This window comes from Cibotium barometz, chromosome 53 (assembly GCF_041138505.1).
Source record: "Cibotium barometz isolate CiBa-2024 chromosome 53, ASM4113850v1, whole genome shotgun sequence".
Classification (NCBI taxonomy): domain Eukaryota; kingdom Viridiplantae; phylum Streptophyta; class Polypodiopsida; order Cyatheales; family Cibotiaceae; genus Cibotium; species Cibotium barometz.
The window spans coordinates 13,253,370-13,325,458 of NC_141098.1; the positions used below are offsets into that span (position 1 = coordinate 13,253,370).

At 40.5% G+C, this 72,089-nt stretch overlaps 2 protein-coding genes across 2 annotated transcripts in view; one reads left to right on the forward strand and one right to left on the reverse strand.

Annotated features, from left to right (window-relative positions):
- Positions 1 to 36,000: 36,000 nt before the first annotated feature.
- Positions 36,001 to 37,226, forward strand: LOC147608312 (uncharacterized). The gene has a single exon (XM_086789360.1). It carries the CDS (start codon positions 36,146 to 36,148, stop codon positions 37,034 to 37,036), a length of 891 nt encoding a protein of 296 aa, XP_086645486.1. The 5' UTR covers positions 36,001 to 36,145; the 3' UTR covers positions 37,037 to 37,226.
- A 30,143-nt stretch (positions 37,227 to 67,369) lies between these two features.
- LOC147608313 (F-actin-capping protein subunit alpha-like) overlaps positions 67,370 to 72,089 on the reverse strand; it is a 15,555-nt gene continuing 10,835 nt past the window's right edge. Inside the window, exons 7-10 of the mRNA XM_086788892.1 lie at positions 68,818 to 68,895; positions 67,936 to 68,010; positions 67,796 to 67,831; positions 67,370 to 67,707 (exon numbers count right to left, since the gene is read on the reverse strand). Of these exons, the coding sequence (XP_086645018.1) occupies positions 67,603 to 67,707; positions 67,796 to 67,831; positions 67,936 to 68,010; positions 68,818 to 68,895 (294 nt within the window). The 3' untranslated portion in view covers positions 67,370 to 67,602. The remainder of the gene's footprint in view (positions 67,708 to 67,795; positions 67,832 to 67,935; positions 68,011 to 68,817; positions 68,896 to 72,089) is intronic.

The following is a 72,089-nucleotide window of genomic DNA, read 5'->3' on the forward strand; positions in this document are numbered from 1 at the left end:
GGTGATAACCCACTAAAATAGCCAAACTAGTGAAGTTAGTAAAAAGTGGATATGACACCCAATGTCATATTTAAGGTTGAATGTCGCATTTATATTGGTCCAAAGCTTGATACAAATCCAATACAAGTGATTAAAATGTGGCCCTTTTTAACCTTTTGGCCCTAATTCATATACATATATAGGACTAAAATGTGTCCATCATGATTCTCTATAATTATGTACTCATTTGTGGCCATGTACAACTTTGGACACATTCTTACATGTTCTACGTGTCTTGTTTGCTTGCATTAGAGAATGGCCCGATGGCACTTGGACAGACCTTGTGCTTCACTAGAACACAGTTGCTCATGGTAGAATGGCCCTATGGCCATTCTCAAAGCCCTTGCACTTTACAAGAAAAATAATGTGCATGGTAGAGTGGCCCTAAGGCCACCATTCCATATCGTTTATGCTACATTCAAGAAAGAGTGTACATGATGGTAGAATGGACCTAAGGTCATTCAATAATCTGGCATGCATGGTAGATGTAGAGTGGCCCTAATTGGGACATTCTTAACATACTTATCTCACCTTGAAACATTATCTGGCTGATCATTTGTCCTGAAGAACTAACCGAGTGCCATCACTCGGCATTAGGGATGACTTCCCAGACACCCCACTATTCAACCTAGACTTTGCTACTCGTGTTACTGAACTAGATTCTAGGCTACCTTAACTCCGAAAAGGGGTGGACATTTTGGAGTTCCTTACCAAAGGGTGGCAAGATTTACTACTTGACAAAGCCAAGACTAAAAGACTCATCATAAAAATCAAACCCTATCAATTCATAACAAGCCAGCTATATAAATACAAGAAAGATAGCCTATTATGGCGATGTTTTTTCGAACATGAGTATGAAGCCGTCCTAAGGGGTTGCCACTCATGCATTGCAAAGGGCATTTCAATGGCTACTCTATCACCAAAAGTATTAAATTATTCATTATGGTGGCCCACATTGTTCAAAGATGCTCACAAATTTATCAAAAACTACGATGAATGTCAACACTTTTAAATTTCAATAACCAAGTACTACGTGACCCTAATCATAGCTAGGTAGGCTTTTGAGAAGTGGAAAATTTATTTTCCAAGACCAATGTCACTTGCAGCATGATATAATCAAGCATGATACATTAGTGTCACAATAGATACTTGACAAAGTGGATAGAAACAAAATCTACATGCCTAGGAGACACCAAAACAACAACCAAACTCCCTTAGGAAAATATTATGTCACATTTTGGTCATCAATTAGAACTAGTCTATAACTACAAATCACAATTTTGGAACAAAGTGATACCTCATTTATTGGATAGCATGGTCGTTTATTGCAAATCCACACCTTATTACCTCAAGTGAATGGGCAATCTGATTCCACCAATAAGACTTTGTGTATGGTCTTGACAAAAATTACCAAATCCTCTCATATAATCTCATAGAAAACAGCCATGGCTTGAGAACCTTTCTCTATGATATATGGCATTGAAATAGTAATGCTAATGGAGTCTATTGTCCCTAACTTACAACTCATACTGCAAGAATGGTGCAATGAAAATGTATGGTTTTGGCCTTAGAATCCCTTGAGAAACTCATGAAACATGCCTTTTAACCATGCATGCTATGATAACCAAGAAGTTGCAACAAAAGGAATGGTTTGACAACCATGTGTAGAAAAAGGATTTCTATTATGGCAATCTTGTCTTGCTGTATTATATCAAATGCCATCACCAAAAGTTCAAATCTTCTCTTAATGGGCCCCTATATAGTTTCCTTGATATCATGATTTGGCATGGTTGAATTAGAAACAATAGAGGGAATGCCTATTGATTCCTGAAATGATAGCTGCATTAGGACATATAATGTAACTAATTAGCCTTGCCATGTTCATAAATGATACTACACCTAAAATTGAACTACATGGAGTTCACATTCAAGGTAATCTAGCTTAGCCCTAGGGCCAAGCTACCATGAGAAAATCTACATCATCTTTACTGGCAACTTGGCCCTAGGGCCAATCTATTAGCAAAGATATTTTTGCTTTGTTGATGGTAGCTCTACCAAAAAAGAGGATGTCTATTTGTTAATAGAAGCTTGGCCATTGGTAGCGTGGCCTCAGGGTCAAGCTAGAATCTCCTGAAAGGATAACTCTTGCTATACACATGCATAGATGGGCCCATGGGCTATTATACCATGCAATCTTGAGAGAATAACTCTAGGGAACACAATAGAATCTAGCTTGGCCCTAGGGCCAAGCTACCATGAACAAATCTACCAATAAAGATATAGCTTGGCCCTAGGGCCAATCTAATGGCAAAAATGATGTAGATTTGTTCATAGTAGCTTGGCCCTAGGGCTCGCTGCCTAGGGCAAGGCTTCCATGAACAGATCTAAATCATCTTTGATGGCAACTTGTTCTTAGGGCCGTTCTAGCACCAAAAAAGATGGTGTTGCTCTGGTGATGGTAGCTTGACCCTAGGGCCAAGCTACTAGCAAAGAGGATGTTGATTTTCTCTTGGAATCTTGGCCCTACCGCCAAGCTAGATTTATGGTAGGATGGCCCTATGGCCATTCTTGGGAGGAGAAATTTAAATTTTGTGGGAAACTCAATTTTAAAATTTGGCGAGAAATTCAAAATCTCAAATCTTGGTGGGAAATTCAAAATTCAAATTGTGCATGGTAGCTTGGCCCCTAGGACCAATCTAAAAACAAAGATAGTGTTTCTCTGTTGATGGTAGCTTGGCCTTAGGACCAATCTACCAGCAAAGATAATGTAGATTTGTTCTTATTAGCTTGGCCCTAGGGCCGAGCTAGATTTTCTTGCAAGGGTCACTCTTGCCATGTGCATGCATAGATGGGCCCAATGGCTATCCTACCATGAAATCTTGAGAGAATGGATCTAGGGAACACATGAGAATATAGCTACTACACACAAGAGAATCTAACTTGGCCCTAGGGCCAAGCTACCATTAATAAATCTACATCATCTTTGTTTGTCAACTTGGCCCTAAAGCTAATCTACTAGCAAAGATGGGGTTGCTTTGTTGATGGTAGATTGGTCCTAGGGCCAAGATACCATGTAATATTAAGATAATATATCTTGGCCCAAGGGCTAATCTACCAACAAAGATGGTGTAACAGCCTTGGTGATGGAAGCTTGTCCCTAGGGGCCAAGCTACCAACAAAGAGGATGTTGATTTGTTCTTGGTATCTTGGCCCTAGGGCCAAGTTAGATTCATTGTAGAATTGCGCTTTAGCCATTCTTGATGAGAAATTTGAGTGAGAAATTTAAATTTTGTGAAAAACTCAAATTTTAAAATTTGGCAGGAAATTCAAAATCTCAAATCTTGGTGGGAAATTCAAAATTGAAATCGTGCATGCTAGCTTGGCCCTAGGACCCTAGGACCAATCTACCAACAAAGATGATGTAAATTTGTCTTGGTAGCTTGACCCTAGGGCCAAGCTAGATTCTCTTGCAAGGGTCCCTCTTGCCATGCACATGCATAGATGAGACCAAGGGCCATTCTACCAGGTAATCTTAAGAGAATGGCTCTAGGGAACATAAGAGAATTCTTGAGTGTAAGATTCCTCCCTATAGCTTTTGAGGTGTAAAGGTGTAAGAAACTCCCCTTCTGCTCTTGTAATTATTCCCCTCTCTGAAATAGAAGAAAGATATTGTTTTACCTTGTTTTGGTCTAGAGAGAGATAATCCAAAATTGAGATATCTTTGGATATAAAAATCCTCCTAGTGTCTAAAATGGATTCCCCTGAAACAGAAGTTCAAAATGAACTTTCCAATGTGCATTAGGAATTAATTGAAAATAGTAAGGGACCTTAGCCTAAGGGTCTACATTTTCAGGAATTTTTGGATTATGGTTTGATTAAGGTTCCAATGGACCAATTGGATTAATCTAAGTGTTGGATGAGATAAATCCAAAAGAATAAAAGAAAATATCTAAAAATGAGTAAATGCTCACATAAGATGAAGAGTTGACTGAGTACAAGGTTTATTAGTTAAAAATTATGAGATATTACTAAAAAAAAATGAGATATTTTAGAATAGTGATGCATTTTTGACACCTTGGTATGGAAATGGGGACTCTTGAGGTAGGCACCTCTTTCACATGTGTGGAAGGGTTTTTAACTCAAAACAATTGTGATATTTTTATCTCTCCTCAAACCAAATAAAAAAGGGAGCCAAACTGGTCCAAATCTTGTCCAAATTGAGTCAAATTGAACCTAGAAAATTCTAGAACCTAGTTGACTTGGTTAGTGGCCTCTCTCACCCATAAATAGACCCTCAGTCATTTATAATTGAATACTGGAGCTATACTATGCCCAGTATTATATTAAAATAATCATATTTTCTATTATCCCTTAAAGTTTCCTCTCTCTTGGGAGCCTGGAGCTCTCTCTCTCTCTACAACAACTCTTGGAGTTGCTCTTCTCCTCTTGTTGGACCAATTGATTGGTCGGGGGGATTCACTGCAATTAGAGAATCAAGCTAAACTTGGTAAAATCAAACTTTATGGTTTTTTTCAATTTTCTCAATAACTTTCTTCTTCTCAACCCCTCTCAAGCTTGAGAAGCTTTCTAAATGATTGTTTTAATTCAAATCAAGCTTTCCCTTAAAGTCTTAATGCCTAATTAAGAGAAAGTTAATCTTTATGCTTATTTGTAATGCTTTCTTTAAGTAAATCTCTCTCTCTAAAAGAATAGCCATTTTTATGGCTAAATCCCTTGGAAAAGGATGCTTCTCAATGATAGTCTCTTAATTCAAAGCTAAACTCTAGTATTGATGAGATAAAGAGTAAGAAAATTATATTTTCATGATTTTGTGCTATTAAAATAATGGTAAATTCTTTTAGATTGCTTATGAGTAGTTAAAAACTACTCTGAATCATTCTAAATGAGAAATAGATTATGCTAACAATTGGGAAAAAGAGGAATGTTGAAATTAGCTTAATCTAGTGGGATAATCATAGTTATGTTTAATCTTATGGTTAAAATTATGATTTAAATTCATAGTTTGATTTTAAGCATAAAAGAAGAACTACTAGAGGAATGTTGAAATTAGCTTAATCTAGTGGAATAATCATAGTTATGTTTAATCTTATGGTTAAAATTATGATTTAAATTCATAGTTTGATTTTAAGCATAAAAGAGGAACTACTATCATATTTTCATTACAAGTTTTTATTCTTTAGATTTTTTGAGAATTATCAGTAATAGCGGCGAAGCTATGGCAACATTTTTAGAAAATAATACATATTTTATTTTTATGCATAATGCTAAATGAGGACTTCCTACCATATTCTAGGATTGGACATCCTATGCAAAAATATATATATTTTCATCATATTCATGAGAAATAATTTTTTTGTGACTATGCATAATTAATTGATTATGAAAAAAGAGTAAATTTTGGTAAATTTATTTTTATACAAAAGAGGAATTCCCATGATATTTGAGATCCAAGTAATTAAATGGTAAAAGAGTAATTTTTGGCATAATTTAAATTATGAGTATTTATCAAAAAAAGAATTTTGATCATTATTAATTTTATTGAGAAATATGGATAGAATTGATTTTTGTAAATCCCATGAATCTTTTACTCAAAAAGAAGAATATTGAATATATTTCACGTGAGAAATTTGAGAAATAATATGAAAATATCCATCGAGAAAAAGTACCTTTAACTAGGCCAAGCAATTGGTAGAAACTTAGAAAAGTCCCATCGGTATCGAAAGTACAAAACGGTACTATATGTGAATGTGATGTGATAAGATATAAATGCAATGTGATAAGAAGTGAATGCGATGATGTGAATGTGGTGTGATAAGATGTGAGTGGATGTGCTGAGATGTGGATGAGATGTGATATGATGTAAATGGATGTGGATGTGATGAGATGTGTATGAGATGTGATGTGATGTAAATGGATATGGATGTGAATGTGGATGAGATGTGATGCGATGTAAATGGATGTAGATGTGAATGTGATGAGATGTGATGATATGTGAATGGGTGTGATGTGATATAAATGGATGAGAATGAGATGTGAATGTGATGAGATGTGAATGTGATGAGATGTGAAATACATACATTTTATACATTTATGGTTAATTTGAATGTGTTAATAGGAGTAAAACATACCTTCAATAAAAAACACTAAAATATAGATGTTTTGCACATTTATATTTAGCGTCAGTGTGTCAATGGCAGTAAATACATATGTTTTGTATGGTTATATTCAGTGTCAATGGCAGTAAATACATATGTTTTGTATGGTTATATTCAGTGTCAATGGCAGTAAATACATATGTTTTGTATGGTTATATTCAGTGTCAATGTGAGTAATAGTACCTAACTTAGAGACTAAACACTAAAAAGAGAAAAATAAACCTAGCATTATGATACTGCCTTTAATTTTTCATATCAAACCCAAGATTTATAAAATTTAAATAACTATATTGGTTAAATTATTATGCTTTTGTGAAAAGCATTACAATATGGATTTTCTAGTAGCAATTTTCACTTAAATCACTTGAAAATTAGTATTTATGTGAACATGAAGAAAATTGATTTCAAGGTTCAATTTAAAACTCCAGCCCCTCAGACTAACATGGTCAGCCCTAGAGGCTAAAATAGGACACCAAATAGGAAGCCAGCACAAGTAGGGGATGATATCTAACACCACTCTCAGCACTGGATGCTGAGCAAACTCCAAGAAGCTAGAGACGCCATCCTCGATCAAAGATGAAAGACTACAGAAATAGGTACCAAGAAAGCTCCACAAGCAATCTCCTCAGCAACTCAGCTACAAAAGCAACAGAACAAGCTACCAAGTACACCCCTCCTCTGGAAGAAAACAACCATATAGGGTGTGACGTGCTGCTCCAAATAATGGTTCCAAACCCAAGTGTAAGAACAGTCCCCAAAGTCGAATGTCATGTATCCATCCTAGAGAAGGTATGAAAAACCTCATAAACAACCAAGATCAGATCCTGTATATAATCAATCCTGGGAGAAGCAAATTGCTCCTCACTGGAACCCTTAAAAGAAATAGAGTCAATCTGCTCCAACTTTGTACCAAGAGTAGCCAAATGCTATATAAAAGTATCCTCTGAAAAGGTTGGCATCACAAGATGTAAAGACTCTGTAGAAAAGATGGGGTCCATCTGCTCAAACTCCATAACATGTGTTGCCCAATGCTGTACATAAGTACACGCCACTGAGGTGGGCCTCGCAAGATGAAAGGACTCCACATCCCCCTCTGAAAAAAAATATTGTCAGAACTGATATAAGTCCAACCTGATTCTAATCCAAATCCAAAAAACTTTGGAAGTACCACTATACTCGAGGCACGGTTAGCAACCACAGATCCAAAGCATCCCACCGGGTCCAAAAAACCATCCTCCAAAATAATAAGCTTGCAGAACTGGCAGGGGGAGGGGCATCAGAAGCATCATAAAGAGATGCAAAGATAGACTCCTCACACAATGAGGAAGGGAAGCAGGAATATAAATTGTAGTGGTAACAAAGTCCTCAAAAGCATCACAAATAGTAGAAGACTATTCCAGAAGTAGAACCAGATCCCAAGAATCAGTAACAACCATGTGAAAGGATCACACCACAAAGGGAAAAACACCCTCCTTGTTCTACAAATACTGCAAAGAACACAAGCTCGGACAAAATAAACTCTGCTCAGGATCTCTAAAAAGATCACTACTCTCCTCCAAATAACTGTAAACTCATGTTGGTATCACAGCTAGGGGTGCTTGGACTTGAAGAATAGGGGGGAAACTCACAAAAATCCAAAGGGTAAAGTAGACATGACTCAAGAACTCATGGACAAAATTTTGAAGGATTATGGGAGTTTTTTGAGCCATTGGATGAAAATCTAGATGAAGGGTATGGATTAATGTCAACTTTTGATCAAAAAACACTTTTGTCAAACCAAAAACTATCCTTGCTCCTCAAAACCACTTTTCATCACAATAGTCAACCCCTTCAAGATCCATTTGTATGGATGAAATCAACAAGAGATGGAGATTTTTCCTCTACTCTCAGTTTACAGGAGTTTCATCGGCGGCAAATTCTTTTTTTTTTCTTGCTTCATACAATGCCACAGCAAGTGTTGGATGGTCTCAATAGAGCATGAACACCTTGGGCATTGAGAAGTAGTTATCGTTCTTTTTGCCAAAGTTTTACCAACAGGGAGTACTCTTGTAGAAGACAACAATTGAGGCTAGCGCAATTTGGAGAAGAGGGAAATTAAAAAATAATAAATAAATATAATATATCTCCCGAAACTAATCCTCAAGTGAAGTAGCTGGAGAAAGGCCCCCTTTTGAGTGTAGAAAACTCTTATGGGAAGCAAAACACAGCCAAAACACCCGAAACTAATCCTCAAGTGAAGTAGCTGGAGAAAGGCCCCCTTTTGAGTGTAGAAAACTCTTATGGGAAGCAAAACACAGCCAAAACACTGCTATCCAGTAAAAAATAGCACTCCACCGCCAACAAAAGGCAAGGAACATGTAGAAATCGGGAAACGGTGTAGACCAAGAACAAAACACAGGTATAGATGCTCCAAAATCAGCAAAACGCTGACTAATTCAGAATCCTCCTCAAGTACCAAACTGTCTCCAAAGCCATAATCCAATCAAGAAACCCCCTCTGCAAGTGATCTATGTCCACCACTAGAGAAGAAAATGCAGCCAAACAAGGGCTACAAACCTAAAAATTCAGGCCAACCAGTGTCCACACCTCTCTTATGAGGAAAAATGCTGAAGAGAAGGTACCTTCGGGTCCAATAGATGAAACCCAAGTGAAGGTAAAGCTACCAACAAAATCGGTTCAAAAAAACGTAGCAACCATGGCTGCAAATCTGAAAAGGCAGAGATATAAGGGGCTACATATGGAAACGCTAAAGCCTTAGATCAAGAACTGCTGCGCAGAGAGAACAATCAGGGGGTGGGATGGATGGCACAAGATAACCAGAAAGGATAGGCAAAAGGGAGCCCAGAGAGCTCCAAGATCAGGGCTGAGAAAGCAAGCCCAAACAGGCCAAAACACGCACCCTGTTTGGGACAGCTATGTTGCTATCCAGTCCTGAAAAAAATGCTTGAGAACCCCTGGAAGGTGCCACCAAGAAGGACAGGTATGCTATCCAAAAAAAACATCCTTGTCACACTACCAAGAAGCTGCAAATTGATGCCCTGAAGAGAGAAAACTGCAGCCCACTAAATGGGTATCAATCAGCCCTTGAAGAAACGCAAGCTTCAACGCATGAACACAAAAACGCAGATCTATCCATGAGCAGAAAAATGCAGATATGAAGAGGTAGAGGAGGGAGCATCCAACACTGAAAATCACTGGCGCTCTGATACCATGATAGAATGTGCAGTGGAAGAAGGGAAAGTGGAAACACAGGAGAGAGAGAGAGAGAGAGAGAGAGAGAGAGAGATGGAGAGGAAACACAGGTGATAACTTGCTCTCAATATCATCACCAAAAGGAATACATGTCCCTAGCAAGAGGGGAGAACCTTGTAAGTGAGGGACTGCAGCTAGACAAGCTCGGCAAGCAATGAAATATGAGGGAGGTATGCCGGCTATATATACCTCTACATGAAGGCAGCTGACTGGTGATAAATATCTCCACGATTGGGAAAAATACCCAGGACCATAAATGGGGAATAAATATGGGTAAAATACATGTGAGGGGTGACCAGCCCCTCAGACTAATAACATGGTCAGTCCTAGAGGCTAAAATAGGACACGCCAACAAGTAGGGGATGATATCTAGCAAAAGTTGACAAAACCATACTGTAAGGAAGAGGATCAACCCTAATGGATTTCTATGATGCTGAACGCAAAAAGTTACAAGCCTCTTCCACCACAGAAGCCCCTCTACACAATGACCTACCATCTGCATCAATGACCGACTCTAAGAAAGCATATACTTCTTCAACTTCATCCTCACCAACGAGGTTCGATGCTAATACCTCGCAATCAATAGCTATTCCTAAAGAAGTTCTCGCAGCACAACCATCTATCTCTAATAAGGAACTAAAAGGAAAAGCCTCGGAGCCTATGCCTCTTTATCGATAAACCTCAACAAAGGAGACAACCGCATGCTCGAAAGCCTCATCATCGAATGCCACTCTATAAGAGACTCGAACCTCATCGTCAACAATGCCCATGAGTCTCAAACCTACAGCCTCACCGCCAACCAATGTGAAGGAGGGCCCCAAACCTTCCGCCACCATCAACCAAAAAGAAAACTCCACCAAGACAACCAAAATCAAGGTATCTTAATGGTATCAAGATGTGGCTAGAGAAGTAGCTACTTGTAGCTCAAGGCTACTATGAAGGTGCCAATCAAATTTGGGTGCCATGACAGTCAAATCCTCTTCCTCAATGCAACAATCAGAGGCCAAGGAAAAATAGAATTACTCCACAAACTCCTCCGCAAAAGCCTATGCGAGTTCCTTAAAGAACTCCACCAAGTCAACAAGTGTGGGTACCCAAAAGATTATTGCAAGCACAAGGATACTACCAAGGAAATTCCAACGCTTGGATTTCCAAGCACATCAAAAAGTCCCCTAAGTCTGCACAAAAAAAAAAAAAGAAACCTCAGCACCATAAGCATCAGCCACACCACATTATAATGTTCATCAAAGATGGGTGCATGTGCATGTGCATGTGCTTCAACAACAAGGATACTATGATGGTAATCCCATCATATGGTTGCTAAAATTAAACAACAGGAAGAAAGCCTCACCACCAACTTCAAATCCAACAGCTTCACCTACAACAATGGAGACCCAAGAAACAGCAAGCAAGTCACTCAACCACTCTCGTGCATTCAGCACCTACACTTAAGAAACCCCAATGGTAACCAACTAGCAATCTTACTTGCCGCCTCTATAACATTTGAGCCAAAAATTCAAGAATCGATTCCCACGTCTGCAACGGAGACTTATGAGCACATCAAAGACACACTCACAATGCTCTTTTCACCCCTCTAGATGTGAAGCGCAAGTACAGAAGCTACACATTAGACATAAGAACCTATTCTCTCAAAAAGAAGACTAGCCATAAGAACCTGTTGCTCGCAAGGTGGTAAGTTTTAAAAAAAACACACAAACACAAGGGAGTCACACATCTGGCCTATCAAACAACTCCCAAGGATCTTAAATAGCCATTCCATTTTTTGTTAAGCTTATAGCTTACTATTCTTTTGGCTATGATAATGTAGTAGGTTCTCCATGAGTACATGTCCATACTTATGCACTGGAGAACATTTGCAACCAAAGCCTCACCACATCGACAACTTCCAGATACATCTCTGTGGATGGGGGGGTCATGGTGGGTGAAAGCCTAATCAATGGTACAACCCATCGCCTGGAATTTTCCTTCAAATTACAAACCTCTCCAAACGACGCTACCATCTTTACAAATCAATGATCTCCAATCCTTAGTGAAGATATCTATTAGACTCGCAAGTAAACGTAATTCTTTCAATCCTTGCCAATGGTGACTTCAACACAGAGTAGTTCAATAAGAGTCTGTATGACTCGATTCTTGTACTTCATGTATATCTGCTTCATAAGAGCACTTAAATATACATAAAAACATAAAAAGCACATGGAAAGAAGCATGCAGGAAAAGATCCTACTCAACAACATTTGACAAGAATACTGCCACACAAAGGGACTTCATCAAAGGCCAGTTTTTCCAAATGATGAATGTTGCTTCAATGAATCAAATGAGAAACTGAGAATCACCATCTTGTTCTGATGATTATGTCTACGTTCCTTTGGATCATTCCCTCTCTTCTCTCCTATTATTAACATCTCTTACTTTCCCCACTAACACAAATCACATGTAACCTTGCTTCTGATTACCAATAACAAAGTGAGCAAAAAATCCAACAAAAAAAAACATGCTCACACAAATATAAAAATGCAATTACTCACAAAAAACCCATGCCCCCAACCCATTAGGAATTCCCAATAAACCACTAACCTTGTTATTCACCAACTAGCTTTTCTTATTCCTTCCAGAGGAACAAAGACCATTGAACATCACTCCACATCAAAGCTATCGATAAAGCTTGTTCATTCTCCCCACATAAAGGACGCGATCGCCATGAGGAAGGGGGAGATGTTAACCCATTCCTAGGGTTAACAATGTCTACCACCATTATCTTACATCAATGAGTCAAGGTAGATACACCAAAGGGTCATACATTCAAGATATGAAGTAATGGTGTTCAAAGCTACAACTTGGACAAGCACCCGTAATGGTGTGACGCAGTATCTATGGCAATTCCCACTACAAGAGCATGTGGTAGCATGTAGGATGAAGTCCCAAGTGATGTACTTCATGGATATATTATGAGAGTAGTCATTGGAATAGCATTAGGCCTCTTATGAGCCTAAAGTGCCCGGTCGGCCACAGTTTAAGTGAGTGTAAACACTTATGGCTATGTATATAAGTGAATTTCTCTCATAATACAAGAGACTCTCCCATTGTGCAATTGATTCTTGCTCTTGCTAATCTCTCTCCCTAATGCATGCTAGTGAGTGTGTGTGAGTAAAGTGAGGTGAGAGGAGGGACGATTATCTATAGTGCAACATGGCGGTGTGACAACGCTCATGGGAGGCATGGTGGAATTGCTTCTCGAGGAGTTGTAGTGCTTGGAGACCTCAAGGGTTACAAGCTCGGCCATTAGAAATATCCTCACAATAGTTGCGGCTCACCACCAACCCCACCCCGTTATGAATTCTCAATAAACCACTAGCTTTTTCATTCACTAACGAGATTTTCTTATTCCTTCCAGAGGAACTAAGACCATTGAAGGTCACTCAATATCAAATCCATCGACAAAGCTTGTCCATTCTCCCCACACAAAGGTCTTCAACTCGATCATGAGGACGTGATTGCCATCAGGAAGGGGGGAATGTTAACCCATTCCTAAGGGTCAACAAGAGCTACTGCCATTATCTTACATCAAGGAGTCACATAAATACACCAAAGGGTCATACATTCAAGATATGAAGCAATGGTGTCCAAAGCTACAACTTGGATGGGTGCCCGTATAATGGTGTGACAGAGTATTTATGGCAATTCCCACTTCAAGAGTGTGTGGGAGCAAGTTAGGCTGAAGTCCTAAGTGATGTACTTCATGGATATATTATGAGAGTAGTCATTGTAATAGCATTAGGTCTCTTATGAGCCTAAAGTGCCCGGCCGTCCATAGTTTAAGTGAGTGCGAACACTTATGGCCATGTATATAATTGAATATATCTCTCATAATATAACATACTCTCCCATTGTGTGATTGAGTCTTGCTCTTGCTAATCTCTCTCCCTAATTCATGCTAGTGAGTGTGTGTGAGTGAAGTTAGGTGAGTTTGCCTGACATATCCTGGCAATTGAAATGCCACACAAACACATCAGATACTTTTTCTATCGGGGCTTAGGGTGAGCCATAACAAAAGCCATCGAAGCCGACAAGATGATAGGTCTAGAAACCACCTCGCCCGACGCATCTCATTCATGAGGAGGAAAGAAAAAGGATAGCTCGTAAGTAAAAGAGAGAGTGGAGATCACACCAACAAGCAACAATAACTATCATAAGTGAGCCAAATCCTCCTCCCTATCTTCCCTTCCCTCCGAATATTCAGGATACTCTACCCCTTCTCCTCCCCTATCCCCTCCTCCTCCACAAGAACCAACCCATCCCCCACCTCCTTCTCTACCCCCTCCTCCATAAGAACCCACCTCCTTCTCTGCCCCCTCCTGTTCCACAAGAACCCACCCATCCTCCACCTCCTTCTCTGCCCCCTCCTCCTCCACAAGAACCCACCTATCCTCCACCTCCTTCTCTACCCCCTCCTCCTCCACAAGAACCCACCCATCCTCCACCTCCTTCTCTGCCCATTCCTCCTCCACAAGAACCCACCCATCCTCCACCTCCTTCTCTGCCCATTCCTCCTCACAAGAACCCATCCATCCTCCACCTCCTCCTCCACAAAAACCCATCCCTCCTCCTCTAGATGCCCATAGAGAACTATCCAAGGGTGGGGTACATTTTGAAATCTTCAAGTCCTGTTTCAAGGATCACACACCCTCATCACAGGTGGCCATGCTCACTTCACTGATCGAGCATCTCGGCATGGTGGAGTGGTGTAGGGTGCATTCCCACGAAGAGAGAGGAGAGCTAGCATGCCTATCTTCAGCAATGTGCATAGTTTCTATGCTCAAGATAGCCAACATGAATATCTTGAGCAATGTGCATAGTTCCTATGCGTCGAGAGGAGGAATGTTATGAATGCATTAGTAGTAGCTCTACGGGCCACTTTAGCATCCATAACTACCTTGCAAATCAGGGGTAAGGTGACTGCCACATCTTGCATTCTTTCCGTGGCACCATGCACACTTAGAGTTGGGTTTAGTATAGAAGGAAAAGTTTGCTAATAATCCGGGGCCACTATGGGCAAGTAATGCTCAAGCACGTAGATGTGATCGTAGGTTAGACCAATCCCTTAGAGACTTGATAAAAAACTTTTGGAAGGAAAATTCTCTTGCCTCATCAGTTTTCAAGAAAAGCTTATTGCAAGAGAGTAGCCAAAAGGCAATACATTGCTTGCATGGCACTTGCTTTCTAGAGATAACACAAATGGAGTTGTATGCTCTTTTTTGTAGCTACATTCCCCCACATTAGGATTGGGAAACGATCACTTGAGGCATGTAAGCTATGGTTTGTGATATACTCACCTCAACATGACACATGTTGTTGTCACTACCACATGGAGTTTCAGCTCTTTTATGATGTTTTCCATTCTCTTGTGGGCATATCCAACTTCTTAGTAGCTCTCAAGATTTTATCCACTCCTCCTTTGTGCCCGAGACATGAATGTCCTTTATCATTAGCTCAATTATGGGGGGAGTACTTGCACCATAATAAATTAGTAAACAATTATTCCATAGGCATACAAACCATCACCACACACATGTCATCATGTGAAAGCATATCTGTCAGTCACATCCATATCCTCGAGGCATAAAGTACAGCAATCTTATGGAGAAACAGTGATGCATCTCAAGAGATATTTCATTGAAAAAACTCCTTAGGCCATGGATATAAAGGTAGGTAAGGCACTATCACATGGATATAAAGGTAGCTAAGGCACTATCACGTTGAAGGAACTCTTGAACATGCAAGATCAACTACTTCACCTTCTGCTACTAGGGGAAATCCTCTCCATAATCCTATGTTACTCTGCCTCAACTCTAGCATTCTTCGCCTCTAGCTTGACCTATAATGAGGCTATGTCTCCATCTTATGAACTACTTGGTCAAAAAGTAAAACACATAAAAATTTGATTATTCTCTCTAATTAGGTGCAACTTAAGAAATTTATAGGTTTAGAACTTAATTATAAATATTCTCTCTAATTGATTATCCTCTCTAATTAGGTACAACTTAAGAAATTTATAGGTTTAGAACTTAATTATAAATATTTTAATTATAAAGAGAGAGACCTACCAAGTGGACATCAATATCTCTCACACCGATGCACCTCTCCAATGTGCCTCTATAGTAGTGGCTGCCTTTGGTGTCTGCAATGCTGCTCTGAGATGGCCATTCTCTGCTCTCACCTCATGTAGCTCTTGTGTGAGTCTCTTGCCCGTGGATGTGGGACCCTACGCGACACAATCAACCACCATTAATTTAAAAAACATAGAAAAGTAGCTATAAAGATGCAAAACAGAAAAATAGACAAATATGAAAAACCTATTTAAAAAACATAGAAAAGTAGCTCTTGTGTGAGTCTCTTGCCCGTGGATGTGGGACCCTACGCGACACAATCAACCACCATTAATTTAAAAAACATAGAAAAGTAGCTATAAAGATGCAAAACAGAAAAATAGACAAATATGAAAAACCTATAGAAGTAGTGAGTATGTATGAATACTTCAACATTATTTGGCATCGATGATGAAAAAAGATACACCACGTGTTAGTGGTGGATGCTCCTTAGTAATACTATTCACATCGATCCCCACCTGAGGACCTAGTGCCTGGATAATAGATAAAGGTACAAATGGGGGGTCTACATCAACAACTACACGTAGGGTTGGTGGAGGTCACCTAGCTTCCTAGAGATGACCTTAACCAGCACCATTGTCGAGCCGATGGCTAGTGCAATTAACCTCCTCTCCCAAGAGAAACTCTGTGTATAATTTCTTCACAAATTAGATGAGTATCTAGTGGTTGTTCGGCATCCTCTAATACGTGGCAATAAATCAACTATAGATATGTACCACCATACAAGGATGTGAACACCACAAAATAGTAAGGGGATTCCTTGGCCCCCAGGTCACATCCCACAGCAAGAACAAGGTCCAAGTATGCTCCATCTCTAATAGGGCTAATATTACACACCTGATGATATGTCAAGCCATTTAATATTGGAGCAATATGATGATGTGCTATTCACTCATCTATATAACAACATCCTGAAGGCTACAAAAGGATGAGAGCATCAACTCTAGGTCCGACACAATATGTAAAGTAGATGGTATGTCTCTAGCACTCCTAAGGGATAGCTGATAACTCACGGTCTATCTCCACGATGACGTCCACAATAGAATCATAGCCCTCCTCATGTGACTCCACGCTAGCCTCTAAGCCTAGTATAAATGGGTGGGCCAATCTAAAATGCCAATGTGAAAGGTCCAATGACTAGTGCTAAGAAAACACCAATCTAAAGTTCAAGTTCCAATGTGAAAGGTCCTATGACTAGTGCTAAGAAAACACTAATCTAACACTAATAAAGCTCTAAAACATCACTAATGTTGGATTCAACAATCACCACTAATCACTGCAATCCAAGAGATAACAATCACGACTAATCACTTCAACAATCACCACTAATCACTTCAATCCAAGAGATAACAATCACCACTAATCACTTCAATCCAAGAGATAACACGACGGAAGAGAGAAAAAGGGAAAACAATGTAAGAGAATGAGGGGGAAAAACTTAGCCTTTTATAATCTCGATCAAGGTTGCATGGCACAACTTTTAGGGTTGGAAAAATAAATGGCCCAAATTTACATGTGGTTTTAGGGTTCGCAAAATGAACGTCTTTGATTTGTTGAAAATATCTCGATTTAGATACATGAATAGCTTTGATTACATCCATGTATCTCGATCAAGATACATGAACAAATGAGATCCCTTTCACGTATCTCGATCGAGATACGTGGATGTAATCAAAGCTATTCATGGATCTCGATCGAGATACATAAATAGCTAACTTAAAGGTCGCTAAGCTATATCTCCATTGAGATATCTTAAACAATCAAGATCACATTATCTCCATTGAGATATCTTAAACAATCAAGATCACATTTTCATATCCTAGATATATGTGGACGATCGAGATCGAAATGGTTTATCTCGATTGTAATTGTGTATGTGGATGATTGAGATCGTAATTTAATATCTCGATCAAGATATTTTAAAACGGCTAGTATCACATGCTGATATCTCAATCGAGATACATGGTCAATGGCATGAGGGACATGGTTGCATTGTATGTCATTGCAATACATGGTCAATCTACATTCGAGTGGGTAGTTCGACCAAGATCCCTTGCGGCATTGAAGTGGATCCTAGTCAACTAGGTATCTCAATCGAGATATCCAAGTCGCAATAATGTGTTTTAGAGCGACATGGATCTTGATTGAGATATGTGAGCCCTCCCGAGGCTGCTAGCATGGCAATGCTTAGGATCTCGATTGAAACATTGGCTATGAGCGTTGTTCATATCTTGATGGAGATATCCCGCGCGTGACTTTGTCTACTTGTGTCAATGTCCTATTTCCCTTGAGAGTGAACAAAAATGATCACCCTACCATGCATCCACCCCAAAATGGAGAGCAAAATATGCCACGAGACACCTTAATGAGTCTTCGTATACCACTTCACTAGTCCTCAACCAATCAATAACCTCACACTATTCCATCATCCCATATATTCATCAAGACACTCCAATGTATTAATTATCACAGATAATAAATGAGGATATCCATTGGTACGAGTCTCACGAGTGTACAACAATCATAAACAACTCATTGCATCCCCCTTGCTTAGGTTGCTGTGTGCTTTTTTTATATGAATTGGTGAGGTTGGGAAAAGCATGAGAGAATTACTAAGGCATCCCCACCAAGCATATTCTCTTAGATGGTATTTAAAAGTAAGCATGAGAGAATTACTAAGGCATCCCCACCAAGTATATTCTCTTAGATGGTATTTAAAAGTAAGCAAATACTTAGTATACACATTGCCGTGTTGTGTCAAATGGTGGCCAATAATAGCATTCCTACAACAAGAGGAGTTTCCTCATACTCCATAGTTGGTTAATTTATTTGGCAAGCATTTGGCGATGTTTTAAGGACATATTATCTTATAATCCAAATCTATGACACATGAGATACCGCAGTACAAGGAAATCTGTACTACTAGATATCCAATTCTTGATTAGATTACATCATTCGGTGCCCGACTTCATGTGTCACATTTCATTAGAAGATCTTGTAATGAAATTAGTTTTGTAGCTGAGGGTGATTAGACATTAAAGGTGTAGAAAGGCTTATTTTCAACTTATTTCGAGGGCACCCAAGTGAACAAAGGTGAGCACCCTCACCATGCATCGACCCTTTGGCTTGTGGTGTGGTCAGGCATTGTTGCAAGTAATTTGCACATGTGCATTGACACTTATTTTTATTTTATGTGAAGAAGCAATGTATTTGCTAAGACTATGGTCAAAAATATTGTAGTAAGACCTAATTTTGGAGGAGAAGCTGAATATGGCTCCAAGGGTCTATTTTTTTCCCTAATCAATTTAAATACCCACATGAGGGAGTTGGATCAAGTCATGTTTGGGTGGGAAGAAGAGGGGGGGATTGTACCCGATGCTTTGCCTTGTGATATTCTTGCCTTGTGATGTTCTTGCCTTGTGTTGCTCTTGCCTTTTGTTGTTCTTGCCTTGTGATATTTTTGCCTTGTCACTGTTCTTGCCTTGTGATGTTCTTATCTTGTGTTGATTTAAACGTTGATTGAACTATGGCTATGTCTATCCAGGCTCAATTAGTCTTCACAAGTTTCATTGTAGACATTTTGATTTTGATTTTTCTTTATTCTTCGACAAGCTCTTCATTGAATAGGTAAAGCTTATCTTAAAGAAGTCCATGTGGCATTCTTGTCTTCATTACTATGAAGTGAAAATAGCAACTTAAAGATTTACCTTCCATGTGGTATTCTTACCTTTCATTATGTGAAAACACTAACTTGAAGATTTATCTTCCATTTATTTACCTTGGGTATCTCATGAGAGGGGCTTCACCCTTAGTTAATGCCCTCTTATGTCATATTCCCAATGGGAGTAGGAATCGACCCCTTAAAATTTATGCTTTCTTGCTCATAATCCGGCCTCAAGCAACCATGGCTTCTATAGATAGGATCATTTATCTTCCATTTATTTAACCTCGGTATCTCTTGAAACCATGAGAGGAGCTTCACCCTTAGTGAATGACCTCCTATGTCATATCTCCAATTGGAGTAGTAGACCCATTAAAATTTATGGTTTCTTACTCATAATCTCTCCTCAAGAACCATGCCTTCTATAGATAGGATCATATTGTCACCTATATTTGTACTTGGAAGGCATAGATGGAAGATTCCAATACCTTGGTTAGTATGACCACACCACATGTGGAGAGTTATATTTTGTGTTACATGTGCTTGGTAGGCTACAACCTCCATCTTCTCTTCTTTTCAAACTTGAAGTTCGTGTAGCTAATAACTAACAGGCTCTCTTAGACCATCTCCTTGGTAACCTAGGATGCTACATTAATGGCATTACATGCCCATTCTAATATGCAAGCTGTACTACTTCTAAAAGGCAAGTCATAGAGTGGTGTCCATTGTCCATTGTCCATTGGTAACATTTCTTCTTGAGTGTCCTCTAAAAGGGCTGAGTTACATGCTCATGGTGCTCTAGATACTCCAATCATTCTTGTAGATACTAGACAAAACTTTGTAACTCTACCCTATTTCAAGACAACTGAGTTCATATGAAGACAATGGAGGAATAGCTCTTATCAAGTTTAGTTCTTTGCTCATCTCAAGGTAGTTGTGGATGGCCAATGTAGCTTCACCATCATCGCCATAATACCTCCTTAACATTTTTTCTTCTCTTTGGCATCAATTCCCCGCTTTGATGCAAGAGATATGTCTATACTCTTTTGATATCAAAATCTATTTACATGCATAACAAGTTTTATTTTTTGCATAATTGGCATGCGTGTCCCAATGTCTTGCATTAAATCAGTCATCATGTTTAGGGATAAGTTATCTATGATTGTGGTTAAAAGATGCATTCATTTGAACATATCTTCATCTTGTGGAAGGCAACTTAGTGTTACTCTTCATTAGGTTTTGAATATCTTCAAGTTGTTCATTAATTTATTGAGGAACACAGGTTGACTTTCAATATATCAAGTTGGAGGTTATCTATATTCCCAAAGATCAACTTGATTTTTCCTAAAACATGGATAAAACATATTGTGAATACACATGGTCGTCCAAGAATGGCTTCATATTCCCCTAGCACGCTGAGAACCTCAAGCACATGAATTTGAAGCCTCCCACTCTTACATGTGGTTTAGGTAGTAGTCCCATTGATCATCTATTTTGACCACTAGTGTTTGTTGCAAAGAAGGGTTCAGCCCGACTTTTGTACCTTGTCTCGATTTTCTTCAATAATAAAAATGCCATTACTGAAAAAAAAAACATGAGTGACACACCCTTCTTTACACGCACCCCTTTGGTGGCGTGGGTCCTGAATACTTGACGTCGGAACTTTTTGAAGTAGAAGTTGAATTTCGTAAAAAAGTGGTCGAATACGTGTCGGTCCAGCTCGGATAGACGGCGGCCGGCCAACAAGACGGCCGAGGTGACGAGGTAAAAATCGCTGAGCTGGATTCTGATTCCCTGCAGACTGCAGCGTGCTATTCGGTGGGCGGCGGCAATTTCTGAGCTACTTTACAGCCGTTTTGCCGCCTAAGAAACAGGACGTGTGGACTGTGGCCTCGGGCCCTCGAGGCCACTGAAAGAATAATCTTTTTTTTTCCTTTTTAAAAAAAGGACCTTCAGGCTTCAAAGCTCAAGCAAACGAATTTTATTAAAATAAAACTCAAAATTTTAAGAACGGGCACCTTTAAAGCTTAAATTATAATTCGGTAAGAATTACGAGCTCCGTTCTAACTTCAAATCTATTACGTCATTGCCCGGGCCCGGGGGCCGGGAGTAATCTGGGCCCAGATGCGATCATAGAAAATGTGACATTTTTTGATATTTTGTGTAAAAAATGTTGCCGACCAAATATTATATGACCGGTCAACTAACCTTTTCACGTGCCGTGGCCGGCTCGTGCGCACACTGCAAACCGGCCGCCCAGGCCCCACACTCGGCAGTCGGGACTCGGCCCTCGGGAGTCTCCCCTCCAGGCGCGGGGTCAGGCGGCTGACCCGTGACCCGTCCCACGGGCCACGGTCCACCCAACCAGTCCTTAATCCTGACTCCTTTGTTCCCACTGCACTGCAAGTGACTGCATCATCAGGCCCAGGGCCCCACGCTTGGCAAACTTGCCACGGGACACTGCAGACTGCAGTGCACAGTGGCTGAGTGGCACACAGTTGCACGAGTGCTGTAAGTTGCAAATTGCAATACTCATTACAGGCTGCAGGCAAATTTCCAAGCCGTATTGGCGGCGTATGCCTTCATCATTGAGCATTAGCCGGGACGCGGCCTACTCCCGAGGAGCCCGGAGTCCGGACCCGGGCAGAGGGCTCCAGCATCCAGAAGACGCCGCGTGACCGCCGGCAGGCGGAACGCCGAACGGGCCGCCACAGTGCTCTTCCGCAGTGCCCCTGCTGACTAGCTGAGTATACGGTACGCACGTGACGGTGACACAACATAGTACAAAGTTGCAGCCACGCCCTCTGATAAGATAGGAGTCAGGACTCATAGGCGGTGGACCCTCAATGTGAGACTTTGTGAGTCCCTGAAGGCTGAGCCATCACCACCGTCACCTTGGCATCCGTGGCGCGAAAGCATAATCGAGTGGCCAATCAACGCTTACCTAGTGGCATAATACAGGAAGCCGGCTTCGATGCTTTGGACGTCGCCGGCGCGTAAAGCTGGCAGTGGGGCGCTGGCGGAGGGAGCTGGGGGCCGGGGCTCGCCGCTTCGGCCGTGGCCGTGCGGCGAAGCGTGGATCCCACCATTTCCATTCACGACCGGATAAAATTTGAAAAAAAAAACGGTCTAATTTTGGCTCTCAATTTTTAAAAAACCCGGTTAGCCTGTGAAAGTGTGAATTTGTGAAACTTGAAGGTTAACCTTATTTCTGACACTGCTCACGAGGCACGCTGCACGAGGCACGACGCACGAGCCCATTGCTGGCGGCGCCCGGCAGGACGCGCGTCGCGGAACCAAATAATATTGGAATTCGGGTACTGCGGGGCCGGCCGCCGGGGGCGCGTGGGGCACTGCGGCTCCATTACGGCGAAGGCATCTAGCCCGTGGCGAGTGGATGCGGTCCAGGCGCTAAAATACAGACACGCTATCCTTGAAATGATTGAATCACGGAGACAGGGACTCACGCAGTGGGTGGCGTGCAAAAAGTTTGCCGCCTCGTTCACTACGTAGAGGTTGTTTCCGAGTGGCCGTGATGGTCTCCTCCTCAGCGGCCAGCCTGTTAGCTAATTTTTAGCTCAAAAATCTACAAATATAGTTAAAGTTGAGATAAATGTTTTTTTGTGTGAACGTTAACAAAGTTAACGTAAGATTAAAGTAGATATATATATATATATATAATATTAACACTGAAAATTCTTTACAAACCACTTCAAAGGGGCCAGGGCCAGAACCTAGACTATGTTATTTACATAGCAATTCAACAGTTTACAAAGTATCTTCCACCTATCTTCTTCCCAAACAAAGGAAGACTGGCTCCAAGGCTATCATCATTGCTGCAGTAGTGTATCCTTTTAGGGGCAGCTTCTCCAAGATTTGCTTTCATGTCCACACCTTCACCATTGGTCTAGTCCCGAGGGGGTTCTCATGTATAGGAGAGGGGTGTTTGACTTTCCGGTACCATCTTCTAGTCTTTGGCCCAAGGAGCTTTGCCTTCACTTCATACCCTCAATTCCCTTGCATAACATTGTGAGTTAGGCACCCCTAGTATGTGCAAGGATCTGCAAGCCTGCAGATCAGCTAATCCCAGATTGCAGAGAGCAGATAGCTTGAAAAATGTTAGCATTCTTTAACATATTAACATACTTAAGATATTAACATAATAAATGGCCCAGCACAGATGAATACACTTATACATCACCTCAGTTACATCTATTCTAGTATTCCCCCCCTTCTAAAACACTATGCTATTCCTCGATATCCAAATTTCCCATAAACACCCAAATCTAATAATATTAAATATAAGATTAATGTCATCTTCAGAATCTACCCCCCTTCCAAGAACCCAATCCCCCCACAGTCCCATAACCCCTAAAGATTTGGCTACCCATTTCCCAATCTTAGCCCAGGTTCCCCTTATGGCAAGACAGTCCCAGAATGCATGCCTCCCATCCTCCAAAGCTGATTACACCTGGGGCAACAACCTCCCAATCAGTTTCCATCTCTTCTTCCTGTAGGTTCCAACTTTCCAATTGATTTTCCAGACCTTGTTACAATATTCAAAATTCACCTCACTTTTCCTTAGCTCCAGGTACAGAACGTTAGCTGTTCCTTTGTCTAGTTTCACCCCATTAAACCACATCCAATATTTCCTCCAGCAAGAGATACCCACAGTAGATACCCAAACATTCTGAATCTCTACCAATACATGTCCAACCAGTTGTTTCTCTCTTGGGAAAAGATCAAAGTAGATTACCAGTTGATCAAGCTCACATCCAGCAAGAGCCCAATCCCAACAGTCAGCTAACTTCCTCAAGCCTTTTTTGTTCAGTGTTTTTGCAAGGGTAGTGTCCAGAAGAGCCAAAGGGGGGTTAAAATTAAGGAACCACCAGATTCCAAGGCTGAAGGAGTTTCATGTGGCCCTGGGGCAACCATCCTAGAGAATTAGTTTCAGCACATCCTTCCATTTTCCACATAAGAAGTTGCAAAAGGGGGAGTTGGTTATCTTGAGAGGGGCAAAAGAAAGGAGCTTATTTCTCCAGTTCAAGCCCAACCATCTGCCTTTGTAGAGAATAACTGAGCCTTCTACCACTTCCGTAAGCATTCTAGACTAGAATTCTTCTTGCATGAGGCATTTAGGTAAGAGAAGGGAAATTCTAGCTAGGGCATGTGTGGGGAGATGAAGTATACCCAGGGCCACCATCCAGTTTAGGCATGTACACCTTGTTCCAGGCTAGCCAGGCTACCACTCTTCTATTGCTGCTTTTGTTCCTCCATAAGAAATCCCTTATAAGGGCTATGATTATGTTCCACTGGGCTTTGCTGAAGTTGATGACAGGACAAAGGAACATGATGTAGGCATTCAATATAATGTTACAGATGGTCACTCTATCATGGAATGGAACCCCAACCCCTTCCCATTTCTTTAATTTTTGGAGGAATCTTTATAAGGCCGAGTGAGATAATTACTTGTTGGTATAACCTCCACTCCAAAAGGAACTCCCAAGTGCCTAATGATTTGCCCTCTTCTGACCACCTCACAGCCCCATTTATCCTTTTTTTTAAACTACATACGTAACGACAACCCATGCACATTATTGGTTTCCTATCATTGAGAACCCACTTAGTAAGGATGAACCAATGTGTGACCTAGCATTACTTATAAAAACATTTATTCTCTAACACAAACTGCCCTGGAAATTCGATAGCAAAAAAAAAACATTCACTCTCATGGAGTTTATAGAGCAAGCAATTAAATTTGTGAGTGAGTTAAAAAAAATATTAAATTGTTGCTCATATTATGATTTGACCAACCCTACCTATGTGAGAACTACATGGTATCAGAGCCACCTATGACCTAGGGCTACAAAGCAATTTTGTGTAGGCAAGAGTGGTCTGTTTGATCTCTTGGTGTGAGGGAGAGAATTAGTGCCAAACAAAGTGATTAGGTCTTCTCTTACTAATAAAGTCACTATTTTTTTTCCTCTTCTTGACATTCCGGTTTTATTAGGGAGATATAGTTCAAAAGGAAGAGAAAGAGAGTGGTCGTAATGAGCTCCATAATATCCTCTCAATTCTGCAAACAAAGAGAAGTATTTCTTTCATTCCTGTAAATTTGTGTGTGTGTGTGTGTGTGTGTGTGTGTGTGTGTGTGTGTGTGTGTGTGTGTGTGTGTGTGTGTGTGTGTGTGTGTGGGTGGGTGGGTGTGTGGGTGTGTGTGTGTGTGTGTGTGTGTGAGAGAGAGAGAGAGAGAGAGACATGCATAAGGAAGCAGAAACTCTTCCTGCGTAAGAAGTAACCATTGTAAGGTCCACAATAGATTTGTAGCCAATGGTTCATATAGTCATCATGAAAGCAAGACAAGAGAAACTAGAACCAGCTGCAAATAGCTACGTGAGAAAGAGCAAAGTAGTGATGTTGTTCTATAGGCACAAATCTCTAGATCAAGGTAATCATAGAGCCCTGCCCCCTATCATATTCACAAGGGAGGGCCTAATGTTAGGAGGCCTACAAAAAGTGCAAGTTGTAAAAATAGGCAACAAGGTATGTAGTGGGCTGTACCCCAAGGTTAGAACCGTGGCATCTATACTAATTAATTCTTAAAAGAAAGGAATAAGAAGGTAAAATACAGATAATAACAATTATAAATACTAAAAGTGGTAAATTTTCTAGAAAAAGACACTAAGGCACACGCATGTGCAAATGCATGCTAAAAAGTACTTGCAACTACACGTGCATGAGGCCACTAACAAGTTTCAAACCCACAACCTACACATTGGCATGCAAATGCATGAGCTACCTTGCAAAGCCCTCTTTTTCATAAATACATACACTCTCAATATTTTGTGTGCACCTAAAGAAAGAAAAAGCGAGCCAAAACCTGGCAGCACGACTTTCTACCATGTTAGGACCTTGTAAGTCCCTTGGCATAAAAAAGACAAGGCAAAGGGCTTAACTTTATCTCCAACCCAAATCTTGTTGATCCCCTTTCTATAAGCACAAGATGTCTCCATACAATAGCTGGGACACCTCTATAGAGACAACTTGAGCTCCAACACACAAGATGAAGAACTATAGCTCGGGTACACAGCTCGGGTACACATCAAAATCATTATGGACCGTAATCTCCTTTTGTAGCAATATCCCTAATTTGGTTGCACGTAAAACAAATGCATGCAACACATATTTAAGTAGCTACATAGCCCATCATCTCTACTCAAGATAAGAACAACAAAAGCTTTGAGTAGATATAGCAATGCCTAGCTTTCTTAGTTAACAAACATCCATAAGAAGCAGTGGCATCTTGTCTTGAGTGCTTGCAGTAGGCAACGTGGAGGAGAAATAACAAAAGCAAGAAGGGTTTTTTCCTTTGTGGCTAAACTTTAGCTAAGGTTTGTGATGTGAAGAGACCTCTAAAGATTGAGGAGAGACTATTCACATGTATATACTCAAAGTCATTACTGTGGCCTTAAAAACTTCATCATGGGTCTTAACATCTACATGGGCATTATCAAAATTCTCAAAAGGCAAATTCTTCTTTGCATTAGGCATATTTAAGAAAAAAAATTCCTTGTATTTTGTACTCTTTGTTAGGAACGGCCTACTTGAGCCATGGGAAATGAACCATGGTTTGAGGGATGTGCATGGGGTTTGAGGGACATGTATGGAGAGCAAGATGGGCTCTTGATCTCACCAAGGATGAGTAGTTGAGTAAGCGCCTTGTATTTTGTTTGTCACATGCCATTGAAAGTGTAAAATTGTCCCAAGGGAAAGTGGCCAAGCTTATGGACTTGAGGCAGTAGGGTAGTCCGTTTGAGTCGTAAACTCAAAATATAGTCCTAAGCATGCATCAATGTAAGGTATGTCCATCACCAATATGGTGAGGGTTGTGTTGTTAAGGGGGAGTGTGTACCTTTTGGAATTATTATTGTTTGGATGTGGTTCTTTTTTAAAGGAGAAATCATTAGAAGTGCGTGTAAAAGAATTAAAAAGTTATGGTTGTCATTCGGTGATGTGAGCATAGTTAGGGCCTCTCTCGTAGAACAACCAATAGAGGCGGTGGTGGCTGACATGGCTAGAAGATAAAGACAAAGTAGCACAAAACACTTGTTTTTGTTGATGGGATTGGCAACAAGGAGATATAGGTAGAGAGGCTTTGGAGAGTATACATTTTGAGGTAGCACACATGGTCTTACCATGGAAATTTTTTCTCACCACCATGAAGGGTTGAGATCATTAAATTTAACGAAATAGAACAAGAGCTAGGATTTTTAGAAGGAACAAGTGCCATTATTTTGTAAAGATGATGTCAATATAAATCTTTGAAACTCTTCATGTTGTGTCATTGCCATTAGTATAAATTGCAAGTTACCCTAATAGGCTTCTTAAATTGGGCAATCTTCACATGAATGTTGTGGAGATTTTCATACAGCTACATCAAAGCTTCCCTAATGAGTGGAACTTGGTTGTATAGTTTGAGGGCCTGAACCAAGTGGGCCAATAAAACTTGGCCTGAATTTTGCTAACTATGCCCCTATTTAAGCCTAGTTAGCAAAAAGTGGCCAAGTTTTGGCAAATTTGTCACCATCACTTGTGGATATGTGGGAATGCAATATTTGGCCAAGATAGTTGTGCCACGACCAATTCACCTTAGACCTAGGAAGAATAACTTAGACTCTTGGAGATTGCAATTCCTTCCCATTAGACCAAAATAAGATATCATTGATTGCTACTTGGTTCTTGAAGTTTCTTACTTTGCTAGTCACAATTTGTGTTCTAAAGTGTCACGTAGGCTGTAACGCCTGTGACCAACGGGGCAGACCGGATGGCCATGTCTGGGGTTCAGTGGGAGAGGACGCCCATGCGGAGTCATGGGCGGCCAGGCTAGTGTGGACGGCAGGCCACACACTATATAGCCTGGGGGGTGAGGGGCAATCCTCATTCTTCCTCTATGGCTGGGTGGTGAGCCAGAGTCCGCGCGTGATCGGGGGACCGGAGCCCACTCGATGGTTTTCAACCATTCATCTCCTTATCCTTATCTCCAATGGAGTGTGTGGAGGGAGGCGGCCAAGGAAGAATGGAGGGGAAGAACTCTCTCTCTCTCTCTCTCTCTCTCCCCGTCACACACAGCAAGCAAAACCAAGTAAGCGATTTTCGTTTTGTTTTTTTTCTATGCGATTGAAATTGTCTGCGTTGAAGCTTGTGTGTGGGGGGAGTGGACACCAGCCCCACTATCTGCGAAAGAAGTTGTTGACGCTTGTGTGTGGGGGAAGGCGAACAACAACCCCGTACCTCACAAGGGGGGGGCTTGCCTTGGAAACGCGAAGAGCCCACGACTTGCGTTGAAGAAGCTGCTGTGGCTGGCCACCCGTAGACTGTGTGTAGAGGTGGGGGGGTGAAGACTAGCCCCACGAAAGACTGCTGAAACGCCAAATCAGCGCAAGCATTGTACGCGGAAGGCGAAGAGCCTGGGCTGGAAACTCGCGACCCTCGTTTGAGGGGAGGGGCAATTTGCTGGATCACGGTGACCCTCGTTTAAGGGGGGGCGAAAAGCCTGCGGGCGGCAGCCAGGCCTTACCCGGCCAACCCCAACGCGGCAGCCAGCCATGGGCGGCCAGCCAGGCGCGGCGGCGCCGGCCAGCCACAACGACGGCCAGCCAGGGGCGGCGGCGGCAACCAAAGCAGCCACAACGCTGGCCAGCCAGGGGCGGCGGCGGCCAGCCACCAGCGCTGCAAGCGGCCAGAAAAAAAAAATAAGAAAAGGGTTAAAAAATAATTTGTTTTTTAAATATATTTTTATTATTCATTTTTATGAAATTAAAAATGAGAAAATTTCAAACGAATCCTCTCTCGGAAGGGGAGGAAAGATAATCCCCGCAAGGGATAATCTCGGCAAGGCACAGCCTCTCGACCATTTTTATTTTTGTTATGAGACTTTGGGAGCGTAGCCTCGCCAAATTTCAATTTACACTTTTGCGAACGTTGTCTTGCTAGAGTCAAAGTTTTTGTTCGGAAAAATTTGTGTTTGTTTCGTAGTGACAAACAAATGTGTTCTTCTGTAGACACACCTTCTCTGCAGTGTCACCACTCAGGTCTAGTCCGGAGTGACTTGGTCCTAATTCGAAGTGAATCGAGGGTAGCACATGTGGTGATCACACATTTGGTTCAGAGAGACTAAATTTAAGCTGAGCATAGACTTAGTATTGACCATTAAAGTCACGTAGTTTGGCTATAGTTTAAATCTAAAACTGCGGTGTGTTTTACTTGGGCTACGAGGACCGGCAATGGCGTCAATTGTACCCAAATTAGACGAAGTGCTTATCACGAGAAATCAAGGTAAGCCTAATTGAGCCGTAGTGCTCTAACCTTCACAATCTTTTAACAGATGCTAGAAGATTGTGATAAACTTTGGCAAATGAGAACCATGTACAAGCGTAGTCTTGATGTGGTTAACCTTGTGTCCAAACAAGTTGCTTACTGTTTGTAGCAACAAGAGAGCCTTGGCCCATAGAGGCAAGCTGGCCCTGGTTGGTAGTAACAAAATAGTGTCACTACTTGGGCCTAGAGAGTAATGACTAGTTTGATTTAGTCACGTAGATTGCCTTGTAAAAGTAATCCCTAAGGTGTTTATTACTTGGGATAAAGGGGCTAGCAGTGCTGCTAGCAGTACTCAATTGAATGGTTTATCTAGGAGTACTAATCTGAGGGATTAGCATACGCCTAGATAATAATAGCAGATTTAGGATTGATTTGTGGAAATCAAAGGTAAATCTGAAGGGGTATAGTCTTGAGATGTAATGCTCAATGCCCTTATAGAAGTTGATCGAAGAGAACTATTCTTAAACTTACTAGCATGGTATTCTCTTCTTTTTATTGCCATGCGTCGACATCCCACTGCTCGAGAGTTTGTGGTGATCTTTCGAGGGGGGAAAGAGCCTTTTTATATGTCACATCAATTGGTTTGGTGGTAATTTGATGGTATGGGATATCAAATTCTCACGGAATCGATTGTAGTCTTGGTGGAATGGGACGCCAAGGCTTGTGCATGGAACTTGACTCTTTGGCAGGTCTGTATGTACACTTGTCTGTAGTGATAAAGTGTGCAAGATAAAATTTGAACTTTGAAAATTACCAAATATAGCCATAAGTTGGGATAAAACCCAGTTACAGAGTTCGGAGAAGCTCTAGGTAGCAAGACCATGATGGTGTGCTAGTGCTAACAGAGTGATTTAGTTCCGGAGTGATCTAAATCTAGAGGTTAGCAGTAAGACTAGTTTGGTTGGACAATTTCATGCCTGGGGGACGCCCTATAGCATTTTGCAAGTGTAGTCTTGCTTATGTTCAACATAAGTGTGCGATTGTGAGCACATTTTAGTTGCTACCATATGAATTTGGAAAATATATTACTTTCCTACATAAGCAATTGTAATATTGCATGACAGGCTATTTTGCTTACAAAGTTCATATGCGTGTAAACCCTATAAGTCGTATGACCCCTTGGGAATGAGTGGAGCATTTCTAGGATTTAATAAGGTTTCACATGGCAATAGTGAGTAGTATCTCACTGCAGACACGAGCCTGGTTGTTGTTAGTATCGGATCCGACATATGTAGTGTACATAAACTGGGGCTGAGTTAGGATAGGAGGCTAAGCCGGAGAGTTAGCGGTAAATCCTACTGTATCTGGTGAGTTTTGACTTAACCGGAGTGTTAAGAAGTAAACTCAAAGTCTGGGGCTGAACTGGAGTGTTCGGAGGCAGACATATCTTTTGTTAAATCGGAGAATTTAGCAAAAGATGAGCTTGGGGTGAACCATGGTACCCAGGAAAAAAGCTCTTCACACTAAAATAGTGCACAATAATTTTAGAGTGATAAAAATCCATCGCGGGAATGTTTTACAACTTTCCATAGATGATAGATGAAGACCATGTACTTTACGGAGTTAAAGTACATAGGTGGTGACTTCGGCACCACATTTTTTGTAGGAAGTCACCAGTGGTGTAGTTAGGTCAGCCGAGACTCCACAAGACCTATGCACTAATTTTTAAGTTGACCTCTATGATAAGGACGTCCAAAAATTCGTGTTGTAATACATAGCTGCTAATAAAATTAAGATCCTCGAGTGAAAGATACTCTAGATCAACATTTTAAATTACCGAACCACAATCCATAAGTATCGAGGTACTCATAAAGTTGACGTTGCTCAAATCGAGGGACCGATTTGTTCGATGGTATGGAATAAGCAAGGAGAGTGGAGTAACTTAAAAAGTTACACATCACTAGTCCTGGTGAGTTGTCGAGGTCATCCGTAGTTTGATGATCCCCTCTACCTATCAGATAACATTCAATTTTGCAAGCCTTGGCATTTAATCCGTAGTGATTATGAGTTTGGTGTGAGATATGGTTATGAAGTTCTTACAAGAGTACTCGTTTATTTGCTTGTCATTGGTTATAGCTTGGTAGAGATTGCCACCTGTGATGGGTAGGTAGCTTTGCCGCTATAATGAGGAGGCAGCAAATAATGTTCTCATAGTTATACTTCATACCAACGCCAAACAGGGATAGGATGAAATTCCTAAGTTCATCATCACGAAGTACTGTGATGTTTGCATTTATATTGAATGTATGATGTAATGAGACATTGGGCTTGTGTAATTACCATCAATTATCTAGCAACCTATGGCTTCGCAGCAAGCTCAGTCATTATCTGTGGATTGATAATGTGGTTATTAGTAATTTGGAATTTTTCTTGATAGATGGTACAACCCACCCATATAATTCATAAGTGTGTAACCACTTATGAAGGGTAATAATATGCAACAATGAAGCACTTTGTTACAAGTGTGAAACCACTGATCTGTTGTAAAGCAGTTTATCAATAGTACCACCATATGTGCGTAGACACTATACCACATCTTCGTTTGCAAGATGTTTAAAGTTTCTTGGAAGGACTCAAGAATATAACATATGATATTAAACACGGTCTAGATTTGTTCTTGGACCTATGACACTAGCGCGTAGTCCGCTTGAGAGTAGAGTTTTTGAGGACAAAAACCTTTTTTGAGGGAAAGGAGAAATATCCTCAAATATCACATAAACTCGAATAATTGTGTGTCCAGACAATACTTGAAGGGATGTGTCTGGTAATAGCAACAAAGAGTTGTAAGTGATTGGATGTAACTCCGGACACCCGTAGTGGTGCAAGAATCTTTATCAAACATCTCCACATACTATATGGTCTACCCGCAGATATAGTATGGCATAAGAGATAGGAAGTTTGATTGTTATATTTGAAGGGAAATTTTCAAAACTTACATTTACTCTGAGTTAGAGTGGAGTTTAACGATCCGTAGATTGATGGTAGTTAGAAACTCAACAAGATTCTAGAGCATATGCTTGTGCAAAGATGTTACTCTAAGAGAGAAAGTATCTCTCAACTTTGGAACTAATCCTTGTGATGCATGATTAGATTGGCTCTAGTTTATTTCTCCTATGGCCATAGAGCTTTCCAAGGAGAAGTTTTAACAAGTTAGTGATGCAACATGGTAGCGTAGTCTACAAATATCTAGTAGCATAGTCTGAGAACTTGCGCTACTAGAGTGCTCTCCAGTACATTAGCTTCTGTGCTAATGACATGATGCAAAATCAAGGCATGAAATTTGCCTTGGGGTTTTGGTTAAAATACCAAATCACGGCTTGCGTGAGTACTACTAGTTACCAATAACTTCCCCAGTTTGTTTTCGAGGACGAAAACTCTTTATCCTGTAATGGCACGTCGGATTGCCCGTAGCGGCGGTCGAGCTCGACCGGACACGTGGGAGAAATATGCTAATTGCTCCATTGACGACGGGTACTTACTTTACAAGGGTAGAGTATGTGTACCAACTATTGGTGACTTTCGGGCCCAAATTCTTAAAGAAAGTCGTGATATTCCAACTGCGGGTCATCCTGGGATTCAGAAGACCTATGCACTAGTAAAAGACAGTTTTATTGGCCTAGTTTGTTTAAGGACATCCAGACTTGCTGAAATGCAGTAAATGCCAGGTCAATAAACATGAACGTCTTAAGGTTGGAGGACTACTCCATCCGTTGGAGATTCCTCAAGGGAAATGGGAAAGCATTTCCATGGATTTCATTACCGGTTTACCCAAGACGAGTCGAGGGAATGACTCGGCGTGGGTGGTAGTGGACAGGACTAAAATGGCAAAGTTTATTGCCACGAAGAAAACTGTAAAAACGCCAGAGTTGGCAAAACTCTTTATTGAACATCTCTACAAGCTATATGGCCTGCCCGCAGATATAGTGTCGGATAGAGATAGAAACTTCAACAGTCATTTTTGAAGGGAAGTCTTCAAAAAGTTGGATACTACTCTGAGTATGAGTACGGCAGATCATCCGGAGTCTGATGGTCAAACTGAAAGAGTTAACCAAATTCTAGAGGATATGTTGCGTTCTTATGTTAGTAAGAAGCAATCTAATTGGGAAAAGTACTTGCCCTTATTGGAGTTTGCCTATAACAGCTCCAAACACTCAGCGGACTGGATTTACACCATTCATGTTAATGTATGGATTCCAGCCGAGATCTCCGATGGCTGTAGACCTAGAAAAGGAGAAGATTCAATCTGTCAAGGATTTCCTTGAAGATATGAATGATATGCTCAGAGCCGCACGTGAGAGCATTCGTAGCGCTCAGGATCGCGCTAAAACTTATGCGGATAAAGGACGTAGAAAGGTGACCTTTGCAGAAGGTGACTTTGTATTCCTCAAGGTTCCTGCGCAGTCAGAAACCATGAAAACGGGAAAGTGTGATAAACTTTCTCCGAGATATTGTGGTCCTTTTAGAATCCTTAAGAAGATCGGGGACGTAGCAGATAAACTTGAGTTACCGGAGAGTTCTCAAGTCCATCCTGTCTTCCATGTCAGTAAACTGAAGAAATCAGTTCACGGGTTAGAGAACGCAGTTTCTCCAGAGATTTTGGTGGACTTGATAGAGCCACCAAAGATACCACATGAACCTAAAAAGATTCTAGAGTATCGTGACAGACAAACCCGACATAAAGTGTACCACGAGGTACTTGTTAAATGGACAGATAGGGATGAGGAGGTAGCTACCTGGGAATGCCGTAGTGCAATTTCCAAAAGGTTTCCCCAGTTTGTTTTCGAGGACGAAAACTCTTCTTAAGGGGGGGGTAATGTCACGTAGGCTGTAACACCTGTGACCGACGGCAGACCGGATGGCCATGTCCGGGGTTCAGTGGGAGAGGACGTCCATGCGGAGTCATGGGCGGCCAGGCTAGTGTGGACGGCAAGCCACACACTATATAGCCTGGGGGGTGAGGGGCAATCCTCATTCTTCCTCTATGGCTGGGTGGTGAGCCAGAGGCCGTCCCCTCCTGTGGTAACGCCCGTAGCGGCGTTACGGGTATGTAACATAAAGCTTGGTTATTGGACTCGGTATCATAATCGTTGCTCAAGAAGCATTAATGCCTTTTGCCGTGTTAACTTAACTTGCCTGTTAAGAAAAGGCCCTCACAGGTCCCACACTAGCACTACATGCATGCTTTTGTAAAATAGATGCTCATGGTGAGTTTATGAGAAGCACTATATGCCCATGGTGTCCTTAGAGCTTGTTGGGAATGTCTTCACGTGAGTGCCATGAAGACGTTCACACAGCTACACCAAGAGAGCTCCTAATGAATGGAACTTCGTTGCATAAGTTTTAGGGGCCATGGAACCAAAATGGTGGAAAAAAAGAGAGCAAAAAAAAGATGCATCAATTGGTGGCATGTACATGGCATGGTGCCTGAATTGAGTGAGCATGACTAAATTGAGTAGCATTAAAACTTGGCATGACTGAATTGAGTAAGCATGTACATGGCATGGCTGAATTGAGTGAGCATGACTAAATTGAGTAAGCATTAATACTTGGCCGGAATTTTGCTAACTATATTGATTGAAACCTAGTTAGCGAAAAAGGCTAGGTTTTGGCAAATTCCTCACTATCATTTGCACGCACAATGTAGGAATGCAATATTGGGCAAATTAGCAAAATCGTAGCATGACTAAATTGAGTAAGCATTAAAACTTGGCCCGGATTTTGCTAACTATATTGATTAAAGCCTAGTTAGCAAAAGAGGCTAGGTTTTGGCAAATTCCTCACTATCATTTGCACGCACAATGTATGATTGCAATATTGAGCAAGTTAGTTGTGCAACACCAAGTTAGCTTGGACGTGGGAAGAGTATCGTGGACTCGTGACTTGATTAACGCCACCAAAGCCATTGAATGCTACTTAGTCTTTTATGTTTCTAATGCTACAAAATTTGACCTTTGAAGTTTGGCCATCCAGCTTATGAGGTATTGTAGTTGTCATTTGACAAGAGCATTAATGTCTTTGGTGGCTAAGCTAACTTGGCCAATAGGAAGTGACCCTTACACACGTTGGACTAGCACTATATGTGGGTTGTACAATAACACCAGTAGATGGAAGTGATGGGATGATTAGAATCACTGTATGGCCATGAGGTGACCAAGCGCTAAGCCATTGTGGATGGGTGAATGAGAAGCAAATATGCCTATGGTGTGTGTGACCGAGCTCTTAGAGCTTGAAATGCAACAATGTGAACGTAATAGAGACGGACTTCAAAAATGGTCATCTCTATCTAAAAAATTTTGTCGAGCTTCACATTTGTTCCTACAAGTACCTACACCAACCTTCGACTCCTTAACCACCTTCTTGACCCTAACGCCGCACGCTCCCGTTTGTGCACACTTAGGCAACGGTTCACATTCTTCTGTGCAGACAGCTCTCTCTTCGCTTCACTTGTCCCCATGGCTGTGGAGGCTCGGAGAGTCCACACCTTCCCCCTTCAAGATGAAGCTTCCATGGCCAAGAACCCCTTGCCCATCAAGGAGGCTCACTACAGGGGTGTGAGAAAGCGGCCATGGGGGCGCTTTGCTGCAGAGATCCGAGACCCTTGGAAGAAGACTAGGGTGTGGCTGGGCACCTTTGACACTGCTGAAGAGGCTGCCATGGCTTATGACAAGGCGGCTAGGTCCCTCAGAGGGGCCAAAGCCAAGACCAATTTCAGCTCTAATGATGAAGAACAAGAAGAAGATCCTCCACAGCGACAACTAAGCGTCTGCCATGGCTATGGCTCCTTTATGGTGGATGAGAAGCCTCAAGATGTGCTGTACCATCATCAGCTGCAAAGCTTTGGCCATGGCTATTCGGTGGGGAGCCTTGCAAAGGTTACTGGCTTGCCTTCGCTGCCATATATTGGGAATTGTGGAGATTTGGGCTTGGCCAGCAGAGATCTAGATCTTCAATTGGGAGCAAATGACCTCATACCTAGCACTTCGTCCTCTTCCTTACTGAGCTTCCATGGAAACCTCAGCTTAAAAAGCACCATAAACACTCTCATCTTGCCCCCCAAGAAGCAATTCAGGGGCGAAGAAACCACCTCCCCACATAATTCCTGCGCAGATAAGAGAGAGAGGCTGGTCACATGGAGAAGCAATGCTGTCCCCCTTCAGCTAGAAGGCTCCGACTGTGATTCCTCCTCTTCCTCTGTGGTTAACCCCACCCCTACCCCTGTTTTGCACCCAATTATCACTAACCCTACCCCTCGCACCATAGCCCCTTTTGATCTCAATTTCCCTCCATGCACAGAAGAACAGCTTGGAAGTGTCTCCCTAACCTTAGGGCAACCTTGCCCTTGATTAATCTTGATCCCTTTCTATTTCTAATTAGCAAACATTTCCACTAAAATCCAATTAATCAGGCCTTTCATAACTGTTTTAGGGTTTGCTAAGCGCTCCACAGAGAGAGATCTGGGCCCTCCTAAGAGCTTGCCAAAGGTTAATTACTTCATTCGAATTTTTACCACTCAAAAACCATTTCTCGCTTTTGGCACTCTTTAGTGTGGTAATGATGTCAGTATTATCGTGCTTGTAAGGAAATCTGACGTATCAAATGGATGCTTATATTATTTGTTTTTCTAAATTCTAGAAAGGGTACTTAAATTAGATGCCAAATTCTAGAGAGGGTACTTAAATTAGATGCCATCACTCTTCACCATAGTTGCTTTTTGATAGGTATAACTTCCATTTTTGAGCATGAACATAGTTGCTTTTTGATAGGTATCACTTCCATTTTTGAGCATTTCGGCCGTAAAATGCTTGCAAAATTTTAACACTCCTATTAAAATTTACACTGAAATACCAAAAAAACTTGCAACTTGCTATATTTCAACAAATCCATCAATTTTGTGCCCGTCAAAAATCAAGCTTACTTTTCACTAGGTAAGCGGGTAGATCTCTTTTTTAAAATTATTATTGATCTACACTCTTTTTACCATTTCATACATGGACTTTCTTCTCCCTTTCATCATTATGAATAATAGGGGTCTTTAAAGAGATTATTAATTATAATAGGTCTTATAAACTTTGTGCATTAAAACTAGTTTGGTAGGTCAACACAACATAAATATGTCTTTTCAAGGGTTTTCTAAAAAATTCATATCTTGTGAATGGGAGTAGTATTTTAGCATTTACTTTCTAAGGCATGTCCTCATAAAATGTGATAATCTTAGAATATTATTTAAATGATAAAAATAATCTTAAATATAATTGATAAATCGAGGTATATCCAGCATTATAATCCAAACAAGTTACGAATTTACAAAGTAGATTCTTACATGCAAGAAAAAAATGATCTTGACTTATTATAAACTTATCTTAAACCTTACATAGTATTTAAGAGATGAGAGAGATTTTTTATGACAAAAATAATTATTATATTTATAATTAATTCAATTAATTTTTTTCTTTGAATCTCTTTTTAGTTATTGAGTCTTTGATATCCAAAATAGGACAATAGTGTGAGCTTATATGGTGATTTACTTTAGGTATACTAATAAATCAATGTTTTCACTAAAGTAATCGGTCAAGAATTCATATCTAAATATTTTGATTTAGTTAGAAAATAAGGTAATGGTCTCAACTTTCAAAATTGCATTAATAACAAAATAACATATTGAGTCTTTGATATCCAAAATACGACAATAGTATGAGCTTATATGGTGATTTACTTTAGTTATACTAATAAATCAATGTTTTCACTAAAATAATTGGTCAAGAATTCACATCTAAATATTTTAATTTAGTTAGAAAATAAGGTGATGGTCTCTCAACTTTCAAAATTGCATTGATAACAAAATAACATATATAAATCCTTGCTTATATTTGGATCATCTTGTGAGAAACTTATGAAAATAGTGTTTATTATTATATAAAATGACTTGATATTCCACTTAAAGCTTATGAGATGTTTAAAAATGTGTGAAGTAGTCTCTTATTCTATAGTAATAAATATAGTTCAAAATTTGTAAACTTCATCTAAAATAAAGTGCCTAAAAATATAAATGTATATATGATTAGCTCTCATAAAATGCACTAGCAAAACATAACATTATACACAACATGTGTGCAAGATTTGGTCTAATCTATGATTGTTTGATTAGTTCTAAACTCCTCAAAGTTAATTTTTTTAAAACAACTAAATACCTTAGAATTTTCATAAAGACCTAAATTTTTAATTGATTTTTGAGCTTAAGATGGATTGTATTACACCATATATATGTTTGTGAAGTAATACACATCCAAAAATTTAAAAAACAATGAGAAATTAGCTAATTAAAGCCTTTGATCCAAATATACTCCAAACAGCTCTATATTACGACTATAATTTGGTCTATGAATTCTTATGGAATTAAAAAGCCTAGATGTAATCAATGTGATCCCAAAAAATCTCAATTTTTCTTCACTATGTACCTGATGATATGAAAAAAGGAAACCTTTGATTTTTACTATCCATGTGTTCCGAATAATTCCATAAAGTTGGTTAATAATAAGGATATAAATATGTCCACAAAAACACTTTTCTATCCTATTACCAAATTAGTGTTAAACTCTGTGGTTGATGCGTAGTATAATATAATCTCTTAAAGGTCTATGGTAATGTATTTGAACGTTGAAGTTATAGATTTATTTATGATCGAGCACTAGGTTAAGCACAAAGTCACCCACCCAACTAGGAACATGGTGTTTGAGTATACCCTTGTAAGGTAATGAATGGTGATAGTTAAAACTTCTTAAAAAGTTATTCCCATTAAACGAAAATCACTTGCACAATAATGAAGAAGCATTGCCTCTTTGTAACTTTGTGGAAAAGTATGGCAAGAGATGGGAAGAGTGAGCCTTGCCACTCTAAAACTTTGTGAAAAAGTATGGTGAAGTTTCACTTGTACAAAGAGACATGCTGCTCACCAACATATACTCTTGAAGTCTACCTCACCAACATATACTCTTGAAGTCTACCTCTTAGCCTACAAACTGTACAATTGTCAAGATTATTTTCCCCCACTATGACATTCCCATGTGTTCGATTTATCATCTTGGTATAACTTGGAATGTTATACTTTCTAGGCAAGTGCGTTGTTGTATGCCTCACACGAACAGGGGTGGGTTATGCACCTATTTGGTGGGTTATGCACCTATTTGGTGGGTGCATTGTTGTATGCCTCACGTGAATAGGGGTCGGTTATGCACCTATTCGGTGGGTGCGTTGTTGTATGCCTCACGCGAAAATGGGTGGGTTATACACCTATTAGGCGGGTGTGTTGTTGTATGCCTCACACGAACAGGGGTGGGTTATGCACTGTCATGCCTCGCATGGCCAAGTGTCGTTTGTTGTCGTCACTATTATACACGGCCTGTTGTTGCCTCTCCAATACCAAATTGTTATAAACCTTTTCGAAAGGCAGTGTTGATCCTCGAATCTCGCATAAAACCCTCAAAAATGACAAATTCCTTGGCAAGCTTTGTTTCTTCTACCCAACCTTTATCCCCATGAGGACCTTCCTTTTTTGTCCTTGCCCAAGCCCCTTTTCACGCGGTGACTCAATTCACTTATTGACATTGGTCCTCCTTGGGATCCAGACCAAGATGGTCAAACTAATGCCTAAGAAGAAACTTTCGTTATGTCTTATGAAATAAGATCCCAGACATCCAAGAGAGAAGCATCTAAATAAACCAAACCAATTACATGATGCTTCCAGTAATGATGCAAGTGGAATGACAATGTTGTAGTATAGCATCACAACCGACTACTATTGGGATCCGACCTATCAATGAACACATGTGATCCAACCCATCAATGAAGAATCAGGGCAACCAATCAGTGAAGGATCAAGCCGATTAGGAAGGATCCAACACAATAGTGAAGAATCAGCCAAACTAGGGTGGGTTATGCACTGTCACACCTCGTGCAACCAAGGGTTATTTGCTATCCCACTGCCTGTTAGCTCTGATACCAAATTGTTATAAACCTTTTCGAAAGGCGGTGCTAATCCCCGAATCTCAAATGAAGACCCTAAAAAATGACATATTCTTTAGCAAGCTTTGTTTCTTCCACCCAACCTTTATCCCCACCATGAGGACCTTCCTTTTTTGTCCTAGCCCAAGCCCCTTTTCATGTGATGACTTGATTCACTTATTGACAGTGGTCCTCCTTGGATCCAGACCAAGATGGTCAAATTAATTCCTAAGAAGAAAGCCCGTTATGTCTTATGAAATAAGATCTCAGCCATCTAGGAGAATCATCCAAGTAAACCAAACCAATCACATGATGCTTCCGGTAATGATGTAAGTGGAATGCACAATGTTGTAGTATAGCATCACAACCGACTACTACTAAGACGGATCCAACCTATCAATGAACATGTCAGATCCAACCCATCAAATGAAGAATTAGGGCAAATCTGACCCATCAATGAACCCATCAGTGAAGGATCAGGGTAACCCATCAGTGAAGGATCAGCCGCCCGATTAGGGAGGATCCAACACAATCATGAAGAATCAGCCAAACTAACTGATTCTTCACTATTGGCCCGATTGGGGAGGATCAGCCCGATTGGGGAGGGTTTGACACGATAGTGAAGAATCAACCAAACTGGCACAGATCCAACCCATCTATAAAAAGTCAACCCACGGGAAAAGCCAACCCATCACTGATCCAACTAGATCGGAATGATAGATCAACGTATTATGCAATCTCCCTAACCATGTTCCCCTTAAGGATAAAGTGACTAAGCCCTTGTGTGAGGATTCCCATGGTTAGCAGTAGATGCCAGATTGCGAATGCCAAAAATGTGTGTATAGAGAATCAAAATTGGTGTGCCTTCTCACCAACATTTACGTAAGGACATGGATCATTTCTACAAAAAATACCCAACTGTGGCCTTCTACCTCCAACCTATAGGCACCTATATAATGATAGATTACACCTTCAATATGTAATGTATGCCCATGCGAATGTGCGGCACTACATAAGTCAAATTCGATGGAGCCAATGCAACCATTAGATCAAGAAAACTCAACCATATCCACCTAGGATGTTACAACACAAAGGACGCTCCATGATGAAGTTTCCCATAGAAGTGTAGATATAGCACACCTCTTAGACCCAACTTGAAATGCCAGAGCCCGCCTTCACATAATCACAAATTAGGGAAGAATCCACTAGACTTTGGAAAAACATCACATGTCAGGACTAGAATTTGTAAAAACAACATAAATATAGAGCATGCGCTACAAAGACTAGTACCATCTACGAGATGGGTACTCTCCCTACTACAAATGCATTATATCATTCGACTATGCGTGGTGACTGGCCAACAGGGGCACCTATTCCTTGCCATAGCTTATGCAAATAGGCTGACAAGTATGATCTCATAGCAGATGGCTATTCGAATCTAACCAAAGAAACCTCAGCAGATGGCTATTTTGTGACTGAACTCATGCTCCTCACCAACATATACTCTTGAATCCTACATCATAGCATACGAACTGTACAATTGTCAAGATTATTTCCCCCCACTATGACATTAACATGTGTTCAATTTATCATCTTGTTATTACTTGGAATGTTATACTTACTGGAGTAACATTTTGGCAAATATACACTCATAACCATTCTAGGGGGAGAATAGGTGTTGGCATAGGAAATCATGTATAGACAAAGCCACAAACACCTAGGAATAATCCACCACCACTAAAAGATGCCCATTAAAGGACCTAGGAGGAATGGAACACAACATGCTAAAATAGGTAGTCATGATGTAGCACATCGGAGTAGTATCGTTAAAGGATACCACTCTCGCACCTTCGGTTTTTATATGATAGTGAAGGGAGTTAGTAACCATGGTTGTTAACTAGAGAGAAAGGTTAACTTAACACAATGATGTTGTTGTTACATATGTGTTTTGCAATGAGATTCCTTCATTTAGTTGTTACATATGTGTTTTGCAATGATGTTGCTGTCACATATGTGTTTTGCAATGATGTTGCTATTACATATGTTTTTTGCAATGAGATTCCTTCATTATGTGTTCCATTTAGCTCTTTGGCACCTTATTTATATGTCTAATCATATTCCCCTTGTGCTAACCCACATCTACATGTTGATGGCTCTATCGGCCCACCAATAGGAGGGAAAAAGAGAGAGAGTTGAGAGGGCCCCGACCAATAGAGGCAGATATACATACATATATACATATATACATACATACATACATGTGTGTGTGTGTGTGTGTGTGTATGTATGTGTGTGTGTATGTGTGTGTATGTGTGTGTATATGTATATAAATGTATATATATATATATATATATACATATATATATATATAGAGAGAGAGAGAGAATATAAAATACCACCACCCCTCCCCCATCCCAAGTGGGAAAGGGTGGTTTTTTTTCAATTGAAATCTTTTTTTGGTAATTAAAACTCCTCTCTCTCTCTCTCTCTCTCTCTCTCACACACACACACACACACACACAAAGCCCCTACCCCTCTCCCATTCCAAGTGGCAAGCTCCCCACTTGGGATGGGGGAAGGGTGGGGTTTATTTTTTCAATTTTGAATTTTTTTGTTTAAATTAAAATTGAGAGAGAGAGAGGGCCAAGAGGCTAAAGAGAGAGGTAGAGAGGAAAGGCAAAAGAGCGAGCGAGCGAGTGAGAGAAAGAGAGAGAGAGAGAGAGAGAGAGAGAGAGAGAGAGAGAGAGAGAGAGGGCAAAAGAGGGATGTGGAAAAAGAGGGACGACCGAGAGAGAGACAAAGAGAGAGTAGGCGGGGGGAGAGAGAGAGAGAGAGAGAGAGGGCAAAAGAGGGATGTCAAAAGGGCCCTAATCTAACCGAGAGAGAGACAAAGGAGAGAGAGAGAGAGAGAGAGAGAGAGAGAGAGAGAGAGAGAGAGAGAGAGAGAGAGAGAGAGAAATACCCCCGCCCCTCCCCCATCACCAAGTGGTGAGTTTTCCACAAGAGAGACAAGAGAGATAGAGTAAGAGAAAAATATCCCCACCCCTCCTCCATCTCCCCAAGTGGCAAGTTTGCCACTTGGGGGGGATGGGGGAGGGGTGGGGTTTGTTTTTTATATTTTTAATTTTATTTTTAAAAAATTTGAAATTAAAATTCCCATCTCTCTCTCTCCAAAGAGAGAGAGAGAGAGAGAGAGAGAGAGAGAGAGAGAGAGACCCACCCCTCCCCCCATCCCAAGTGGCCACTTGGGATGGGGGAGGGGTGCGGTTTCTTTTTATTTTCAATTTTAATTTTTTTATATTTTTTGTAATGCAAACTCCTCTCTCTCTCTCTCTCTCTCTCTCTCTCTCTCTCTCTCTCTCTCTCTCTCTCTCTCTCTACACACACACACATATCTGATCGAGAACGCATTTCGGGCACATCTAGACCTTCATTTTTCAGTTTGCATGCGTTCATGGGCACTGCGGGTAAGTTTCGATTCTCTGCAGAACTCTGTTTTTAGAATTGCACGAAGGGCGATTGGTTGTGCAGACATTGTGTGTACTTCAAGTTGCCATTGGGTGTATGTATACAAATTGAGGTCATTGGTTGTGACAGTTTAGTGTAGTATAGTACCGCTAACAGAGAATACAGCAGTTTGTGCAGATCAAACAAGAGTGTTGTTTTTGGTAAATTTGTGTTGCAGACAAGATGTCGAATGATGGAATAAACCAGATTGCAGAGAAGCTTGACAAGAACAACTTCCATGCTTGGAGGTTTAGATTGATAAATTTCATGATGGGAAAAGGCTACTTGGACTACATTGAAGGTTAACATGAGGAGGCACCAGAGATACCAGAGATTAATCCAACTATTGTTGCAGATGTAAAAGAATTCAAGGATTGGAATCAAGGAGTAAGGGAAGTCATGAATTTGCTTTCTATCAGTATACAGGAAACCATGATTGGGCATATACAAGATGCAAGGTCACCTAAGGAGACATGGGACACCTTGGTGAAGCTAACCAACACCAAGGCACGAAAGATTCAGTTGAAGAATGAACTTTATATTGTAGAGAAGAAAAATATGTTTGTGAATGATTATGCCTTAAAGATCAAGGGCATTGTGGAATCCCTTGCATCAATTGGTGTTTCTATTGATGATAATAATAAGGTGGAAGTGGGTCTAGGTGGCCTCAGGCCTCAATACAAGGCGTTCAAGACATCTATTTAGACTTGGGAGAACACTCCCAACTTCATAGATTTGGTGTCAATGCTGATCATTGAAGAGAAGAATTTGGGCGAAGATCAATAGTCTTCACACAAAACAAAAACAATTCAGAGTAACAAGCCTTCTACACAAGTGCAGGTAGAGGACGAGGTAGAGGTCGTGGACTTGGACATGGCCAAGGTGGTGGCCGCGAACAGGTAATCAAAATTATGGTCAGCAGCAGAAACAGTCCCAAGATTCACAAAACAACAACACACAGGTGGAAGAGGAAGTTTTAGAGACAAGGGGAGTCAAAGAGGTCGTGGGGGTAATTGGCAAAGGTAGCATAATGATACATGAGGTTGTTTTTACTGCGATAAGCCTAGACATGTGCAGGTAGATTGCTATAAGAAGCAGAGTGACATCATGCGAAATGAAAAAGTGCAGCAAAACAGCTATGCATCCTCTAGCAGAAATAATGAGGATAATGAGAAGTTGTTTGCTATGCAACATGTGGTTAATGATGTGCTGGAAATGATGTAGCAGCATGTAAGGATAATGTATAGTATGTTGATTCAGGTGCTTTGGACCACATGACAAGTCATGGTGAGTGGCTCAAGGAAATGAAGAGCTTGAAAGACCAAGTTTTGTTGAAACAGGGGGTGACATGTTGCCATTATCTATGCAGGATGGTAAGGTGAAGTACCTTGCAGATGTACTTCATGTTGTGAACATTACAAAGAATCTGGTTTTTGTTGGCTACCAGATGATTGAGCACGGTTTGCAGGTCCGGTTTAACCCTAATGGCTATTATGCTCCTATTATGTAGAAGACTTTAAAGATAAGTGTAGGTTGTTTGCAAAAGGCAATAGAGTGGGCATAATGTTTATATTAAATGTAAATATGCCTGAAGTGAGTGCTGCAATGTTTGCAAATGGTTCAGGAGTTGTTGCAGATATAGACATTTGGCATAAGAGAATTGGGCATGTAAATGTGCAAACAATGAAGTCTATGCAGACAAGAAATTGTGACAGGGATGCCTAACATTAGGACCTCAATGGAAGGCTTCTTGGGCCCTTTTATTTGGCAGTTTAAGGAAGTCAAACCTTTTCTCTTAAGAAGAAACGTTTTCTAATTAGAAGCTTCAAAACGGCTACTTTTTCGAATTTGAATTTTGGGAGGAAAATAGAATTTAAAATCTAGCAGATAAAACCATATCATGTAACATATATATGGAATGCTCTTGATGCGTAGATCACGGATCTGTAATCTCTGCTCAAATCGGAGCTTATATGTAGAAGTTATGGAGGTCCGAAAATTGTAAAATTGCCCCCCCCCCTTTTTGGGAGAAAAAGTACACCCTTTGACCACTCTTACACCTCTCTTAAAAACCCAACATTTCAGTCCACATGGCAACCCCCCATTTGGCTATTCCTTAATCACCTTGATTAGGCTTGGGCAAATTAAAGGGCCCAAGAAGACCCCATTCACTTCCTAATGGTTTAAAGTTGAAGATATGCAGAAAGTATGTGAAGCATGTCGATTTGGAAAGCAAATAAAGAATGTATTTTCACATGACAAAAATGTGAGCAAGAATATACTAGATGTTGTGCAATCATATGTATGGAGTCCTGTGAAGACTATGTCCATGGGTGGCTGCAGCACACGAGGAAAATGGTGGATGTATTTCATGAAGGAGAAGAGTGAAGTGTTCACTCATTTTCAAAATTTCAGAGTGATGGTTGAAAAACAGACAGGAAAGCATGTCAAGTGCCTAAGGTCAGATGGAGGCGGAGAATACTTCTCCAATGAGTTCTCTAAATTCTTACAAAAGAATGGCATTCAAAGACAAGTTACATGTAGATACACTTTGCATCAAAATGGAGTTGCTGTGAGCAGAAAAATAGGCACATTGCAAAGATAGCATGGGCATTAATGGCAGAGAAGAATCTGCCACATAGCTATCGGGATGAGGCTGTGTCTATAACAATTTATATCATGAACATGACTCCTACTGCAACCATACATGATGTAATGCTAGAGGAGAAGTTTACTGGAAGAAACCTAATTTGCCTCACTTAAAACTTTTTGGGTGTATTGCATATGTGCATGTGCCAAATGAGTTGTGTACTAAGTTGGATCCAAAGGCAAAAAAATATATTTATTGGGTATTCCCTTGAGCAACAAAAGGGATATAGATGCTATAATCCTCCTACACGTGAATTGAGGGTAAACATGGATGTATTTGATAAGATGAGTAGCTAGTATGCTGCTGAAAAGATGTTGTTGGTGGATCTGATGTAAGTGGAAACGTGGTTGCACAAAATGCAAGTCAGCAATCACAGTCATTGAGTGGACCAAGAGAATCCTCATCCAGTGGTTCTATTGATAGACCATGGAGTGGCAGGCTACGTCATAATACCAGTCCTGGAAATATAGTTGGTACATCACATAAAGGCAAAGAAAAAGTGGTTGAGCCCATTGGTATGCATGATATTTCTACAAGGCATTCTCTTTTTGATGGAAAGTCTAGTGGCTCAGAGATGAGCCTTGGTGAGGAGCTTGGGATTCAAGCAATGAGGACACTTGGTGTGAAGAAGGCTATGGAAGCCATGAATGCAAAGTTATGAAGATCTGGAAGAGTCAAAAACCCTATGCAAAGGTTGACTTATGATGGTTATGTGGCATATCATTATGCTTATATGGCAAAAGTTGTGCAGGTTGTAGAACCCACATGTTTTGATGAGGCTATTGGAAATGTGTGTTGGGAGAAAGCTATGGATGAGGAGATGGATGCATTGTATGGAAATGAGACTTGGGATTTGGTGCCATTGCTTGAAGGCAAGAAAGCTAAGTGGGTGTATAAGGTGAAACATAATAGTGATGTGGCAGCATAAGTAGGTACAAGGCTAAATTTATAGCCAAAGGATATGCACAAACACATGAGATTGATTATGAGAGGAGACATTTGCCCCAGTTGCAAAGATGGCAACAAGTGTGAGAGCTGTGATTGTGGTGGCTGTAGTTAAAGGCTGGTTTTTACATCAGATGGATGTAAAAAATGCGTTCTTGTATGGTGACTTGCAAGAAGAAGTGTATATGGATGAGCCACCTAGTTTTAAGGATACAGGTCACCCGGAGTATGTATGTAAGCTTTGTAAGGATTTGTATGGGCTGAAACAAGTTCCACGAGCATGGCATGACAAGATTGTTGCGTATCTTGTCACTATTAGTTTTCAATTGGCAGATGCATATCACTCTTTGTATGTGCATATCACTCTTTGTATGTGCACAAGAGTGATAAGGGTATTGTGATCATCACCATCTATGTAGATGATCTTATTGTTGGGAGTGACAACTTGGATGAGATTGAGCATGTGAAGTCTTCTCAAAAGGAAGTTTGAGATGTGGGATTTGGGAGATCTGCACTACTTTTTGGGAATTGAGGTCATTCGCACGCCTGATGGTATTTAGCTGTCAACAAAGACAGTATGTATTGGACATGTTGTCCAAGTATGGGATGGCTGATTGTAAGTCAATCTCTGTGCCATTAGATTAAAATGGCAATCTTAGTGTGAATGCAGGTAATGTGTTAGAGGATCCCACTATGTACAGAAAGATTATGGGGAGTCTGATCTATGTCACGATCAACAAGCCATATTTGAGTTACATTGTTGGCTTAGAGAGCCAGTTTATGCAGGTTTCGCAAAAACCACATCTTGACAATGTGTGACGCACATTTCGATATTTGAGGGCCACTGTTCATTATGCATTGTTTTATGCAGCAGGTGTACCATTGGAGCTATATGGGTACACAGATGCAAATTGGGTAGGTAGCATCTCAGACAAGAGATCTACGAGTGGATTTATGTTTTCATTGGGAGTGTTGTTGTGACATGAAGCAGCAAGAAGTAGCCCAAAGTTGCCTTGTTGAGTACAGAGTTAGAGTACAAAGGAGCTGTAGTGGCAGCGTGTGAGGTAGCTTGGTTACGCAAGCTACTGATTTGGGGTTGCATGTGGAGAGAAAGGTTGTCATATACTGTGACAATCTTAGCAGTATACAGTTGACCAAGAACCTAGTTTTCCTTACGCGGATGAAACACATTGAGGTATATTACCACTTTATCAAGGAGAGAGTCTTGGCACCATGTGACATCGACTTGGCCTACGTCAGCACACATAGGATCAGGTCGCTAACATCTTCACAAAGGCCTTGGGAGCTGAGAAGCTCTGCATATTTTGAGATATGCTTGGAGTTCATGAGCTAGAGTTGAGCTTGAGGGGGAGTGTTGAGATGTCAAGCTCAACATGGGCTAACACTCACGAGGCACCTACATGACCATTCGACATTTACATCACTGGCGGGTTTGGTAGCTGGCACCAACATATCTTCGCCTAGAGATTCTACAGCTAGACTATACGGACTAGTCCACACCTACCCACTCCTCTTAGCGTGTTCACATTATGGATCGCTTGTATATACTCTATTATGTGTGTTAGTAACTTTATCTTCTTTGTAGACCTCTTTTGTTGTGTGAAGAAGAAGAAGAAGAAGAATTTTCAGCCTCTCACCTTGTGTGTTAGTAACTTTATCTTCTTTGTAGACCTCTTTTGTTGTGTGAAGAAGAAGAAGAAGAATTTTCAGCCTCTCACCTTGTGTGCTCTCTTCTAGGGTTTGTGTGAGTGTGTGTGTGTGTGTGTGTGTGTGTGTGTGTGTGTGTGTGTGCTTGCAAGAGCTCAAGCTCTCTTCTCCCTTGCATCTTTTCAGGGATAAAGAGGCATAGAGAGAGAGAGAGAGAGAGAGAGAGAGAGAGAGAGAGAGAAAGAGAGAGTAGTCTAAAAAAGGGAGGGAGAAAGCGACAGAGAGAGAGAGAGAGAGAGAGAGAGAGTAAATGATAGAAAGATAGAAGAGTGTGGAGATAGAGAGAGAAAGGAAGTCCAACCAAGGGAGGAGAAGGGAGAAAGAGAGATGCATGTACTAGAATACTCAATGTTTAGGTTTTAGGTGTCAGGTGTGTGGAGATAGAGAGAGAAAGGAAGTCCAACCAAGGGAGGAGAAGGGAGAAAGAGAGATGTATGTACTAGAATACTCAATGTTTAGGTTTTAGGTGTCAGGTGTCTTAAATGATCCAAATTCCAATCATTGAATACTAATTGGTTACTCAATTTGAAATTCTCTTCAAAATTCTTTAGTTAGAGAATTAATTCTTTTTCTCTGAGAAACGCAAACTGCAATTTAAGTTTGCATCCTCTTTGTGTTAGACATTTTCATCCTCTCTCCTAGTCTCTTTACTCGTTTTTTACCTTCTTCAGGTGGAGCTGACCCTTTTTGGTAAGAGCTTGCAAGGAAGCACTGGTGTGTATGGGCTTGGGTAGCATTGATGATGATGAGGCTTTGGTTTGCAATAGAGGGGTTGCCGATGGTTGAGGTTACATCTATGGATTTACCTTTGCTAGTTGATGACCTTGTGGTGTTTTTTAATTCCTTAGGAAATGTTCACAAGAGGTGCTAGCGATGAATAGAGATGATGAAATGATAAATTTTATTAATAGAAACCTTTTTCTCCTTTGGTGCTATGTTGACACCCAAGGAATGTTTATAAGTGGGCTAGTGACACAAAAAAATGAAACGCTTTTCTCCTTTTGTTGACACCTTAGGAATGTTTACATGAAGGGCTAGTGTTGACAAAATGATGAAGTTTTGGTGATATAAACCTTTTTCTCCTTTGGTGAGGTTAGTTCAAGAGGGGTTCTTGGAGTCGAGGCTTCATCATAGGGGGACATGGCAACGTAGAGGCCAAGGTAGAAGGTAGTAGAGGGTAGGACTTGATTAGAAATGGTGTGGCAGTTGTTATAGGAGAGGAAGAGTATATTGTTGTATTAAGGATTATATAGGGTTACCCTTGCCATAGTAATATTTTATCCTTGTTGTTGGAGTGTTCGTTGTGACAGAATTGGTAAGACATGTTTACAAAGGTTACTATACAGGTTATTGAGTTGAATATAGGAGCATGCCTCTTTGATGGTGAGGTCAGAGTTAAAGGAATAGTGGATTTTCTAGAGAGGGTTGTTGATGGGAGAAGGAATGTCCTTAAGTAGATCTTTCTGGGAGGAAGGTAGTAGCCTTTTGCATTGAGCATCATAGAGGTCATTCAATGTTGGACCTTCACTGTCACAAAACGGTACCACAAACTTTGGGTTGTCAATCTTCGAAAGGCTTCAAAGGTGCATGTATACTTTAGCTTAGATGGCAACAATCCATTCACATTAATTTTCTTCCAACACATACTCAAGCACAAAGACCTTGCGACAATTCAGGGGAGGGGGGGCTAGGTTAGATTGTTTGTTCAAAGTACCCCCAACATGGTATATTTATGTTCAATTCAAGAGGTTAGTTTGCATATGGATTGTTTGTTAAAAAGTACCCCAAACATGGCATGCTCATGTTCATTATGAAGAGGATCCACTCAAGATAATCTTGTAGTGCAAGGCGGTCACATGGTTCAAAGGTCACGAGATTGTGTTCATGAAATGGGTAGAGACACAAGTAGAGGCACGGGTAGATTTGAGCTTGTATTGTTTTTATCGAAATGAACTCTTCAATACCAACCTTTATTCCAAGAAGGTTTAGATAAGGACCACTGGTGGAGATTCAAGCTCCATGGGTTCATACTATTGTGACGGTCCCATTTCTGTTAAAACATAGTTCCTCTTCTTGTAAAAGCACTATGGATGTAATCATCGAGTGTTTTAAAGTGACAAATTACATTGATTGTATCAATAGAGTAAGGAGAACTACTTATCCAAAAGCGACCCAAGAGGATTTCCTTAAGGTCATGGAACTTGCCTTCCATGTTTAACCCCTTATAACGAGAATAACAAAATAGTCCCAAATATCAATGTATTCCCAAGTAGCATCTATTATAACAATGCACCTAGGGTCCATTGCAAGTTCATTGTGGAAACAGGGTTGTAGGAATGTGCATGCATGCGCGCGCATGCACACACACACACACACACAATGGAGAAGCTCAAGGGAGCACACAATGAGAGGATAGATAGATAATGAATGTGCGATGTACAAAGATGATAAGTATACCCCAAGATGGGTGTATACTAGCATAGGAGAAAAAACCTCCTAAAGAGGAAAAAGTGCCCCAACTAGTCCTAGTGTGTTCACACACATCACTACCAAATATGGCTACAAATCCCCCCTAGGAGTGATGATGTGAACAAGGGTGAGATAGGTACATAGATGTGCCAAGCTCTTTGGATTTTGGGAGGAAGCCTAGACTAATCCTCGAAGGGAAGTAAGTTCAAATCTTTGTGAAAAGCTTCAAACTTCTCTCGTGAGAGAGCCTTCATGAATAAATCTACCATGTTGTCCTGTGTTAGCACATAAGCCAAGCTAATTTCCCCTACGAAGCATCTCTCCATGACATAATGATAATGCACCTCAATGTGCTTAGTGAGAGCATAAAAAACTAGATTCCTCACAACGGCCACAGCGCTTTGACTTTCAATCAAGATGGTAGTGGCTAAGGACTCACCAATACCCATATCAACAATGATCCAAACACACTCGACTATAGCTGTAAATGTTGCCCTATACTCAGCTTCACAACAACTAGAAGGGGCCATAGTGGGTTGCTTCTTACTGAGCTATAGGACTATTGCAAAAACCTTGTGCAACCAAGTACACATATATCTTCTCATATCATGCTATAGAAGCCTGCTTAAGACCATACAAAGCTTTTTTCAATCTACATACTTTTGATTCTTGACCTTTCTGAACAAAACCACCAGGCTGAGATACATAAACCTCCTCATGAAAATCTCCATTCAAAAAGTAGTTTTGATGTTTAATTAATATACATTCCAACCTTTATGTGCTACTAGTGCAATGATACCCTGCATGGTAGTTATACGACGTGTGGTCGCTGTCACCATAGTCAATGTCTTTTTCCTATGCATAACCCTTTGCAACAAGCCTTGCTTTGTATCACTCGGAACTACTGTCAACTTTACATTTAAGCTTGTAAACCGTCATTCCAATGGCCTTCTTACCACCATACGGCAAATTAACAACTCCCAAAAAGTACCATTGTTTAGTAAAGCATCATATTCAGATTGCATAACACTCATCCATTGTTTTGATTCCTTTGCTTCATCAAAGGAGATAGGTTCCTCTTCAATAGATAAACTCGCAATAAGAGCATGACCTGCATCAACATGAGATGCATGATGAGGACCTGCACATGTTTTGCTAGGCAAAGGAGTGGCCAATTTGTTGTCACGTAGTGTTTGCACCAACCATTTTGGCATACTTTTTAGCTCCTCAATTTCCTTTCTTTCCTCATCAACTACATCATCCACATTTGTGACTCATCAATAGGCTGATCTGCAGGCTGAAAAATATGTTGATTTGTAACCTATGTTGTGGTGGGCTGATTTTCAACATTCCTTTGAGTAGCGAAATTCTCTACATCAATGTGTCATGGATTGAGCAATGGAAGGAGAATGTTGAATACGTTATGCAAACATATATTTTGATGCTTTTTACATGAAAGTAAGGGCTGAATAGCATCCTTTATAAATACAACACAGCACAAGAATCCGCTTTGTAGTAGGATGGTAAAGACAGTACCCTTTACTTTCGGAGTTGTTCCCCACAAAAAATACATTTAACAGCCTTATCGTTAAGCTTTATGAATTTTCTCAAGCACAAGTGCATAAACAAGACAATCAAAAAAGTGTAAGTGAGACATAGAGGGCTTTATACCATTCCAAGCTTCAAAAGGTATAATTGTATGCAAAGCCTTAGTAGGACACCAGTTCAAAACATATGTTGCACACAAGACTACTACTAGCCAAAAATCATGACGTAACCCCTATTTTTTGGCCATACAACGTGCCATCTCCACCATGAGAGATCTATTTTTGCGTTCAACTATATCATTTTGCTGAGGTATATAGGGCACAATACATTGGTGTTTTATCCCATGATCAACCATGTTTGCATGAAACTTCATAGACATGTATTCTCCCCTTGATCAGTACCACAGGGTTCCAATCTTACATGTAGAAACATTTTCAATCATAGCAAACAAAATACTTAAAGCACATAAAATCCTTTGATTTTGGTTTCAAAGGATATACCCAGGTATGTTTGGAATAATCATCAATGTGAATCTGACAAAATGGAGGTAGCTCCCAATAGATGATGTCCCTCATAGAACCACATACATCACTATATGTATAAGATGCAATTTTTGGATAGCATAGTGATGTATGTGGTCCTATGAGAGATGGCCCGTTGCATTTTCCCAAGAATATAGCTATCACAAATATGTTTGATAGTAGTAGGGGCTTCAAGATGTGGCAGCAGCACAGGCACCATATCATGTTTATGTGAATGCAGCAAGCTACCAAAGTTCAAGTGACCAAAGCGTACATGCCATAGCTTACTATCACTCATTACCTTTGTGGCAGAAACTGTACATATGACATGCTTTTGTCTTTCATATGTATCTAGCATGTAAAGGCCATGAGATAAAGTACCAGAAGCAACAATTGTATTGCTATCACTACAATCATGAACAATACATCTATCATCCACAAACTAAACCACTAATATAGCCTTAATAATGGCAAAAATAGATAACAAGTTCTTCTTGATTCCTGGTACATATAATACATCTAAGAGCATGATTGTTCCACCATTTGTAGCAGTTGAATAATTTTATCAACTCCATTTACATGATATGAGGAGTTATTTGCACATGTAACCGCATTTCCTTGTGGAGCAAATTCAAGTGATGAGAACAAATTGTGATGAGAAGTAATGTGCTTATTAGCACCACTATCAAAATATCAGACATGTACATCTGTAAAACAGTCATACATACATATTTATGCAAAGGGTATTGCACAATGAAAGCGCAATCATCATGTGCATAGTTTACAGATTATTTGTTTTCTACATTAGATGCTGACGCATCAACTACAGCCATACCTGAGTCTTTCTTTTTCTCCTTCTCAAGCTGCTTCCTACACTCATTAATGTAGTGACTAGGTTTCTTAAAATAGTCTTTATCTTGTAACTATCCTAAGGAGGATTTACCTTTGCTTCTTTGTTAAGTGGCAGCAAAAGCCTGATCTCCTGTACACATGACAGATCTATTTTGCCTGGATTTCTTATCTTATAAGAGAATAGATCTATTTTGCCTAGATTTCTTATCTTATAAGAGAATAGAAACCAACTCCTCAAACTTCAAGGCATTTGGATTGCCTTTCATCATGAGTCTAATGGTCCAAGTAAAACTTTAATATAAGTTCGGGGCAACACATTCAAGATAATAGGCACCAATGAACTTTCAAGATATACTTCAACACTAGCAAACTATTCCTTAAAATCCTTGATTTTTGTAAGGAAATTGTCCATGGAGCCTCCCTCATTCATATACTTTGACTCTAATTGTTTGCATAGCAACACGTGCTTTATTACATACCTGGTACAATGATGCAAGTGCATCCCAAGCATGTTTACCAATCCTACATAACCGAATGTGAGGAATGATACTCCTCTTAATTAACAAAGCAAGCAACATATGTGCCTGCACATCTCCTCCATCCCACATTATTTGTTCCTACATAATAGGAGATATGTTATCCTATGGTAATGTACCATGTAAAACTGAGTCCATGTCTATAGATGTGTCTTCTACATCATGTTCATTAGAGGAACCAAGACATTTCTTAGTACCAACCACAACATTCCATAGCTCTTTGGTTACCAATACATTCCACATCATATAGGACCATAATGGATAGTTGGTCCCATCAAGCTTATCCTTAGCGGGGATAACATCTTAAAGACATCATTGTCTGCTACCATTTCTGATAATACCCAAGTAAGTAATAATGCAACCTATAAGTGCTAAATGATCCTTTGATGCAACCAAGGTCATTACTAATAAGGCCACTGACAATGAAGACCTGCAAGGTGTATGAGAGAAACATGGAGTAAAGTGAGTAGAAATTTTACTCATAATAAAGATTGATGTCGGTAAAGTGTAGCCCGTAGACAAGATCCGATGTGGTGAGTGTTTGGTGATGCTTTCATATGTGTATGAACACCTATCTATAGTAGATTTGATAGTACTCCTTCAGAATTCAATGAAGAATAGTGCAAATCTGAACCCTATAGATGTTTGTAGAAATTGAAAACCACGTGAAACGTCCCCCAAAAACGGGCCCGAAACAAAAAACCAATCAAAAAACTTTAGTGCAAAGAACTACACACTTCACGGTCCTCTTTCTTCTTCCAAAAGAGATCCTTGATCCGATTCAAGTAGACAACTGACTCAGGGTAAAGGGTAGGCAGCAGCAGTACAAGGACAAGGAGCATATGCTCTGATACCAAATGTTGGAAATAGGGTACATGAATGCGCACACACACATGCACACGCACACACTTGAGAAGCTCAAGAGAGCACACAATGAGAGAATAAATAGATAATGAATGTGCATTGTACAAAGATGATAATCATACCCCAAGATGGGTGTATACTAGCAAGGGAGAAAAAACCAAGCTAAAGAGGAAAAAAGTGCCCCGGATGGGTCCTAGTGTTCACATACATCACTACAAAATATGGCTACAAAGTTGTTCCAAATATACCAAAATTTCCCTAGGAATACAATGTTATGACTAGATTTCGGTCACATTGCTTTTTTTTGTTTTCCCACTAGGAAATTTAGTCAAAATTTGATAGACTCCTCAAATGGAACCCTAGCTTCAACTTTAGTTTTAGTTTCAGTTTCCCATTCACCTTTTAGACACAAGCATTGAATCTTCATTCCCTAGTTCACTCAGAAAAACTCAAAAGTATAATTATCATCACTCTTCTCCAATATTGACATCAATATTGCCATGTGGTGTCTAGTGTGTGTACAGTACAATGGCACTGTAGGATGTCCACTCACCATGTCCTTATTAAGCTTAAGGATTCTTTGAAGGTTCATGTGTGGCATTAGAATATCCTATGTAACCTTTTAGGTCTAGATACAAGGCACAATCAGATTGTATGGGTGCAAAAATGGAATCTCCATTATCAACTTTACAGAGAGAGTATATGCATTTGACTTTTCACTCTAGCAAATATTAGCTTGCAATATCATTCATACATACTCCCTCTAAGGTCGTGCAACTTTACAGGGTAAGCATGTATATGTTTTAGCATTTCTGTATAACAATACTAGCTTGCAATATCATTCATAAATACTCCTGTGTTAACATTTTCAAGATTTTGTTTCAAAGAATACCTCTTCCTCTTGAGATATCATTTGTAGATACTCCCTCTTAACTTTTATTTTGTTTCAAAGAACACCTCTTCCTCTTCAAAGGGAAGCAATACTCATCTTCTTCTTTTGTTGCTAATTTTATTGATTGGACATTATATGAACTTCAATCATAAGTGATTCAACCATACATTCAACAACCCTATGCATGGTTTTTTGAGATGATTTTTCTATTCCACACATGTTACAAGAATGTGATTCTCAGATTGGGGTGATGGATTGGGTCTCAATGCCTAGATTGGACTATTAGGGGCACTTACTGCATCAAAACAAAGGAGTGACATGTTTGAATTTTACTCATTATAAAAAGTTGATCCGTTTCCTCTTTTTTCTTGTGTGATACATGTGAACTTGCTAAATTTTCATCACCTGTAGTACCACCATGTGATATGTCAGAATGCCTATAACATTATATAGGTTAACCAAGGTATTCCACACATCTTTTGGTGTCGCTACATCCTGTATTATGTGACTAATCATAAATTCTAACACACTAATAGAGAGCTAGTACATGACCTTTATGGCCCTCTCATGCCAATGCTTTAAAATCATGTACATATTGTGGAGTGGGATTTTCTTGGTAATCTTTGACTCCTCATCATTACTCTAATAAACTCCCAATATCCTTGAGGAAATTTTTTATTTTGAACTTCCATGATGCTTGAAAGTTTTTCTTGTCCAATTTCCATGCTTGGAAGTTGTTCTTGTTCCCAACTTCTCACTCACAACAGTGTTGGATAAACTCTTAGCCATGGTTACATATAGTAACTTTCACCTATAATAATAAAAATGATATTCCACCACCCAAATGACACTTGTAGTAAATTATGCACTCATCACAGCATTCCTGCGATCTTAAGTAACATGTCTAAGAGATACACATATAATCACATGCGATACTATAAACCTTTTACACTTTTAATTTATGTGAACCAATCACATCAATATCATACGTGCCATACATACATATGTCGACCATCCCAAAATCTTTGTAGACACCTCACATCAACTATAATGCTCAGCTATTTATGCATAACAAGTATAAAAACATTGCACATGCAAAAACAATCACTACCAACACTTCCACAAAGTGTCTATGAAAACCTTACAACAAGAGGCCCAAAACAGGGCCTGAAATGACTAGAAATTGATTTTTTAGATACACTACGCTCTTTCTTAACTAAAGAGGACTCTCCAATATATGATAGTGTCCCCTTCTATTGTGATTGTTTGCTGGTGTCCCTACCTATAGAAATTTTACTAGGAATCAAAGAGAAAGAGATAAAATTACCCTTACCCATGCAAGTATTACTTCCTTTGCTTGCCTCTTGAGCTCTTCGTGTGAACCGGTGCTCTAATATCATGAGAAGAATGCAAGGGAGAGGGTAGGATTGAGCTCCTTATAAGTAATCTTCTTAACACACACACACACACACACACACACACACACACACAAAAGAATAGATAAGCACATGAGAGACTCGATGGATGGATAAATTTGCTTCTATCTTCTTACTTTTTTTCAACCATCACACAAAGATAAGACAACATACTCTATAAGAAAAAGTACTCTCCTAAAAATACAAGGTTGATCCATAGTGTGAACTGGCACTAGGCTGGCACATGACGTATGCGAAATGCAAAAAGCAAGCTCATGAGAGCATGCTTAGCTTGGTTGAATGTCTTAAAGGGTCACCGGTTGTGATTGAGCCTCATAATGCCAATCCTAAAAGAGCAACCAAGATTCAAAGCCTAGAAGAGTACCGCTTTCCCTTTCAAGAAGAAGACATACTCTCTACACAGAAGGGTCATTTGAGATAAATTGTACGAACTATAGGCTTGAGAAAGTATATGAGGGATTCAAATTCCCTTACAAGATTAAATAATCTCTCAAAACCTCATTCGGAGGAATGCTCTTCTCTCATGAGATAAAGCCAGCATCACATCAACACTTGCACCTTTAATGGCTCAACCTGAGTTATACAAGGACATAAAGAACTACATAAAATGGGACTGTGAGGATTCGCAAGTTTCCAAACAGCCCCCAAGAATGGAGGCCCAAGCAACAACAAGCAAATCACTCAACCACTCTCGTGCATTCAACGCACCAAAACAGAAGAGCTTGTCTGTTCAAGCAAACAATCAACACTCTTCCCTACTGCCACCACGACATCATTTCAGCAACAAATTCAAGAACAAATACGGAGACTTAGGAGCACATCAAGAACAAAATAACAATGCTCTTGTCACCCCTCCTGGAAGTGAGAAATGAGCGCACAAGTTGCTTGCAATCATGACCTAGATGACCCATAAAATCCAAAAAAAAGGTCAAAATCTACAAATTCACGGAATTCCATCTCACGGAATTACAATTCAAGGAGTTCCATCTCACGGCTTAAGAACCTGCAAACCTTTTCTTATTCCTTTCGAAGGAACAAAGACCATTGAATATCATTCAACATCAAAGCCATTGCCAAAGCTTGTTCATTCTCCCCACACAAAGATCAACACGATCACGCGGACGCGATCGCCACCATCAGGAAGGGGGAATGTTAATCCAATTCTAGGATTAACAAGAGCTACCGCCATTATCTTACATCAAGGAGTCACGGTAGATACACCAAAGGAACATACATTAAATATATGAAGCAATAATGTCCAAGGCATGCACAAGCGCCCGTAATGGTGTAACGGGCGATTCCCGCTTTCAAGAGCGTGTGGTAGTAAGTTAGGATGAAGTCCTAAGTGATGTACTTCATGGATTTATTATGAGAGTAATCATTGTAATAGCAGTAGGCCTCTTATGAGCCTAAAGTGCCCGGTCGACCACAGTTTAAGTGAGTGTGAACACTTATGGCCATGTATATAAGTGAATTTCTCTCATAATACAACATACTCTCCCATTGTGCAATCGAGTCTTGCTCTTGCTAATCCTCTTGCTAATCTCTCTCCCTAATGCATGCTAGTGAGTGTGTGTGAGCCAAATGACCAAAAAGCAATGATTCTAGATATTTTGATTGATAAAGATTCACAAAGGCTCAAAGGACTTAAAAATCCCAAAAAGTAATCAATAATTACTTTTTGGGATTCGCAAAGATTCGCAAAGGCTCAAAGGACTTAAAAATCCCAAAAATCCCAAAAAGTAATCAATAATTACTTCCCCTATTTTCTTGATATATACAAAATACAAAGCATTGTATTTTGTATTAATAACAATTTCAATGGCAACGCAGCAAATTCAATTTTATTCAGGGATTGGCTAAGAAGAGAAGTCATATGGCATGAGATTGGAGCACAAGGTGTGGTGGTCCTTGTTGCAAAAATAACAGATAATTATAAAATATTTTTTCCAGATACATTTTAAGAGGACCTCGCCAATCGCAAGAGATTGTATTTTGGAAAGTTGTTTGAGGAAATGGTGGGTCCCTGAAAAACAAGGCGTTGTAGATTCAAACCCTATTGTCATCAAACTACTAAGCGTGGTGCGTTTAGGTGCGTAACATTATAGGAAGACTACTTACTACTTTATTGTGCTCTTATATTCATAAACTGAACAAAAATAATTATATGTAGATGGATTCGTAAGTGTCATGCCGAGAAATATATTGCAATTATGCCTGCCATCATAAATGAGTGGCGTGATCCACAACATGAGAGCACAATGTACACACAACATCACAAATTCGAGAACTTTGGGATGCAAGGATATACAAGAGAAGCCCATTATTCCTTGACTTTTCAAATGTAAAATTTTCCAAGAGCGAGAAGGAGATGTACACTCGGGCTTGTAAATCAAAGCAATCAAAGATGGTATGTACTATAATTAGATATTTTATTTTATTTTTAATATTTTGAAATTTTAACGACTACTAGAAAGAAGAAAAGTACTCTGTGAGAACCCCTCATATCCTCTACATATAGCGAGGACAAGGTAACAATCGTGTGTCCAATTAGGGGATCGAACCTGGTACCTCTAGGTTACAAGCCACCCCCATCAACCACTAGAACAAGCACCCGATGTTAGTTCATTTTTTATATTGTATATTATATCTTTTCAAATCGTGAATTATATTGTGAAGACCCTAATTCTACATAACCAATCACATCTTCAAGACAAGGACAAAGGGCTTATGGAAGATCAAGAAGCCGATGAAGATGAAGATGAAGATGAAGATGAAGAGGATGATGATGATGATGATGATGATGATGGTGAAGAGGAAAAAGTGACAAAGAAGAATGCCACAAAGGAAGAGGAAGAAGCAAAGGCACAAGGGAAAGAAGATGACTCTGATGTCTCTACATCGGAGTATGATGAAAGTAATTCCAAGAATAGCACCCGAACAATCAAGGCAACTCTAAAAGTTGACGAAGTGGGTCATATAGCAACACAGGTGTGCAGGGGACTCTTTTACTCGTGATTGATTAGTTTTATTATTAAATAGTTCGGATATTAATGTACATGATTTAGTTTTATTATTAAATAGTTCGGATATTAATGTACATGATTTAGTTATACGTCAAGAGATGCTTAGAAAGAGGTGAGGGGTTTGATTATCACATAGTTGGAATACTAACGTAGATAAATAAGTTATGGACCCAAATAAGCTTGGCAAGGGGTGAAGAGCCAAATGCACCATTGTGACATAATAATCCACCTAGCCTAGGTGTTCTGACACCAATCCAAATTACTTTTGCCAGGTATGATTTTACTCATTACTAATGATAATGTAATGTATATGTGTAGTGCATGCGCTTACAAAATGTATGCTTTGTAGGAGTGTCTCATCATACGCAGTAGTCCTCGGTGTTCCGAGCGTGTTGCAACATCAAAGTGCTAGTTCCTCTACTATTATAGAAGCCTCAGCATCGCGACAGGTGTACTAATCAATTGTGAACACATGTGTAAGGACTGTAAATGTGAGTCTTTTATATTGTGTAATGACAATTAATGTGTAACTCTTCTCAACATGGTGTAGCAAGACATGATTCTCCAAAGGTGAGATATGTTACAAATCACGAAAGCAGCAAACCGGACCTTTAATATTAAAGGTGTCAATATAAGCACATAGTGTGATTGTATTGTAGTGAGGTTGCTCACAGGAGGTTCCGTTTATGGCTACCCCGATGACATTGTCCCGCTATGGAATCTTTGTACATGTGAGTGATCAAGAGGAATTTTTCATCATTAAGACCTTAAGTGTTATTGTGTACACGTTGGGTGCAAATTCTCACGTTTTATGTCTATACCACATAGATGGAGACGAGCATTTATTGCTTCAGATTTGTGAGACTATCCTAGATGACAATGGCTCTCTTATTATCATTGGTACTATGTATCAAGTGACAACCATGATAGTGCAAGCTAAGCAATGTGGCTTCGTATTAGACACCCTGGTGAATGTGAGGTGTACAACGCATATTGGAAAGGCGTTTGGACAAGAGGTAAGCAACCCTAACCATAGAGGTGCTTATGATTGTCATAAAAGGTTTCCATTCACCATTTCTGTTAAACAATAAATCATCTCATACTCTTGTGCATACATATACCCTCGTCTCGCTGCTACCTTCACAAGCATAGTTGGAATAAACCATGCACAAACTTCCTCGCCTGATTATATCATTAATCCTTGCACCACAATGCACTGAGCAAGATGCCTAGATGGGACAGCATGGCGAGGTATGTGGTATAAACATATAAGTTCTCCAAATTATGGGTGTTGCATATTATGTGGAATGTAGAGAAATGTTTTCTTTGCTGGTAATGTCAACATGGATATGACTTTTGGGATTGCCTCTGTTGGAAGCATCATGAAAAAGAAGAGCAAGTGATAGTACAGCTTTATGTAAAATGTGAAGATTATGCTTTGGTAGCATGCAAATAAGGCATGAACATTGTTCATATTGATCTCGAAGAGGATGTTGTGGAGGGTGTCTTGATGAAAATGTCATTGTAAGTGCAATGAACATATTTGTTTACGAATATTCAAGTGATTGGGTTTAACAATTATTTATGATTTTATCATGATCTTATTTTACATATTAAAGAGAGAGAGAGAGAGAGAGAGAGAGAGAGAGAGAGAGAGAGAGAGAGAGAGAGAGAGAGGCCGAGAGCAATGCATGTATGTTTGTGCTCAACATGCAAAGCAATAAAGAATTGACATTTTCTATATTGTGTGGTTGAAAAAGGTAGTGTTAGTTTGTAGACTTGAAGGATATGTACACGCAAAAAACATGAGTTAAGTGTACTGTGTTAAGAAATTAATGATAAGAAGGATTAGAAAAAATGAGTTGGGAAGAGAGAGATAGTGATACACTACTAATGAAATAGACGAGGAAAGAGGGTTAAGGGTCACGGAGACAAGGAGGAGGGAAGAAAGAGAGAGTGAGCAATGAGAAGGATATATATATCATATATATATATATATATAGAGAGAGAGAGAGAGAGAGGTAAACAAAGAGAAGGATAGAGAGAGTGAGCACACAGAGAGAGAGAGAGAGAGAGAGAGAGAGAGAGAGAGAGAGAGAGAGAGAGCAAAGAGAATGAGAGAGAGAGAGAGAGAGAGAGAGAGCAAAGAAAAGGATATATATATATATATATATATATAGAGAGAGAGAGAGAGAGAGAGAGAGAGAGAGAGAGAGAGGAGGATAGAGAGATGAGCAAAGAGAAGGATACAGCAAGAGAGGGAGGATAGAGAGAGTGAGCAAAGAGAGAGAGAGAGAGAGAGATGGTAGATAGAGAGAGAGAGTGAGATGGTAGATAGAGAGAGTGAGCAAAGAAAAAGATATATATATATATATAGAGAGAGAGAGAGAGAGAGAGAGAGAGAGAGAGGGGGGGGGGGCAATTGAGAGACAAGGGAGAGAGAAAGAAGCAAAGAGAAATTAAATTAAGTGTAGATAGAGAGAGTGAGCAAAGAGAAAGACATATAGAGAGAGAGAGAGAGAGAGAGAGAGGGGGGGGGGGAGAGTGAGACAAGGGGGGGAGAGAGAGAGAGAGAGAGAGAGAGAGAGAGATGTGAGATGGTTGGAGAGAGAGAGGAGAGGAAGAGAAGCTGGTAATAGATAGAGAGAGAAAGGGAGGAGCAAGGTTGGTGGTGGAGAGAGCTGGGCTAGGCTGGGAGGTGGTGGAAATAGTCAGAGAGAGAGTGTTCAAAGTAGAGAGAGAGAGGGTAGCTCCCTCGGTGACCATCCCCTCTTTACAGCCAAGTCACCTAGAGCTTCTCAAGCTCTTACCTTTTCCTCTCTGGATAAATGAGGATGCCTTCTCACTCTCTCATAAAACTACTAGACATAGAGGTCCTTTTCGAATATTGTTGCCTTCTCACTCTTATAAAACTACTAGACATAGAGGTCCTTTTCGAATGCTGTTGTTTTCGACAAGGAAGCTTTTTCTTCTAAAAACCCTTAATAAAGACCACCAATCTAATATGAGGTAAAACTAAGCTAGGAGAGCGAAACCAAGCTCTAATACTATGTTAAGAATCATGGATCAAGGTCTCCTAATGATAGGATATCTACCTAATCATAAACTAATTTTATACTAATGACAACACTAATCTAAGGTGGATAAAAATAAAGAAAACACATCATGAGTGTGTGCTAATTAAGATGCACTCAATTATAATTTGGCTCCAAGATAAATTAGCTGGGATACATAAAGAGACGTCAAATAAGTGCAAGTGATATATTCATTGCTTAAAAATGTCCCCCTTTTAACATTGGCTTTGCTAGCGCACATGGGATAATTTCACCTTTGCTCTAGGCTTTTACTTCATTTGGACTACTCGTACTCACTCCCCACCTCTTCCTTGTGCTCAATGGCACCACATTTCTCAACAGGTTGTACCATCATGGAAGGAAGAGTAATGTTCTTCACCAATCCCCACATAGATTTTCCTTCATCAAGTGAAACTTTATCTTCATTTGCCAAGCAAGGAAACCTTGGCCATTAAACTTGTCAATGAACATGTGAGGGCTCATAAATAAAAGATTCACTTCATGTGTCGAAAAATTAGGGTTTTTCAAAATTTAGGACTTTTTAAAAATGATGCTATAGGAGACTGTATAACACTTGATATATATGCCCTTAATTTTGAAAAAAGATGAACGATTTGGGATTAATGCTCTGATTAAGTTGGATTTGCAAAAGATTTGAAATTAAGGCTCTCATTAAGTTGGATTTGCAAAATTTTTAAAAATCCCAATTCTTTACACTTGCAAAGACTCCAATTAGATGAATTTTATCGAGTTTCTAGAATGCCCCAAATTTGTTTGATGATATGTCTACTACTATCATCCTTGACGGCTAAGTGGAGAGCGGTGAAGGAGACGGAGGTGCTCATAGATGCACAGGCGACAAAGAAGAACAGCTCACGATGGCTTGGACTGGACAGTTGTTACAGATCGATGTGGAATAGTGGTTAAACAGTGGCTAAACGTGGCTAAGCAGAAGCGACAGCTCACGTCACAACGCTGACTGGGCATAGTTGCTGATTGGAGCAGTCGACATATGGACAAGTAGTAATGGTCGAGTAGCGAGCTATAACAGGGCGTGTGAGACGAACCAAAGACGTGGCAATTGAAGCTGATTGGGAAGCTCATGACAGCCAGGCGAATAGACAAGCGAAGGCAGCGCTGATTAGGGGCCAACATTGAGTTGGATGCAAGGACCGTTTTGACGCTTTCTCAGAGTGCGACGGGGGCTCGTATAGCAAGTACCCGCTCTGATACCAAATGTTGAAAAGCTATGGAAGGTCAAAGAGGAGCCATGGCTATGGAGTGTAAACAACAAACAATGAAAGAGAGTTAGAGATAGAAGACAAGGCTAGAGAGAGATTAAAGTACATGATTGAATGATGTGACTATTGCTTGATTGATTCAATTAAGTACAAGTGCCTTTATAGGTGACAAACGTTGCCCCAATGTCAAAATACAAATAAATGTCTAGATATTATTTATACCCCCTCTTAAACACGTAACACCTTGATTCCCAACTGTGTGTGTGTGTCTTGTGTGTGTGTGTGTGTGTGTGTGTGTGTGAGAGTGAGAGAGAGAGAGAGAGAGAGAGACAGAGAGAGAGAGAGAGAGAGAGAGCAACTTTGCAAGCAAAAGCTGTAGATATTCTAGGTTGGGATAAGTTCTCCACCAAGTCAAGCTCTCAAGATTACACTCTTTGGAATCATAACCTTCGGGGTCAAAAACCCAAAATTGTCCTCATTACTTTCATGATAAGGTTGGGTATAAAGGCCATAAGTTAACTAGTAACCTTCATGGTGAAAAACTAGGCGATTGTCCTGACTACTTTCTATGTTCATTTATGAATGTTCTTATTTTAATAGGAGAATAGTACCCTTGCCAAACCCACTTAACTGTAGCTACCAAGCTGATCTTGCACCCACCACACATCCTTACAAAAGTTAACAGGAAACCAACACCAATATGTAGGGGGGTAGCTCTCTTCTTCTCCTGATAACAAAAACACGCCCTTTCAAAAAACATACTAGTCCAAGAAGCCTTGCCCTTAAATTCTTGCAACTGGTATGGTTGCTATGTTCCCAAGGAAAGGAAAGCGTTGAGTGTAAATAAATTGCCATGATGGATCGAACACCCTGTTTTATGTGTTTTCTCTGCTTAATTATATCCATATCGTATGAAACTTTCATGCAATAATTATGTTCAAATTTAGCATTGTACAAGACTATGATACAGTACCTAGGATTGGTCATTGACAATTTGTTTAAGAAACATAGCCTTCCTGATGCAATGCAATGATGCCTAGGTCAAAGTGACAGAGGAGGATGGATGAACAAATCTCGGCTTTCAATGATCAGAACTAAGTGGCAGTTGCAAGATAAGAAAGAATCTACTTAAGAATTATAGATGGGAACCTTGATTAATTTAGTACTGGACGACTCCACTCATGAAAGCACAACGAGCAAACCAACTCGATGAGCAACAAAATTTGATTGCTCTTCGCAATCCATTGAAAGGGCATATAACTGCTATAATATTCCATCCAAGACCCTTCCCACTAAAACCAAGCCCTCCACAATTCTCATCACACAAAAATAAGATATTTTGAAGCAGTTCATTCCATGCACGAGAGAGTTCAGTGTGCCCACCAAATGGAGAAGAAACCACAAGCATTTCCATTGAAAAATACACACACAAAAAGGGAGGATTTTCTACACCACAGCCATAGTAGCTGTGTTAAGTACCACAAAAAAGGAGCAGTCATTAGAAAGTTGAAAATTTGAGAGAAACCGCTCCAGTCCTCCGAAGAGAGCTCGGATCTATACACAAACAAACCACGACATCCATATTCATGCCACCCTCACAACTGATAAGTATCACATCCACCTTACTTAATACTCATTTCGCGAGTAATCTCTCTCGTCATGCTGAGTTGATGTGCATTTCCCCATGGGAAGAGTGTTCTTGTGACTGGAAGCTTCCTCCGAAGCTCCTGTATGCATGGATTGACCTTTGCATCAGACCCTTAAAACTTTTTTTAAAAACTAAGCTTTGAAATGGGGAAACTTGCAATCACAAACCTTAAAAGTGTTGTCCGAGAGTTTTGAATAAGAATCCTGCCCAAAAAAGTGATGCATCTGGTTGGATGGAGGACCAAAAGGAAAACACTCAAAGCCTTTGGAATGTTTAGAACATGCATACCAACTATTCGTCATCCCACCTCTAAGCAAGCCAGGTATTCTGATTCGTGATGCTGGATAATATTTGCCACAGCAAGCGCAATTTCTGGCGGACCCTGCCTCAGCACCAAATTACATTGTAAACAGCGAAGTAATGTGTTTGTAATACAGAGAACCAGAATGTGAATTAAGTCTGTCAATAACAATATCTAGATGGCCAAAAATCAAAGACTTTGAAGAGGGAGAGGAGCATTGTGGGCCAGGGCACGGGGAGGTGGGGGTATGGTTATACATGAAAGGTACCACAAGGTGAACGACCAGCTATTTCCGTGGCCATCATAAATTACTTTTTGTTTTGAATTGAGAGAGAGAGAGAGAGAGACGTAATGGCCAAGCCAGCCGACCACATGTGGCACAACCCAGGTGCAAGCAATGGGGACTGCAACTGAGATCTCTTGTTTTTTTTTGTCTGTGTGTGTGTGTTGGGGGGAGAGAGAGAGAGAGAGAGAGAGAGAGTGTGTTCTTGTAATGTCATAGCCAGCAGTCACATATGATCCATATGACGACACTACAGGAATGGGACTTGGATTTGGACTTGAACTTGGAATTGGAATCTATTGGTTAGGAGCCCAATGCATAAAGTGCTACTACACCAGCAGTCCACACCACACACAAAGTTGAAATAATCCTTTATCATCATAGCCAAGCCAGCTGATCTTGTTTTTTTTTTTTTTTGGGCGCGGGGGGGGGGGGGGGGGGAGATGAGATTAATCTTTTCATGTCAGAGCCAAGCCAACCGACCACAAATGAACCATAACCGCACCAAAGTGCAGGAATGGAGTCTTGAAATCGGACCTCTTGGTTAAGACACAAAGATGTGCAGTCTTAATTATGTTGATCAATTCAAAAACACAAGAAAATACCTGAAGGATTGTGGCGTCCTTGCATTCATAGGCAGTATCTAGTTGGACATTCCCTTCTTCAAAATAATGTGCTGAAACCTTCAAGGGCACAAAAAGTTTAGTGCTGTAGGACGTGTCATTAAGGTTTGAAGAGTTTAGCCTAATGTACATATGATCAAAACAACGGGTTATCGAGGATTTAAAAAACTAGAGAATTTTTCTGCTTTCTAATGTAGAGAGAATATAGATTCTCCTTCATGGCCTTAAGATTTTTAAATACCACACATACTTGGGGATAAAACAGGCATGTGTATGCACATGAACACATTTAAGCCAGTATCTCAAGCAGTCAACATTTTGCAAAACTCTTAAAGTCCTAGCTGTCAGCACATTGTGGTAATTGGTAGATTGAAAGGCCCACTAGAGACCTCATGAAATAAAATTCGAAACCTTACGTTACGACTTTGTTTATCCAGGCAAACCCCATTGTCACATGCCATGCATTCAGGCATGTGCCATGATTACTGAAGCAGTGTACATGGTAGATTAGTGGGATCACAGGGTACTGTGAGCGCTATCCGTATACAGGGACAAGGTGTCAAATCCCCACCGGATCTCCTCGTGATCATACTGGTACGAGACTCGAATCCTGCAAACAAACAAACAAACAACAAGGGGGTGCAGGCCTGACTCACCTCCCAACCAGGACAGCCGTGGACAAGCCCACAATCTTGGCTGTCCCCACCGAGCCACGAGCTGAGCTAACTAGGTTGACATACCGACCAATCTCCTCTTCGCGACGTTCCATACCGCCACGAAGCTACCCTCACGGGCCTCGAGATTGCTGCCAGCCTCGACTGCGTACAGCAGGTGCACGTCTGCACTAGATCTAGGTGGCAACTGTCCCAATTTCGAGGCGCACTCCAGGAGGGTACGCAAATCATCGGTGGGCTTCTGCCTTTGGCTCCAAGACCATAGAGCTCTCACAAACTCGCGAGACTATATATATCCCAATAACTAACCTTGGCCACCCTTTTATAGGCTCTTGGCTGGTCATCGGGCGTCCACAGTTGGGCACCCGCTCGTCCGTACTTGGGTGCCCGCCCGTTAGTCTATCCCTAACTCAGCTCGTCAATCAGCCTACCTAGCTCCAAGCTTCCCCAAACCTCGAAGCTAGTCTTGCGTGCGTGTAGCACACGGTAGATACACACTGTGCACATGACATACTCCCCTTCCTCTAAGAGCTCACTCCTAAGCTCACTAAAAAGCCAGGGTAATCTCTCTGAAGAGTAGTCAATGTCTCCCATGTAGCGTCCTCCTCAACACGATCCTTCCACTTGATCTTGTATTCCGTGATAAGCGTATTACGCTGTCACGTGCACACCAGTCAGGTGTACAGTGACATGGCATCATTATGGCTTCATTAGCATCATCAGTAGTCATCAGGCATTTAATCAGCATTTTACAGGCATTTTTCAAGTATTTATGGCAGCCGACTACCATTTATGGTATTTTATTAGCATGTTATGGGAGATATGAGCTGGCCGACTGCAGTCCATCTGGCCGACCAGCAGCCTCTCACCATATATATTCAAGCGCCTCATCCATTCAGTCATCACGGGATCATCAGAGTGAAGCGCATCCTTCATCTGGATCAGCAGCGTTTCAGCATATCTCCATCAGCATAGTCAGTTAACGCATCATCATCAGCATCATATTCAGCAAAACACAGCAGCATACAGTCCAGAATCAGCCATTCAGGTCTGCGTTTTCATCATTCATCAGTATTCAGCATCTGTTCCCTAAGCCTCCCTTCAGCGTTTCCCTCCAGGAGACAAGGGAAAGAGTGGACAGCAGTTCAGCCCGCATATTCAGCATATAGGCAGCATATTCAGCATTACAAATCCATTTGGATCATCATTGTAACATCATTCATTCATCTAATATAGCTGCATTGCATTGACACATATCTGTTTGTCTCTTAAACATCATTAAGTGCAGTTAAGTATAGACTAAGGTTGTGATTACTACGGTCTTAACCTCCCACATGTCACATTGGTATCAGAGCGTTACAGGGTAACCAGCCTTAGATCATGTTTAGTTCATCAGTCATTCAGTCAGTCATCAGTTTTATCGCTTCCGCACAGTTAAACCCAGTTCTCAAAATTTTGCAAGCCACCCTTAGGGATTTTCCCTTAGGTCTGCATCAGTAACCCATCCATCTGCATACTTGCACAGCATATAGGGTTGCACATGGCTTGCACAGTAGTCATCTTAGCAGTCATCTTAGCAGTCATCTTAGCAGTCAGCCTTGCATACATGTTACCCATGAACTCTCAGGGAAGAAGGACATCCATCATCAAAGGAGCACATAAGTTTTGGCTTCAACTGGCAGCAGCAGGGAGTTTCTCTTCCACAGAAGACGGAAGTTTGCTCCAACATCGCCTCAGGAGGTTCAGAGCTTCAGGTACGACGGAGATGGTAGGTGAAAGGTTTCCAGGAACAGGTCAGGGGTGACTCAGGTATTTGCCATTCAGTTCCCGCAGTACATAGCGTCTTGGCTCAAGGATTTCACTCCTGCAGACGGCCTCAGTCCCAGCAGAAGACAGAAGGGGGCAGTGGTTCGGAGGAGAAGGATCGCAGAAGAGTCTAAGGTTGCCAGGTTTATCACCCAGCAACAGTTTAGCAGCGGGGAATGTCACGTGCACACCAGTCGGGTGTACAGTGACATGGCATCATTATGGCTTCATTAGCATCATCAGTAGTCATCAGGCATTTAATCAGCATTTTACAGGCATTTTTCAGGTATTTATGGCAGCCGACTACCATTTATGGTATTTTATTAGCATGTTATGGGAGATATGAGCTGGCCGACTGCAGTCCATCTGGCCGACCAGCAGCCTCTCACCCATATATATTCAGGCGCCTCATCCATTCAGTCATCAGGGGATCATCAGAGTGAAGCGCATCCTTCATCTGGATCAGCAGCGTTTCAACATATCTCCATCAACATAGTCAGTTAACGCATCATCATCAGCATCATATTCAGCAAAACGCAGCAGCATACAGTCCAGAATCAGCCATTCAGGTCTGCGTTTTCATCATTCATCAGTATTCAGCATCTGTTCCCTAAGCCTCCCTTCAGCGTTTCCCTCCAAGAGACAAGGGAAAGAGTGGACAGCAGTTCAGCCCGCATATTCAGCATATAGGCAGCATATTCAGCATTACAGATCCATTTGGATCATCATTGTAACATCATTCATTCATCTAATATAGCTGCATTGCATTGACAC

What these genes read in the sequence shown, in the direction of transcription:
- LOC147608312 (XM_086789360.1), top strand. Translation starts at nt 36,146, where the DNA reads ATGGCTGTGGAGGCTCGGAGAGTCCACACCTTCCCCCTTCAAGATGAA.